Below are 72,089 nucleotides of genomic sequence, written 5' to 3'. Positions count from 1 at the left end.
ACGGTGTTTGCTGGAGACCTCCTTCAGGGGAGCAGATGCCCTCTTTGAGGTGGGGGCTTCAGTCAGGCTCTTGAATCACAAAGAAAAGCCAACTGTCAGGGCTGCACGGCAGCCATCTAATGATGGGGAATGTCTCTTCCTACTTTTCCATCCCAGGCCAGGCTCCCTGGAGAGCAGTGCCGCTTCCCCTGCCAAGCGCTTGCCAGCGGGCTTCCTCACCATCCCGCCTCCTCCAGGCAGCCCACCTGGAACAAGGCCTTCACAGGAGGCTGCCTCAGTCTACCTACCCATAAGATGGGGGATGCCTGCCTGGCAAAATCCTAATGGGGTCAAGACGATGGTCTGGCTAACCTCCTTCCACAATGCACCAGATGCTTTTGAAACCACTGGTTGTCATGTATGAGATGTCTTCCCACGGCCCTCAGGAGGTCACCTCCCCAGTCCGGCCTCCTCAGAAGCCTCCTGTGGGGTCTTTTTCTCTCAGCAAGGATGCCCTCCGCCCCCTGGTCCCTACCCTCCATGTCACAAGCATCACTCCTCCCGTCTCCAGTGCTGGTGGGAGACACACCACCTGTGCCATCCCAGCAGTCTTTATCCTGGTGAAAGTATCTTAGGACGCCCGGTGCAGCAATGTTCTTCACATATACCTGACAAAAGCCAGTTCCTCTCAGCCTGATTAAACCTATGAATTTGGTATGTGAAAAGAACGCATTTAAATGGGTTTTCCAAGATGAAATTTCATCACTCCTCTCACTGTGACACAGCCTTTGTCAAGTATTTGGAAAATGAAAATAATACCTATCAAACTCCAATGGTTATTATAAAAATGGGATAATGAAATGAGATCTAGTTAAAATTAAAAGTTCGATATAAATACATTATTTTTAATACTGCTTTCTGAGGAAGGTAGAAGAACCAATCACTTTTACATATGGTACACTTGCTCATTGCTTGAAAATGTATAATTGTTTTATGATGCTGATAAAATATAAACATTATATTTCAACGAGAGATTTAGGCAGCACCCAATGATAGCAACACCCTGCCCCTTGCTGGTGTGTGCAGAAGTACAGCTGTGCATCGAAACCAGCCGGGGAGGCCTTCTGAGTCCAGAACAGTCCAACCCTAGCCTGAGTTAGCGGCCCCGGAGCCCCACTGTCCACACCCCTCAGTTGATGTGACTGTCATCTCAGCAGTAGCTTTTCCAAATTTACTTTGTCCTGCATCTTCCCTTGATAAATCTCACACATTAGAGGTTTTTCTTTAAGACATTATTTAGCTATTATTATTGACATTAAATAATGTTAAATTAATTATTTTCTTAAAGTCACATTTGATGTAATGGGACTCATGACTTACTCTGGAGAACATTTATATAAAAATGAAAGCAATGTATAACATAAACTAACATTTAGTATGAAAGTCACACACGAAACTGGCATGTTAAAAACAACAGAATCTGGTGCACAGTTGGTGGGAATGTAAAACGGTACAGATGTTTTGAGGTTCCTCAAAAAATTAAACATAGAATTATCACATGATCCAGCAATTCCACTTCCAGGTATTTTTCCAAAAGAATTGGAAGCAAGGTCTTGAACAGATACTTGGAAACCTGTGTTCATTGCAGTGTGATTCACAATAGCTAAAGTGTGGAAGCAATCCACGTGTCCATCAGTGCAACGGAATAGTGTTCAGACTTAAAAAGGTAGAAAATTCTCACACCTGTTACAACACCGATGGACCTTGAGCACATGATGCTCAGTAGAAAGCCAGTCACAAAAGGACAGATACTGTGTGCTTCCACTTATACGAGGTCCCTAGAGGAGTCACATGATGTAGAATGGTAGGAAGAGGAATGGCGGGTGCCAGGGCTGGAGGAGGGGAGGGGAAGCTAGGATTTAATGGTGACAGGATATCAGTTTGTTTCGCAAGAGGAAAAAGTTCTGGAGAGGGATGTTGGTGATGCTTGCACAGCAATGAGACTGTAGTTAATACCACTGAACTGTACACTTAAAGATGGTGTTTTCTATTTTATGTATATTTTACCAGAATTAAGAATAATATTACAACAATTTCTAAATTTTAATGATGTAACTGAACTTAAGACTATTAAATAAGGTTCTATGGGCTCACTTGCTGATAGAATGCTCCATTTACCTATTTTAAACTAGTTTGTTTTTTGTGTTTTTTTTTTTTGCAGTACGCAGGCCTCTCACTGTGTGGCCTCTCCCGTTGCGGAGCACAGGCTCCAGACGCACAGGCTCAGGGGCCATGGCTCACGCGCTCAGCCGCTCCGTGGCACGTGGGATCCTCCCAGACTGGGGCACGAACCCATGTCCCCTGCGTCGGCAGGCGGACTCTCAACCACTGTGCCACCTGGGAAGCCCCCTATTTTAAACTAGTTTTAAGTGAAATTTACTTTAACAAAGAAGAACAGTTTGGTTACTATAAATGTATAAAAATGTCTGGATAACTGTAAATGTTAGAAAAATTAAAATTAGCTATTCTAAAATTTTGCTTCTCGTTCTGCAAGAAGAAGTGTGGATATCTATGGTCAGTGTTTGGAATCGCAGTGAGGAGTTCAGGAATTCAGCCCCAGACGTTTCTGAGGAGCTGGGGCAGTCATGTCTCTGGGGAGCAGGGGGAGTAGGGGTAGTCGGGGTGCTCAGAGGGCTCCAGGTGGGGCAGGTAACACTAGATCTTCACAGGGTGTTTCCATGTGGACGGCCTCCTGTGTTGTTGGTCATTTGTACCTGGAATTGCTATAGAAGCATCCTGACTTCTGGGATCTGAGAAAGACTTGGTTGTGGGACCTCTGGAGGCAGATACATCTCTGAGGAACTCATGTTGGGGCAACTGGACCCTGTCCCCACTGGACGGTCATCCACAGCGGTGGGGGGGAGGCCCAGAAGCTAAGGTGTGTGAGATGGAGGCCCTGGGCAAAGGCCAGTTCACCCAGTAAAACTAGGGCACATCAACCAGAAGGCCTGGGGTTAGGACCACCACAGCTGTGTTCCCACTGCCCCAAAGTGAACTCTCCCGCCCTCCCTGACCTGGGACCCCAGCCTGCGCTGACCTGGCCAGAACCTTGAGAGGAACTGGGACCCACACCGTGTGGGGCTGGGTCCCTGCATAGCCAGCGCCAGGGTCCTGGGCTTCACTAAGGACGCCACTGGGGGCTGGACCCGCCGGTCACGGCAGGACTGTGGCTGCGTCCTTTACTAGGACAGTTGCAGAAACATCTGCCTGAGCAGAGTCCTAGTCATGAGTTACTGCCAGGTCTGAGAACTCAGATCTCGTTCCTTGCTCCAAATTCCACCCTTGACTCTGGGCCCTGAGGGGCTGTGTTGAGTTCACAGTCACCTTCACAAGGTCCCAGGTTGGCTTAAATGTTCTAATCACACCAGCATTGGGCAGGCTTATCTCAGAGACCCCCAGCTATCTCTTTTCCCCAAAGAGTAGTGGATTTTTTTTTAAATACAACAGGATGGGGACTGTTTTCATCAACTTGATTAAAAAACAAATAGATGAAGTGATTTTTTATTCTAAAGGCTAAGGAAGCACTGAAAGTCCATAGTTTGAATACTCTGTCAGCGGAAAGAGATCTCCGTAGCAGGGGCCAGAGTGGCCTGACAAACATGCTCTGAACCTGCCAGGGTGGGTGTGCCCTTTGCCAAGTGCCTCGACAGAGAACTATTCTAACATCAGTGACCTTAGCCTTGTCCAGTCAATGGTCATTTCCGCATGCATGACACAAAAGTCTGCCACTCTGGTATTTTTAGGTGCCTCACAGTGACCTCTGATCTGCACTGAAATTCTCTATTTAAAATGTTACTCTAGGGGCTTCCCTGGTGGCTCCTAGAGTAGCAGTGGTTGGGAGTCCGCCTGCCGATGCAGGGGACACGGGGTCGTGCCCCCGTCCGGGAAGATCCCACATGCCGTGGAGCGGCTGGGCCCATGAGCCATGGCCGCTGAGCCTACGCGTCTGGAGCCTGTGCTCCGCAACGGGAGAGGTCACAACAGTGAGAGGCCCATGTACCACAAAAAAAATAAAAAATAAAATAAAATAAAATAAAATGTTTATCTATGGCCAGTTGGATGTCACAGTATAACTTCAAATCCAGTTAACTCACACTCATCCTACTGTGATGCCCATCTGTCAAATGATATAAAATCTGGATGAACCTTTGAACCTTCCCTCTATTCAAACGACATACTGAGCATCTTACCTTCGCTGCCTCTCCTTCTAATACCTGTCGTCGTCACCCGCTCCCACCTTCAGACGCAGCCGCTGTGCTAGGCTGGGTCCTGGTCCCTCACACTGGAATCATGTGACCTGCGCCTCAGCTTTTGTCCTCATCCACCCACCTCCTTCTAGCCCATCTCTCAAACGTCCACCAATACATCTTCCTAAGTCACTTCATTACTCCCTTCAGTATTATGGTCAAGAATTTAAACAAAATCCGTTAGCCATCTCAAGGTCAGGTTGACTTTGGTCTTGGGTCCAGTGTTTCTCGTGTCTACACCTGTGTAATAAACACTGTGTCTGCTGTGGTGGGGGCATATGGACCTTCAGAGTTCCCCCAGTCACATGGGGTGCAGGAACTGCACAGAAACCTGCACGCCCTGGCTCTGGGCCCAGAGGTGCTTTGGAGATGGTGATATGGCCCAACCCAGGGGCCCTGAGTGGGCTGGTGCCAGGAAACAACGGGAGGGCTCTGCACAGATGGGCCACCAGCAGGGGCTCGACCCACTCCTCTAGCTCACTGTGCATCCTCCAGACACTTATAAACACCATGTCTTAGCCAGTTCAGGCCTTAAACAAAGCACCAAATGCCGGGCAGTGTATGAACAACCAACATTGATTTCTCACAGTCTGGATGCTGGAAGATCAAGGCCTGGTGATTGTAATAACCTGATATGATAAATTGATGCTGACAGTGCAGATTTGGGCCCAAGGATGTGTACTGTTCTAGAAGGAGAACTTAGTTCTTATTTCAAAGAAAAGACTAAAAGGGAGATTTCACATTGGGGCAGAATTGCACTCATTCACAAGATCCAAAATAATTTTATACTCATGGGCATGTGTCAAATTTATTTTAAAATTTCTCTTGAATTGGATTATATCAGAGACAATGATGATAAACCACACACAACCAGGATAAAATAAAAACAGCTCAGTCTGCAAAACACTGCTACAAATCTCATACTAACAATATCTTAGAACATTAATGACCCTTTCTTAGAACAGAACAGATCTTAGAACAGATCTTGAAACAACATAAACAATTTTCAGATAGCAGTAGCACTTCTATTTCCAAACTCTTGAACCATTAAGAAAAGAGGCAACAAAATCCAGTGGGTAAATGCAGTAGATCTTATTCACATGGATTTTGTTCGAATTTGGCCAGGAATTAACCTCAGAATGTCAGGTCTCCCTTGATACACTTGGAATATACACTGTATGACCCCTGGTGACTGCATTGGTCCCTGTGGAGCAGGTGTCACTTGGTGGCTGAAGAGAGAAAAGGAGGCAGCAGGGCAGATGCCGGGAGCATCATGGAAAGCGGAGCTGTAGGAGGACAGTGAATGACTTAGCTCTAGAAGACGCTCTTTTAAAGACATATAGACATGACCTGAGTCCCTTTGGAGCCAGGTATCAAAGTGAAGCCCAGAGTCAAGAAAAGGAAAACTCTCCCAATTCACCTGCAGGGAGGACTGGAAAGTCACTGTGAGAACTCAGAGGGGGACATGAATGACTCCTTTGGTTGCAAGGGACAGAAACCCAACTTGGACTAGCTCAACAGAAGGCATTTTATTATGTGTTATGGGAATATCAAAAGAAGCAAAGAACAAAATGGATTTTGGAGTCAGGAAAAGCCAAAGCCATAGACTTAACTGTCAGCAGGACTCTGTCCTCATCACCTGTGTCTGATCCTTGATACATGAATTCCTTATTCTTCTTTCTCTTTGGAAACCATGTCTTTCTAATTCTCTGGTCCACATGGCCAGAAGAAAACACAACAAACACAACAAAAATCTACATCACTTAACCTACTAGGTTTCAGCTCTGCCACTGCTTCTTCTCAGCTTCAGTTTCAAAATTTGACCAGAGTGGGATTGTGTGTTCAGCGACTTGATGCACCTATGATAACCATATGGGTAGAAAGTTCCCAGAACAGTGGGGAGACTAAAAGACAAGCTATGAGGGACAGGGTTGACACCATTCCTGAAATAAGATTAGGATACCCAACTGAAGCAGGGATATTGATTCCACTAGCAAACTCTAGGGCAGTTAGTGTGAAGATTACAACAATTCCAGGGTTTGCCCAGGATGCATGAATATGTATAGTTGAGCAGGCAAGAAAATAAGGGCAAAAATAAAAAATAGACAGTGTGGTAAGCTTACGAGGCACACTCTGTCAGCCTCAAGAAGTCACTGGCTTCTGTTTTAAGAAGGGGAGGGACACAGGCTTTACTGGCCATATGGACACAGAAGGCAAGGACTTGGAATCTCAGGAAGGGAGCTGGGACTGAGGAACCCACACAAAGCTGGAAAGTTCATGTGTCTAAAGCTGAGTGAAGTGTGGACTAGAAAGACCACCCGGATGCCCAGGAAGACAAGGTTATCTTAGCTCGAGGTGAGGAAATTGCCTCCAAAATCCATAAGCACAGGGCTGCTCTTGCAGTTTTAACTTATGCTACATGAAACAAGGATATCCAAGCCAAGGAGCTCACAAAAACAAAAAAAAAAAAATGTGGTCTTGGCCAGGAAGACTCCCAGAGCACCTCACAGAGCAAACCAAGACCCTCCTCAATCATTCCTTCAACTAAAGCCATGCAGGACCCTCACGATAAACTCTGATCATGGTCATCTTTGAATATTTCCCCATGAAGTAGAGTTGGTGGACACAATTATCAGCAGAAATGGAGTACAAAAACTTTAGACAATAGAGCCATATCATATACAGTCTTTAAATCAATTGTTTAAAATGACTAGAAATGTAATAAGAGTATAAGGCACCATAATAAAGAATGGAAAGGTTGAAAAGAACCAAAGTGAAACTAGAAATAAGAGTAGTTACTGAACATAAACAGTCAATTGATGGGTTAAGAGCTGAAGAGCTGATTAGAAACAGCTGAAGATAGAATTAGTGAACTGGAAAACAGATATGAAGAAATCATCCAGAATGTAGCTCATAGAGTTGAAAGGATGAAAAATGTGAAAGAGAGTTTAGATGACAGACTAAGTCTAATATTCATTTAATAGGAATTCCAGAAGAAGAGAAATCCAAGAAAATGTAGAAGAGGGACTATTCGAGGGGATATTAACTAGAAATAACCAGAAGTAGGGGAAAATTTAATTGTCATTGGTGGAAAAAAATGAGATCTAGAAAAGTTAAATAATAATAAACCCATACTTTATACTAAGTCTCCAGGATGGTACACACAATAATCTTTCTCAATTGGTGGGCTTCATTATGAATCTTTATCACATGGGGGTAGGCTCTAGGTAAATACCAGTGCCCATGTCCACTCCTAGAGATTAGGGTTCATTTAGAGTGGGGTGAGGCAAAAACAGGAACACCAAAACACAGGCCCCAGGTGACTTTTAGATGCAGCAAGAATCAAGGTCCACTTTTTCATATATTACTCATTTGTAAGTACTACTGTCAGCTATTGGCCATTAACTTTGTCATGGTGTTCATCACTGAAAATAGATCTTTAACTCTGATGAAAATAAATTCACCAAAGTTTTTTGTCTGGTATTTTATACTTTCCAAGTTTTGTTTAAAAAGTCTTTCCCAAGCATAGGTCACAAAGTTACTTTCCTATAATTTATTCTACTTACTTACAGTTTTACCTTTCAAACTTAGATATTAAAGTTATCAGATGTATGCATTTTTCCATAGAAATACAGTTTTATTTCTTCTCAAAATAGAGAGCTAATTTTTCCTAAACATTGTACCAAATAATCTCTCTTTTCCCTATTGTTTTGTGGTGCCATATTTAATAAATATTAAATCCACAAATATCTCTGAATTCTCTATTATATTCCTCTGGCTTTATTTCAGTTGTTGAACCAATAACATATTGTTTTCATTACTGTGGTTTTGAAGTATTTTTCATTATCTAATAGGGAAAATATGAAGTTGACTGAGCTTTTTATGGGTCTTTTTTCTCCAATATATGTTTTTTGGAACAAGCTTATTGAGTGCTACTGGAATTTTGATTGAGATTGCAATAAATTTATAAAATAGTGAAGAACTGGCATCCTTATAATATTAGGCTGTAATTTAAATTATGGAAGGATGGGGAATACTATTTAGATCTTCTATGTAGTTTATTAGAGTTTTAAAATTTGCTCCATGGTCATTTTTTATTTGTTTTTGGTAGTTCAGCTCCTAGACAGTTTCAAGAGTTATTCGCTATTACAAAGGAAATCTTATTTTTAAGTTTTTTTACTTACTGTTGGTGTTTTGATCATTGTAAACTAGTTATTACATGCAACAACCTTGCTGAATCATATTAGTTCTAATAGCTTAATGATTCTATTAGCTTTTCCAGTTAAATAACTCAAATCATCTGCAAATAATGAGAGCTTTGCCTTTCCTCTTTCAAGCCCTTTCACTCTCATTTATTTGTCTTTCCTTGTATAGGCCAAGATTCCCAGTATTATGTGAAAAGGAGCTGTCAGAATAGTTACCCTTGTCATGTGCCTGATTGTAAGGAGAGTGCTTGTAAAATTTGTCCATTATGTAAAGTATTTGCTCTAAAATTTGGCGTATAACCTATACCAGATTAAAACTCTCCTTTCCATTCCTACATTGTTAGAGATCCTTTTAATCTTAAACAGTGCTGGACGTAAATGCTTCTTCTGTGTCTACTGAGATAATATAAAATATTTTCTCTTATCCAAGTAGTGAGTTAAGTCATTAGATCTTCTGATGTTGAAACAATCTTGCATTTGGGGATAAATATCAATCAAGATGTATTTTTAAGTGCACAATTGAGTTCAGTGGGCCATGGTTTATTAAGGATTCACATAGGTCTATCCATAACTGAAATGGGCCCATAATCACTTTTTGCTTTATATTCAGCTGGTACTAGAATAAAAAATACCCTACCCTCATTGTGAAGCAAGTGGAATTCTCATACATTCACAGCTGCTGGGAACATAGAATAGCATGGTCATGTGGAAAATGGTTTGGAAGTTTCTCATAAAGTAAAACATATATTTAATATATGACCCAGAAATCCCAGATGTAAGTATGTATCCAAGGAAAATGAAAACATATGTTGGCACAAAGAGCTGTTCATGAATGTTTCTGTAGCTAAATTCACAACAGGCCAAAAGTCAGGCAACCAAAACATCCACAACTGGTGAATGTATACCCAAAGTGTGATAACCATACAATGGAGCAAATTCCTGGTAGGTGCAACAATATGAAAAAGCCTCAAAAAGCATTATGCTAAATGGAAGAATCCATACACTAAATACACGTTGTATTATTCAATTTACATGGCTTCCTGAAAAGACACGTAGGGACAGAGGTCAAATGTGGCCAGAGTGGGAGGAAGGAATTGACTGCCAAGGGGCTCAGGAGACCTTGGGTGAGAGGACTGTTCTCCAACCCCATTGTGGTGGGATCTGGGAGAGTGGGACAGTCTCGACCAAGATTGTGGGGGGACCTGGGGGAGGGAGATATTCTCTAGGTGTTGTAATGCCCAAAGCATAAAAAAAGACCTCTTTTCAATATCACACACCTTATGTGCATACAATGGAGCAACCCTGAAAAAATAACTAATAACCAGATGGGTTTTATTCTAACAGTAACAGAAGAATACACCAAAAATAGGCAAGCACTGTAGGTTCTAAGTCCAGACTTGGTGCTCACACTTGGTACACATCTAACTTGTACATCTGTTTCTAACAGCACAGGTTGCTCCAGCGCTAAATGTTTCTGTTTGTTGCTTTCCTCGTAATCGTGAAACATCGCACAGCCTCCATCCGCCTCGATGTCCTCCATTAGAGAGACAAGTGTTTAAATGTGTCCTTTGTGTCACTGTTTCCACAAGCTCTGAGGCCCGTTTCTTCATTCAGTCACAGCTGTCTTCCAAGTTTGCAACAAGAGGGGCAAAGCATACAGCTCTGCCTACTATACTGTATTGTCTAAACAGGTTTGAAAATAGCTGCTTTTCTCTAAACTCAAGTTTCTGTAGGATCTTCGTACTTTCCTTGTTCCCCATACAAAACTGTGTGGCCCACTGTAGGTAGGAGGTGGCAGAGTACAGGTGCCGGGCACGGGTCGGGTCAGGCTGTGGGGTTCGAGCCTCGAGTTGCTCTTCAGCAGCTGTGTCCTCGCAGTGAAATTACACGAGATCATCTGCCTCAATGTTTTCATCCATAACATTGGGACAAAGTTACCTAACCTCTCCTGCCTCAACTTCTTTATCTATAAAACGGGGATGAGAACAGCATCTACTTCAGGGGATCTGAGAACTAAGTTAATATAAATAAAGTCTTAGAACAGTACTTGGCATATAGAAAAGACTATTATTTTATCATCTAAATATCACCCTCCTCTGTGACAGCCAGGAATATCTCCTGCATTTTGGTTAGAATGTGAGAAGATGCCATGATGTATAAGTGAGCTCCATGTGTAAACTGAAGGAAAGCATTTCAGAGAGAGAAGGGGCACCAGCTTGAAGACAGCAGGGAAAGCCTGGCTTGGCTGGACATCAACACTCAGTCCTTGGCTGACCCATCAGGAGCTGGACAGGGCCTTCTGGCCTTTGCCTGCTGTGAGAGCTGCCACCCCCAGATAATAGGACCGACTTGCTTGTGAAGGGTGGTAAACCCCATGAGCGAGGTCCTAGGTCAACAAGGAACTAGGAGAAAGTGAATAACAAGAAGTAACCAAACGTAAGCCATAACCATCATGCGAATAAAATCCAAACATTTCCAATGTACTATTTTTCCTGCATGAATCCAGCATAAGATATACTTTTTTTCTAATTTGGCCTGTGGGGTTATCTACAAACCATACTTTCACTAGATGTCTTTCCTAAATGTAAATAAACCCCCAAACTCAGAGCATCCTTGCAAAACAAACAAACAAAAGCAAAGAAACAAAAAAAAAAAAAAACAAGAAAAATCATCGCATTTACTCTGAGCAGTGAGCATGAGTAAATCTCTATTTCAATCCTGCTTAGTAGATTGGAGTGTTAAGGGCAACTAGTGAAAAATGCTGTAAAAGAAGCATGTTTAGTCTTATTTGCTTTAAACTCTTTGAGTTGAAAATCGTCCAAATAGCTGAACACTTTAACACCCAGAGACCCATGACTCCATGCTCCCCGGAAAACCCATCTCCTCCTCCCAGCCGGAGGTGACGAGGAGATCACAGGAATGCCAGATGGGAAATCCACCTTCCACATGTCCTGTGACGTGGTGGCATCCCTGAGCATTAACGCCACCGCTAACAGCACGGATGCAAAGGGAGAGAAAACCCCTACACGTCACTGGCATGAAGGGAGAAAGGCATGTCACTGTTTAATTGTCAGACTTGGTTTCCTGCCTAATTAAAACACAAGGCCTATCTGTGCCAAGATGAATCAGCTACCAGACTCTCTGGCACAGCTGTTGTTTGTCTTGGGCCTGGTAAGAAGTTGCTTGCTCACATGCTTTGGGAGACCGTGTGTTAGATGAGGGGGCAGTCTGAAATCTCTATGAAAAACTTACTGTTCAGCCTTATCCATCAAAAGAAGAAACTTAAAATGAAAACAGACTTTCAAATGTTCTCTAAAGCAGAATTTTAAGATTATATTCAATGCTGTTCTTATCCAGTTACTTCAAACATGACAGTGAGTAGAAAAGGAGAAATAGCAGTATGAGAATGGTTTGTACATAGCCAGTTTGAATTACCTCTCTTTATGGGACAGTATGATGTGTTGGTTTTGATCTTTTTTAATCCACTATTAAAACCCCCTTATCCTATTATATTTCTATATTTTGTTTGGTAGCCAGAACGAAAACAAAAGGAGAGCTCTCCAACTCTCTTTCCCCTTTTTTAACCTGGCACAAAACTTTAGAGGATAGCATGGAATAAAATTGTAAGAAGACCAAGGATAAAGCAAGCTAAACGTCCATCGACAGATGAATGGATAAAGAAGATGTGGTACGAATGTACAATGGAATACTACTCAGCCATACAAAAGAATGAAATAATGCCATTTGCAGCAACATGGATGACCTAGAGATGATCATACTAAGTGAAGTAAGTCAGACAGAAAAAGACAAATATCATATGATTTCACTTATATGTGGAATCTAAAAAAAAAAGATATAAATGAACTTACAAAACAGAAACAGACACAGATACAGAGAACAAACTTATGGTTACCAAAGGGGAATGGGAGGGTAGATAAATTAGAAATTTGGGATTAACAGATACACACTACTATACATAAAATAAACAACAAGGACCTACTGTATAGCACAGGGAACTATATTAAATATCTTGTTAAAAAAAAAAAAAGCAAGGACTTCGCTGTGATTGAGGCAGAAATAGTGCAGACTCACAGGCAAGTGGACCAGTTACCAGTTATGGAACCTCCAGTAAATTATCCAGCCTCTCTGTACCTCAGTTTTATCATCTGTCAAGTTGGGTCAGTACTGTAACTGTGTTCCAGATTGGGGATTGAGGTACACATATGACAAGTACTAATATAGGTGCAAACTAACATATGTAACACCTCCACAGCAGAAACCTTTAACAGTATCTCCACACAGGTGCTTTGCCTTGACAGAGGCAGTTAAGTGCAAGGATTTAGTTTTGATTAAAAGCCTAAAACTAGCTTATATTTGAGAGTGTTAGTTTCACAGGACATCACGGCAGAGAAAAGCTGGAGAAGGCACCACACCACTGTTCCCCCGTTGCAGCCTGGATGGTCACCTGTTTTCTTTTACAGATTTCAGAAAAGAAAGTCCCATTCTGTAGCATCGCCCACCTCCACGGTATGTAACCTGTCTCTCCCACAGGGCATGGTGCCACCGGTCAGATCACGCCCGTCTCAGCCCGTTGTCTGATTATCCAGGCCTCGTGGAGGGTCCTTGGCTATTACTCAGATCCCACTCCTGGTCAATTAACTCAGAGCTTCCGGGATGGGTCTAGGCACCATGGTTTCTGAAATCTCTCCAGACAATCCCACCATGGGCCAAGGCTGAGCTCTCCAAAGACTTAAATTCTATAATTTAATTACTTCTCGAAGTCTCTAATCCAGGGTAAATATTTCCACGTCGTTTAAGTTTGCTGAAGTCTGACATGTGGAAATATTTTGTGGTTGTCCTTCTGGCTTTGCCCATGAGCCGTTCCTGTAAATCAGCTCCACCAGCCCCGGCCCAGCTCGGGTCTCTGCCCTGTGCTCTGCGGGAGGTGGCTCTGGGCCTGGGTGGGATTTGGATGGGGACACAGGGGTCTGCCCTGGCTAGACTTCCCCAGACGACTCAGCACTGAGCCACTAACCCAGGGAGGCGTTCACTGTGGAACAGCCCAACTGCAGCATTTTCAGAATGAGCGGGAGGCAGGGTCACCCAGCCATCGGGGACTCCACGGGACATTTCCTCTGCACAGAGGCTTCAGGATGAGCGGGGGGCAGGGTCACCCAGCCACCAGAGATGCCACGGGACATTTCCTCCGCACAGAGGCTTCGAGCACCTGTGTCCTTCCTGACCCAAAAACTCCCTGCGTCGTTATTAGAGGTAGTTTGACCCGTGTGCCCTGGACTCCTGCAGGGCAGGTAAGGCCAGGGACTGGCTGCTTTCCACCCAGGAGCAGACAGGCCCTGGGGAGGGGAGGGCTACTTAAGAGGTCTGCTTGTCTCCAAGAGGCTTTGGGAGTCTGCAGGGTGAGGCCCAGGGAATGAATCCCTGCTGCTTAAGGTCAGCGTGGAGATCTGGCTGTGTGTGTTGGGGGGATCTGGGTGTTGGGGGGGATCTGGGTGTGGAGGGGTTCTGGGTGCAGGAAGGGGTCTGGGTGGGGGGGTCCGGGGGCAGGGAGCTTTTCTGACTCCCAGTGCTGCCTCCTCAGGGCTGGGAATGGGTTTGAAGTGCTTCCCGCTTGAAAGGAAAGGATCCACAAACCTGCCAGAGTCCACTCACGGGCCGGCATGGGACTCTGCCAGTTCTGCAGCTTCCGTGCAGATTGAAGTGAGATGCTGGACCGGACACCATCCCAAGCGCTGCTCTCCCCACACCTCACACTCCACAGACGCAGCCCACTTGGCATTCCAGACTCCAGCTCAGAAGGGCAGAATCTGTGCTTCAAATAACTAGAAGGACGTGCGGTATCTCCACTTATCCGATATCTCTAAAGAACAAGCGACTCTCTTCATGGTCTGGAAATCTCCAGAGTGAAGCACTGTAACCATGACCTGCCTAAAACTTCACCTGTGTTGATGACAGGGCCCAAGTTCAGGAGGTGAACTTCCAAGTGGATAATCAACTTTATGGGCTCTTTTAAACTATCCATATATCACTGACTACACACACACACACACACACACACACACACACACACACAATGTACTGCTGCATAAAAAGAATTGGACTGAGATAATCACGCACATATTTTATCAAGTAGAGACTCTTCTCACTGTTACAGAACCCAAGAATTTTTTCTGAAGGAGAAAAGAGTTACTGAACAGTGTATGGGAATTTCAGGTTCCTGGGAAATGGATGATGTCAGTTTGCAGCCATCACCTGAGAAAGAACTGACCAAGGGAGAAAGTGGCCATTTCCTCAATGATAATGCCCAAAATTTTCATAGGTTTTCATAGACTAAGTGAAGTCAAATTTATGGCAATTAATCTGGAGATTGCCTATTTTGGGGGTAGGGTGAGGGTGAGATTACTTAGGAATTGTTTTTTAAGTTTGCAAACTATATCTGAAGTGTGAAATCCCAAATTCCTAACCTCTCTTACAGTTCTATTATTCAATATCTGAACGAAACTTCTAGGTAAGATTAAGTTTTTAATTCAAGCTTTGAAACATCACCTTTATTTCAAACATATAGAAAACCATATATAAAATATAACAAGAGAAAAATAAACTGGCATAGCTAGGCTCAAAACAAGGCAGTTTTTCCATGAGCAGAAATGAAACAGAAACACAAGCCTATGCCTTGGGCTCCCGGCTTCGGGCAGGGAGTGAGTCTCCACAAAAAGACTGGAGCCCAGGAATGGTGGGGACTCCCGGGTTCCTGAAGGGAGGCTGATGTTTACACTAGGACGTGGCACTGCAGTTTGAGCTAAACACATGCCTAATGGAGACCCAGACTCATCAAGGGAGAAGATCCTGACATGAGCTGCCAGATGACCAGAACCGGGGTCTTCCTGTCACGGTTCTGCACTTGTGTCCCAACAAACTTGGAAAGAAGCAATTGCAAAAACCAAATTCAGGGAGAGAGAAGTGGAGAAAGAGAAAGGGAAAGACCAAGCATGCTTCTCGACCAAAAATAAATCTGTAAATTAAAATCATAAAAACACATTTAAATTGAATGCTAAGACAGATAACCAAATAACAGCTGGAAGATAACTGCATTCCAGGTCAATTTGAAATAAAAAACATAGTCTGAAGAGTAATTTAAACTAAGTATGCTTATAATCCCCAAAGAGATGAATGAACAATAGCCAAATTTTAAAAAAGAAATTATTTTACAAATTGCAGTAAAGTATAAGAAGGTGGATATGTAAAATAACATATTGGAAATTTAAAAATGGATATTAAAAAAGTGGCAGAACACTTCCTGCAAGGACAAAACACATTTGAAAGAAGTTGGTTGGAATATAATATTGAGGAATCACCCAAAATTCAGCTTAGAGAGAAAAATTTATTTTAAAATATAAAAGATCAGCTAAGAGCCATGGGTGATACTTTAAGGGTTTCAAAAATATATATAAAAGAATCCAGAACACAATAATAAAAGCAGTTTTGGAGAAACAATATTTGAAGAGGTAAAGGATGGCAAATTCCTTATCAGCAGCATCAGATATCAGGAAGCAATAAAATAATATTTTCAAAGTGTTAATAATATTATTAATATGTTAATACTATGTCAATCTAGAGATGTATACCAAGCTAAACTATCATTTAGGAGTGACAGCAAAATGAGGACATTTTCAGGTATACAAAGACCAAGAGATATTATCACTTACTTTCAATACCTCACTGAAAAGAATAAAAAGATATTATGAAAAGATGTCTTTCAGTAAGAGAAGGTAACCTAGAGGAAGAAACAAGACAAAAAATAACAGACACAGAAATTGATCAAAACTCTAGATAGTAATACCGCTTATTACACCACATCAGCCTCTTGAGATCTTTTTTCTTGTCCAGGTGGAAAGAGAGATACAGAGTAACCTTAAATTCTTTCATTAAAATGTAGAGTTAAGTATATACATTACAGTATTAAGGGCAATAGTTAAAAACGGGGATTTCCCTGGAGGTCCAGTGGTTAAGAATCTGTCTTGCAATGTAGGGGATGCCAGTTCGATCCCTGGTCAGGGAACTAAGATCCACATGCCTCGGGACAACTAAACCCACGTGTCACAACTACAGAGCCCACACACTCTGGAGCCTGTGCACCACAACTGGAGAGAAGCCCGCACACCACAACGAAGAGCCTGTGTGTTGCAACTAAGACCCGACACAGCCAAAAAATAAATAAATAGATAAATAAATATTTTTTAAAGGGTAGTAGTTAAAACAAAACAGAACTACACTCTTCAGCTTCCAACCAACACTGGGAAAAATATTTAAAAATCAACCTCTCAGAGGCAGAAAGGGAAACAAAAGAATCAAAGCACAGGATGAAACACAGCAAAACTCATTTGTAAAAGTAAGTCTAAATGTTATATATCAGTAGTCCAAAATATCATGAATGGGTAAATTCTCCAGTTAAAAGGCAGCAACTATAAAATTAAGAAATTCAACTAGAGGGCTTCCCTGGTGGCGCAGTGGTTGAGAGTCCGCCTGCCGATGCAGGGGACACGGGTTCATGCCCGGGTCCGGGAAGATCCCACATGCCGTGGAGCGGCTGGGCCCGTGAGCCATGGCCGCTGAGCCTGCGTGTCCGGAGCCTGTGCTCCGCAAAGGGAGAGGCCACAACAGTGAGAGGCCCACGTATAGCTAAAAAAAAAAAAAAAAAAGAAATTCAACTAGAGAGACTGAAAGTAAACAGATGAGAGAATTATGCCACATAAATATTAACCAATATAAAGTTGGTTTAGTGCTGTTAATATAAGATAAAAGAAAATTAATTTAACTCCAAAAACATAAGTGGGAAATAAAATGAATGAAAAATAATAATACAAAGCAAAATCCCTGGGAAGATCAATGATCACAAACTACACACAGAGTGTCAGGACACCTAATGCAGAAGCTGGAAGGGTTACGAGGAAACACTGAAGAAGCACAAATGCAGAGGCAGGTTTTAATTCAGCCTCATTACAAACCCACAGGTCACAGGGCAAATATAATCAATTATAAGGTTTTAGAAGATCTGAAAAACAGCATCAAGTTTGATCCAAAAAATATGACATAATGGATATTAAGTAGAATCCTGTAACAACAGACATATAATATATGCATTTTTTTCAGAAACACATGGAAATTTTATAAAAATTAATCAGGAATCAGGTCACTATCCCAGGGACTAGGTCAGAAATGTGAAAAAAAAAAAAAAAAAGCATTCCTAAGTAATTCACTGACTACAAAGGAAACTGCTACAGAAATTTTAAAATAGTTAACACTAAATGAAGACAGAAGTACTTCATGCGAAAACTGAAACTAAACTGGTACTTTGAGAGAAATGTATAGGTTTAAATGTGAACATTAAGAGAGAAAATAGTCTGAAAATAAGTGAAATATTCAACTGAACAAGCTAGAAACGTACAAATGAGTGGTACTAAACATAGGAGAGAAAAAAGACAAGAGCAAGATTTAAAGAAAAAGTAGAGAAATCCTAGCGAGTATCAGCAAGGCCAAAGGCTGTTCCCCTGAAATGACTAATGATGCCCACACCCTTTCCAGCAGCCAGCACTCAGGATGGAGGATGGAGAGGAGCAAACGACCAGGAAACAATGCACAGGATTTGCCAACAGCAGCAAATGCCAAAAGTCACTCAGAAGCATCTGTCCCACGGCCTTGGAGGCAGCGCCATCACTGTCTCACGGAAGTCCTGAACTCGGGGCACTTCCTCTCCCACCCAAAGTGCTTTTCTCCAAACCCGCAAGTGTAACCACCACTCAGCAGTTCCTAGGTCAAAAACCTATAGGTTCTTTGCCTCCTGTCTGTGGTTACTTGTGCAATAACAGGAAACTGGATATAAAGGTGAACATTAGTTAAAATATCTTAAAGATACTACACAACTAGCAATATGCTTAAAAAAACCTCTTTTTTCTGCATGCAGAGAAGAAACTTTATAAGAGCAACATTCATGCATATATGTGCTGTTAAATCATATGCCATGTGTTTAATGTGGCTTTTAAAATAATACGTACAGGTATTTGTGAGTTTTGCAAAGGCTTTTGAGACATGATGATCACATCTAGCAACATTGTTAAAATAGGGAAAGATCACTCAATCTTCTGCCCAACGGATAACCAGGATGCATCTCCCCTCACCAGACAAACACACATGCTCAGCAAGACGCAAGCGTGAGGTCCTTACCTCCTAGGATTCTGTTTCTTTCAGCTGCTAGTTACAGAGCGATACAAAATGAACCAGCTTGTTTCACTTGCTTATGCACATGGGAATGGAGCACAAGGATGTAGGTTTTCCTTTTCCTTTTTAGTCAGCTAATCCAAATCCAAAAATGATTTGGTAAATGTTATTATCACGCTGCACTTCTAACTATGCTTTGAGAGGATGAGCACTAACTCTATAAAGCCAGACTTACAATAACCAGGCATTTGCCATATTGTACTTGGAATATATGTATTAAAAAAAGGAAACTGTATTTGAGTTATGGTTCCATGTGGTATCTTGGGCAAGATAGCTTCAAGAATCCCAAGTTTCCCTCACAAGAAGTGGTGATAATAATGCCTTTCCCACAATGTTGTCATGGAATTGAATAGGCAGGTGTGGAAAGGTGTGAGACCCTCAGTAAGATGAAGGAAGGCAGGTTTGAGTTGGTGGGGATTAAATTCCAGCACGGAGAATTAGCCAGACTGAGAACATGCACAGGAATCATCAGAAATGTACTTCCTGTAACACAGGAGTTTTCTCTAGTAAACGGGGAAGAAAACTGTTAAATGGGGATTCCGAATGTGAATAGTTACAGCACTTCCCCTCTGGGCAGAAAGGTTTACCAGGAATGGTGCTGCAGGTGATCAATACATTTGCTAAAACAAGCACAGAGGCATTTATTAAAATGTGCCAGTTACACGGTGGGTGACTCACAAGACATAATTACCCCTTGAAGTACTCACACTGCACAACATAATGCTGATGCAGAAATTGTACAAACGTTAAATAAAATGTACACCCAAAAATCATAATTGTAAGTAAAATTTTTAAATGGGTAATGGGATATAAAAATTGAATCCTGTAAGTTATAAGTACATAAGAACATTAGAAGTTAAATATAAACATATATAGGTAAGCTATGAGAAAAGCGTTTATTAGATATACTGCTGATTTATAATTTAAAGTTTCTTACTTCAAAAATCATTTGAGACTGCTAAAAATAAAAGAGGATTAAACTGGAAAACAACCAGCTCATATATTAACTATGAGGAAATAAATTTGTCAGAATCATGACAGAATTGACATCAAAACAGTTGATATGATTTGTTATTGAAGTTTTAAAGAAGAAAGTCAGAATCTCGGCAATGAAGGCTTGATAAGTTGGTATATGTAAGTTCATGAGCTGCATGATTCAGTCAAGATGTCAATCTTCCCCAAGTTGGTCTATGGGTTTAATACAATTGTTCTCAAACATCCAGCTTTATATATATATATATATATATATATATATATATATATATATATATATATATATATAGACTAGCTTCTTCTAAATGTTATACGGAAAGGCACAAGGCCTAGAATAGTTAATGCTGAAAAAGAGAAATAAAGTGGGAAGAATTACCCTCCCCAATACTAAGGCTCAGAGTATTCAGGCCACACGGAGGGGGGCCATGTGTACATCGGGCGGTTTCCGGCAGCACCTCAGCAGCTCTGAGCAGCTGAGTCAGACCTGTGGGGCTGGAGGAGCAGCATCCAGAGAGAAGCCCAGACTCTGTGATTTTGGGGTGTGGAGTCCTGTGTAACCAGTGCCACACACATCACCGTCCCTCCCCACCTAAAGCAGCCCAGAAAACCTTCCCTCGCCACAAGATGGGGAACCCATCTGCGAGGGAGAATGACATCTCTGAAAAAGCACGTGCCTGGTTGGGTGGCAAACAGGGCCCTCGTTTCATGGGAGATGCCGGGAGCAGGGTCTGCAGAGGCCACGTGGCCGCCTTGACCCTGGGGAGAGGGGTCTCCCAGGGTCTGACCGCGGCGAGGCCGGGACAGCCCACTGACCACGAGGGGTCCCAGTAACACACACAGCTGGACCCACTCGGTCCTGTGCACACGCCCAGAGGAGGCTGGAAAGGGGGCTCAGTAATAAGTGGCCTCAGCCTAAAGTCCATCTCATGGTGGACCTGCTGGCCTGTGACTCCCGGGCTCCCAGATGCACACATGCACCAACGTGCACAGCCGCTGGCAGTGCCCTCAGCTCCCTCTCCGCAGGGCTGGCCATTGGAGGGAAGGAACTGGACTCGTACTCAGCAGAAGATCGAAGCCAAAAGCAATAGCGTATTCCCGGGGGGATGGCAGATATTAGCGCCGCTCTCAACCGCTTGGAAAATGAAGAGTTTTTAGTTCCTATGATCCTGATTTGGCCTGCATGCAATACATGCCTCTTGGAAAACAAAGGTGTATTTTATATGCTTAACAAGATGGGGACCACATGCAAACTTGCTGTTCCAGGGGAGTTCCGTGCTTGCCCGCCAAGCCAGCAAGCCCCTGGCCGCAGGCTGTCAACCTTGGCAGATGCGCTGTGTGTGTTTTTACCAGGAGCCACTTATCCTCAAGTCCCAGGGACAGCCGTGTCCCTTCAGCATCTGAGCTGGGACGTCTTTCACTCAGCAGGAAACCTGACTGCCTCCCCTGGTCCCTGGCCTTGAGGGTGTCAGGCAAATAGGATCTGGAGCCGGAAGTCCTGCGTCCTCTGGAGGTGAGAAGTGTGAGCCAGAGGGGGGAAGAAAACCCCGAACATCCAGGGGCCCCCATGTTTCTCAGTGCCCACGCTCTGGGGGACGGCTCTCCCTTCCGGGAGGAGGACGTGCTGCACCCCCATCTGTGAGAGGGGGAATGAGGCACAAGGGGAAGCGGTGAGCCCTTCAGGGCTGCATCAGAAGGAGCCCCCAGCTGCTCCAGGCGGTGGCACCAGCCACAGGGCCCAGGACCAGGTGGCGCCTGGCGATAAGTGTTGAGCAGGAGCTCACGGGGACCCTGCCGCCCTCTGTGCACACCTTGCGGCAGGGATGCTGGGTGTCTGGGGCGCTCTAGCTCCTAGGGTTTCTAGAACAAGGTTCCTGTCTAGAACCCACTGGTGTGGGATGGGGACGGCAGGGTGAGAGGCCATGGGGCTCCCAAGGTTCGGGAAGCAGGTGGTGGCGTTTGGCAAGTGCACAATGCTGCCTGCTGCGAGGCTGCAGGAGCTGGAATCCCTGCCATGGTTTCCCGAGATTCCTGCACCTCCCTGCATCTTCTGCCATCCGGCAGGTCAGATCCACCCATGCTACCTGCAGGTCTAACGGGAAGGCGCCCGGCGTCCCAGTGGTGTGGAGCCAGCAGGCAACCACACAGCGGGAGAACCAGGGGTCGCTTCAGGCCACTGAGCTCTGGCAGGGGGTTTGCTTACGCAGCTTTGTTTATCTCTTTTTTTTAGCAATAGCTGAGGAACACCTGCTCCCCCCCGAGCCATGCAGCAGAGGGTATTCAGTCTCCCTCCACATGCCAGCTTTTGTGCCAAGATGAATAAAACTCTTTAGGCCACAAACACAGCCCTCAGAAAAAAAGGTATGCTTCAAGATATTGAACACCAATTAACGCAGCCAACAGAAGAAAACGTGATGAACTTTCTGACAAGCAGGAGCCACAGTGCATGAAGGCGTATGAACAAATGGACTGTTCTTGGGCACTAAGACATGCGAATATTCTCGTTAGGTGACTCTGGACTAGCGGGGTGTGAACTGACCTTTTATCTTGCCACATCCTGTTCCATAATTATTGAGGACGCATGTGATGAGGTGAAAGTGGCGTCTAGAAGTCAGCTGATCAGTAACCCAGGAAGCCTGGTGCTGCCCTGTCTGCTGGGAATCACTGCAGCCGCTCCCCGCAGGCTGGCGGGGAGGCAAGTCAAGTGCTGTGTCCCTGGAGTGATCCCGTCCCCGTGCTGGGGGTGGGGACCTGGTTACTGAAGACGGCAGCCGGACGCTTCCCCAGCACAAAACCCAAGGACAGGACCAAAAACCACTCCAGGCTGACGACCAGCCGCCCGTGTGCTCGCCGGGCCATGGGGCCAGCAAACCTGCAGCCGTCTCGCAGGCTGGAGTCGCAGTCCTGTGGGCATTAACGATGGGGCGAATGAGTGAGTGGCTCAGCGGACAGGGAGGGAGAAGGGGGCGCGTACACGTGTGCAGGAGAGCAGGCCAGGTGTGAGACCCCCCACCTCGCCGCAGGCAGGATCCCTCTGAGGACCCCGACTGCACGAGACAGGAGACAGTGGGACTGGAGCCTGGGCCGCCGTGTCCTGTGGCATTTATCCCTGGAAAGTTCTGCCACCAAAACTGAGGCTCGACACAGTCCCTGGAATGCGGGCAACCCACATCTCAGGCCTCACCTGGTGAGGACTGCTCAACACCGCTTCCATTGCTGCCGAAAATAAACGAGCACAAACTTTGTGCCTCAGACAGCATCAGCCTGTCACCATACAGCTCTGCAGGCCAGACGTCCAGAACGGGCCCCACGGGGCTAAGATCGAGGTGCCAGCCGGGCGCCCTCTTGCTCTGGGCTGACACAGGCCTTGCTCCACCTCTTCCCTGAGTCCACCTCCCCCTTAAGGATGCTGTGTCTACACTGGGCCCACCTGGATGATCCAGGGAAACCTCAACTTCAGGTTCGGTTGATTAGCGCCCCTCATTCCACCTGTCGTAATCCCCCTTTGCCACGCGCAGTAACATACTCACAGGCCCTGGGGGTTTGGACAGGGATGTCTTCGGGACCCATATTCTGTCCATTCTTGGATAGCAACTAAGAACTGGGATTCAGGAGGTTAGCTGAGTCTTCTGTAGGTCAAAGAAAACTCTTGGTAGGGCCCCTGAAATCCCAGTAGCCCGTCCTGTGAAATGGGCACCTGACCAAAGGGAAGATCAGATTGTTGTCCTGTCCTGTCCTGAGCTTTATCAGGACACACGGGTCAAAGACACCTGCCAAGTGCTTCTCTGGCTGTGCCCGTAAGCACGACTTCTCTGGCCACATCATGAGTGGAGGAGTTGGGCTGAAAATATTGGGATGTCCAGCTGGGAAAACTTCTCAAGCCTTCAGATGACAGCTCAAGTTCAAGTGTAGGAGTGAAGGTGTTCCCAAGGTTAATGAATGCGGTGGGTCACTGAGGGGGGTCACACGTACAACCACCACCAAGAAAACTCTGAAGGGCGTACAGCCAATTGCCACAATGTAACCTCCTGAAAAAACTCAGATCGAGGGTAGGTACTAACGGGTCCAAAGCTGAAGACATTACAAATGTATTCATACTCAGGTCAGGAGGATGGTCCTCACCAAGCTAATGATGGGTGACCGGTCCCTCGCCCGTATGCTGTGTAAACATTTCTGGGAAGAAATATGAGGGCAGGCATTCAGGGAATACGATTCTCTCTCCGGCTTCGAAGAGCCATCCCCAGACATACAGCCTGTCATCCATCAGCTCGTTTACATGCTCCTTCTTTTGGAAGGAAGATGAGAGAGTTTGGGGTGAAAAAATGCAAACTTTAACGTGTTAGCTACATGTCTTGGGGACTTTTCAGTGCCTGTAGCCAGCTGACATTTTTAATTTTTTCTGTCATTTCCTGGGTCTGCCCAGTATTTCCACAGCTACATAAAGCAGAAGAACCAATGGTCAATTAAACTCTAATCATTAATAATCTTTTTCTCATTATTTTAAACCCATATCAATCTAGCTTGACACTTACACAAGATTTCAGCCCAAAAGCCATACATTTAAAAGCCCGTCTATTTTTTATTATGTCCTTGGTGTAGCATGCTTGGCTCCTATGTCTTTAAAAGGAAGGTTTGCCAATAAGTGGGACAAAATTCTAGTTTAAAATGGTAGTAACCAGTTAAAAGTATAGATACTGAGGTATTGGCAGGAAGTGTACTGATGTGTCAAATTTATTTTGAAATGCACCAAAAATCAGATGGATTATTGCGTGGATAAAGAGAAAGATAGATGGATAGTTACGTGATAAAGCAAATGTGGTAAAATATTAATCCCAGAATCGAAATAATGGGAATTCAACTGCTTACTGCCAAACTCTTTCAACTTTGATGTATATTAGAATATATTCATAATAATATTGGGAAGCTACCAGGCTTCTGTCTTAGATGAAGGTATCTTGTTACCCACTCTTAACATCCTCTCAAAGCTTTTATAAAAACCAATTATTTTAGGCTTAGGGTTTCTACAAAAGAAATGAAAACTTTATCTTCTACTTTTCGTGTAATTTGCCAGAGATCCTCAGATGAGATCTATCAACAAAGACAGTATTACTTGGCTGTCATTCCTCATAATAAGTGGCACATGGGGTTCCATGTGACAATGACCAGGCTACAGTTGAGCAAATTTTCCTATGGCAACGAATACTGATTATATAAAAATGTATCAGCCTTAACTTGCTAGTCAAGTTATTGTAGAGTCTTCTTAAGACAGTGATAACTTCCAGTCAGTTAAAAATCACTTGCTAATTGTCAATATCTAGCTCCATTCAGGGTGTCTCTCTGGACGGAGAGAGAAAGTTAATGTTGAGTGATTTCCCTGGTGTGCCCACGGCCACGTGGACGAAGCCACCAACCTCAGCCCACTGGGGCAGCAGGAGCAAGAGCCCTTCCTTCAGACGCACGTACACACTGACCCCACCGCAGGACTCGGACCATCTCAGTGATGGGTCGCAGGGCGGAGCTGATACTCAGCCCCAAGTAGACGGCTGGCACTCCCCGGCCCAGGCATCTCCCTGGACCAGCAGCAGTGAACATTGCTAGTGAGCTTGTTAGAAAGGCAGGGTCCTGTCCCACCCAGATCTACTGAACTAGATCTGTGTCTTCAAGGATCTCAGGTTCTCTGAAGGCACTGAAATCTGAGAAGTGCTGACAGACCCAGTCCCCTTAACCATCGCACCAGTGGCCCTCAGACGTTGTGTGAGCAGAATCAGCTGGGGAGCTGATTACCTATGGATCGCTGGGCCTTACCCCCAGATGTTTTGATTCAGTAGGACTGGGCAGGGGGCGGGGTGGTGGGAAGAGTCTGCATCTAACACGTTTCTGAATGATGCTGAATCTGCTGGTCCAGGGACCACACTTGAAAAACTGCTGTGCTCTGAGGCACTGCCATCCAGACACCGCCTTAGGTGCTACGTTTATATGGAGGATAAAAATGCTACTAACACCTTGCAAGCTGTTAAACTGATAGACAGAGCTTCCAGAAATTAACCCTATGGTGTAATCTTCACTTTTAGAACATCTTCCTGTCTTCAGTGGAATTGCAATTTCTCTGCAAGTGTGCAGTATTTCATCTGAGCTAAAAATTGAAATGCTGCAACTTTAGAAGGTACACCTGGAGGACGTCCAAGCACTAATTTTTCCACTTTAGTCACGTTTCCCTTTGATGGAAGAAAACTGGCATACACCACGACGTCTGTAATTTCCAAGGAGACAATCATCAGAATGCAGGTAATAATCCGTGTGCCATCACAGTCCTCTGCGCTTCATAACAAACACTGAGCAACTGCAAATTCTATCCCATTCACATGCTGACAGGACTCGAAGTAAGTGATCAAAGAAGAAAATTCAAGGGTCTTGTTGGTGCCTATCTGAACAGACAACAGTAAGAACTTTTCCAAATGTCTGAATTATAATCTCTAAACCCTGCCTCTCCTCGTAATTGCTGTCTGGAAGCGCAAAGAAATCAGAACATTGTACCAAATGAAGAGCAAGCCTGCTTGAATGAGGGCAAATGCAGTGATTCCAAGACTTAAAAGAGGAAGCAGGGCCCAGTGAGTTTACAGAGGCACATTCACGGGATAAGAATGCAGTGGTACAGGCAAATATAGGTAGAGTAGGTAAAAATACCTACAGTTATCATCTTCAAAAAGTACGCCTCTCTTACACTGAGTCTTCTGGTACCTTGCGTTGCTAGACTGTACAGAAGTGGAGTGGATACTGTAGACCAGGTGTGCCCTTTCTAGCCTGGAATATGCATGGGGCACTGACTGGACTGCTTCCACACTGCTCTTCTGATTTGATTCAGACTCCATGCATTAACTTAATATCCTGAAAATGCGTCTTTATCACTTACTGAGGTCCATGGACTTTAAAAATATCTTACTATGCAGCATATTAACTCTGCATTTATTGCATCTCTGCATGGATTAGAATTTAGTTCAAACAACACTGCTTACATTTCTAATGATGTAAATACCATCAAAGTAAACATAGCTTTTTTAATTGTTTATGATTTTTTTAAAAAAATTAAAATATTTTGAATTCTAAAAAACACTGTTCTCTCCAGTTAAGATTTGATTTTCCAAATTCTACCTTGGGTCTCTGACCTTCTTCCTTAACAGACTTGGTTAAGAATAAGGCATGCACAAAATTAGACGTGTAATCCCAAAGCAGCGTGTTTTCCTTCTTTTTTGCCCTTTTTCTGCCCTGACCTATTGAGAGGAGGTGGAAGGGGAGAAAGGTAGAGGCAGAGTGTCCGTGAGATTCTCAGGTTGCAGCAGGAACGTCCACAGTCTGCAGGCTCACGGTGGGCCCGCAAGTGGGCGAGTGATGCAGAGAGGAGGTGCCCCACGCAAGCTCCACCCTTCACACTTCCTACAATTCTGACCTTTAGCTGAGTTAAGGCGGACATGGGTGCATAACCAGAGCGTGTGTGACGCCGATCAAGCTCCTGGATCCTTTACCCGGGATGGAGTCCTCTCCTCACCATTTGCTAACTGCAAACTGCACCTGACTTCTCTGCGACTTTCCTCCGTGAGTCCGCAAACTGGGCTCAGGAACCAGCCCTGCTCCCCTCCTGCTTTTGTACAGGCCAGTGAGTTAAGAGCCCCTTTTACATTTCCAAGTAGTTGAAAAAAATTAGGGAATATTTTGTAATCCACGAAAACGGCGTGAAGTTCAAATTCCAATGTCCACAAAGAAAGTCACATCCACGTGCTCCCATGTTGTCAGTGGATACTTGCTGCCATGATGCAAAGGGGGTGGCTGTGGTGGCCACCTGATGTGGGTCCCTTGGCTCACGTTGTGCTTGTTGCACCACATGCCATGCGGTGCAATATCAATTGGCAGCGTTTCAAGCCCCCCGCACACTCCATACCATGACGTTCTATTTCCTTGTCAAAACAAGAAAAGAAAAGTGGACTCAGTGAGCCAGATTGGGGTGCGGGGGTGTGTGGATAGTTGTGTTACAGAACCATTACAACATCGTGCTTGTTTTGCCATGACACTCAAGCTGAGCCCAAAAGATGCCTCATCCACCCACGGGCCAGACTGAGGCTCATCAGAACTCACAGATGGCATGGTCAGAAAAGGAAGAAAGTTTAAAGCAGAATATCTCAACAAAGCAGAACAATTAACCAATTGTGAGTTAAGTAGATCACGGTTGATTGCAGCAGCCATGGAAATGGGCCCCAGCAAACAAGCTCATGGAAGATGGTTACCCTTTCGACTCAAGGATGTTGAAGAATTGAGGACATTGTGGTAACATCAATAGTTCACTAACAACAAGGAAAATTATCTCAAGAGCTCTTCTTCAACTCCTGATGAGTCAACAAATGTTACTGATAATATTTTCTCAAATGTTGTTGTTAACTTAAGAAGTCAGTAATTCAAAGTGACTGAAGAATTAGTCTCAGTCAATAGTCAGCCTGGATCAACTACAGATGAGAATAATTCAAAAGAAGTTGAGAAAAACATGGATTTGGTACAACCTGAAGTGGAATCCACTAAGATGTGTTATAACTACTGGTGGTAAAACCTGTGGAGTGAAAAGCTTGACAACACTTTTGAGAATGTAATGTGTGTGAAGCTTAGGGTTATTTATTACCTACTTTGCAGAAGGTATTTTGATCTATCCTATCTCACTGAACCTGCAGTGACAATGGTGAGCTTTAATGCTCTGGTTACCTAATCTTCCCCAGGGCTGTGAAGTCTGTCAGATATACAAGCTGAGCACTGAATTGCTCACCACACAGCAGCCCAGCAACTCAGCACCAGTAAAGCTCTGTAGAAGCTGTTGAGTTCAAGGTGGAGACAAAGTTTTCTAAATGAGAACTGCCTTCCACCATTTTTATCAAACACTGAAGAACTGTGGAATTAGCTTGATACTGTGTCTTAGTAAGTTCAACCTAAAATTACAAGGCAAAACAATACTTACATGCAAAAGTTATACTGCACTAAAGTCATTTTGATGACAACTAATGTTTGAATTGAAAGTAACAGAGGGTTTGTACATTTCCCATGCTGTCAGAAGTCAAAACAAGAAGTGAGATCTCCATTCCCATATACATTTGAAGCAGACATATTTCCCAAGCTCAGCTATTGTAAGAGTTCCAGCAGGGCAAAAGAAATTTCCACATTTCAAAATCCATTTAGCTGCATGTTAAGAGCTCCTACCTAACCTTCAACTGAAGGTGATTAATCTGCAACTTAATGAAATATTAACAGACAAATATCAAGAGTAAAATCTAATGGAATTCTATGACTACTTGCCAAGGAATGAATATGCTCAATTAAAATCAAATACTTGTGGGTTGATATCAGTGTTTGGTAATACCTATCTGTGTGAAAAGAAATTTTCAACGATGAAATATGTAGAATTTCATTACAGATGAACATTTGCAATTAATTTTGATATAAGGAATGTTAACTTTGAACCCCAATTAAATAAAATATTACCCCTCCCAAAAAATATTATTTCATTCTTCTCATCTGCAGATCTGTATTACAACAAAAATTGCACTCAATTTTATAATTATATTTTGAAAGTCGCTAGTGAAAACATTGTTGAGATTTGTTTCCTTTCCTTTCTTATTATATAAGTTCATATGTAATATCCTCAATTTTCCTCCTGGCCCACACCTAAAATATTTTCTATCTGGTCCTTCACCAAAAAATAAGTCTTCTAACCTTTGCTCTAGATATCACCTTAGTCCCCAAATTATACTTAGTACTTTTAGCTAATGCCCATATCTGTCATCATCTTACATGGTTTTAAATTGTCATTCACAGAAAAATGTGTGGATGGATAGATGGATAACTTCCTGTTTTGTAGTCTTAAACACAGCGAACCATGGCCGTTAGTTTACTGCTGTTCTGAAAGGGAGGTGGAGCCGTTATAAAACGCCAGGGCTGGGAAAAGCAGGGCCTGGTCAGGGTCTTCACCACAGCCATATGTCTACAGGTGGCAGCTTACATTATTTATTTCAAAGGGTTTCAGTCCAAATTATGGCAAAAATAGCTTTACTGAGCATTTACAAAATATTATGCTATTTCCTTCTACATAGAGAAGCAGGACTGACAATATACATTTAAAAATTGCCCTTCCAATGGCAATAGCTCATTGTTTCGTCAAACTACACTTTGGTAATCCAATACTTTGCCTTTAGACAACAAAATGCTATTTCAACTTTAAATGCAACTGAAGTAAATTCCTAAATAACGTTTAACTGTTGTAGTTTTTAGAGTTCTTCACCCTGGAATCAGCAGCTCAGCAGAATGTTATTATCCCCAGGTCTCATTCAGGGAACTTTTCTTTAAGGTAAACTGATAACAGGAATGGAACCGTAAGTGGATTCTCTAGTATCAACTGTTCAAGCTTCCAATGGTAAGTTTTGAGACAACCTTAAGCAAGCCATTTCTCTTGTAATATCTTATTGTTAAATTAACAAAGCAAGTCATTCTGTTGCTTCAGTCTTTAAAAATTATGAAATTATCCAATACTAATTCTTCTACTCCTCCTGGCTGCTTGTTTTCCCTGATGGAAGGAAAAAAAACAAACATCAAGTTTTAGTCATTAGCAGTTCACACCCAATTTTCTGGCTTAAAAAAAAGAAAAACAAAATAACAAAAAAAAACTACCAGCAAGCTTTCACTATAAACAAATTATACTGTCTTCCTGAAACTAACAATTCAATTCAAAGGTCAAGCCGATGGTGAGTCCTTTTTGTTGCTCTTTCCCATAGGGTCTAGGAGAGGTTTTACCTAAGGCATTAGCTTTGTGTTCTAGTTCACAAAGTCAATCAATTGTTTAGATTATTTTAATGTAGGAAAGGCAGAGTTAAAAAGTCAAACATTTCAAAACCCACTCATAATGTGACCTCTTAGATGACCAAAAAGTTAAGTTAAATTTTAAAATCGAATGAGTTAACAAGAGAAATATAATCACGGATCCTAAAAGGAACTTCAAATTGTGTTATTCCATTTAGCTGCTTTATTCTAGAGGAAAATAGAATTAGTAAGGCAAAGAAATATGTAATAACAGCTAGCAAGAGACTGTCAAGAAATCACACTGGCTTTCCAGACTACACACAAGCAGATTTTAATTATGTTATTTAAAACTTATTTAAAGCCTGCAAACATGAGCATTGCAACACTGGATGCAATAGAACCACCTGTCTATTTTTGCTTTTTTAAATATTAGATATAATGGCTTGAATCACCTTTGATTTTATATTAACAGAAAGTCACGTTCACTGTTTCAAGAGAAAATATGGAAAAATCAGTGCCTCCCTAGTAGGCCCATCATAGTCTCTTCATCTTAAAACAAGGTCTATTAAGAGAGAGAAAAGAGACAGTGTAAAAAACTAAGAAATGGGAATGCCAAAATATGGACAAAATCACCACCAACTCAAAAGGAAATGGAAATAGACTAAGAAAATATATCTTCACGAAATAAAGAATATGTGAAAAAATATCCAAAGATGTTCCAGTTGTTGCATTACAAGCTACCCCAAAGCTTAACCATTTAAAATAATACCCATTTTCTTATACTTCCTGGCTTTGTGGGTCAGAAGCTGGGCAAGTCCAGGTGGGGGACCCCTCTGCTCCACGTTGCACTGGTGGCTGTCACCTGCTGGGCTCAGCTGTGCTGCTGAAGGGCACCGACACAGCCTCTGCAGGGTGGTACACTTAGCCTGGCAAGGCTTCCATGGCGGGGCTCAGCGTCCAAGAGCAAACATTCTAGTGGGCAGAGAGAAGCTGGATGGGCTTCCATGCTGGGCCTTAGAAAGCATATGGGTCCTGTGGTCATGCTTCTTTGGTCAAAACAGTCATAAGAACACCCAGATTCATAAGGAAGGGACAGGCACTCACCTCTTCATGAAAGAAGCATCAAATAACTCGTAGCCATGTTTTAAAATTCTATGTTCAGAACCCCACTGTTCAGTCCCTGATAAGAATTTGTCCACTTTGACATATTCACATATATTCAGAGACAACAACTTCCAGAAAGTAACTAGGCCTAAGTAGGAGAGTCTAGGACTAGAATAGGACATTTTGAGCAGTACATCACTTATAAATGAGGTTCTAAAGGAATATCTCTAACAGTAAATGTGCTAAAAATTGTAGTCAGTCATTCATTTGTAGACCTACTTACTATATATCAAGGGTCTACTATTTGCCAGGTCCTGTACTAAAAGATACAGATGCAACAATAAAAAACGTTGGACATTTTCTCTGTTCTCACCACTCTGAGAGTTAAGGTGCCCGAGAGTACAGGTAAGAAATGGGAAACCTTTTTGTCCAGCAGAGCCCCCACTGGACAGTACATTTCCCAGTAGCTTCTAGCTGTTATCTCAGAGCTACTTGACAGATAACTAATGAAGAAGTAACGGTCAATTGGCAGTCCACACAGTCTGATTGTTTACAAATTCCAGATCTAGATAAGACTCACTTTACTTCAGGTTGAATTAAGAGAGAAAACAATAAAATCAACACCTACACAATGAAAAACTAACAAAAGTCTTATAAGAAAAAAATTATATATATATCCCACTCAATTGTGAACATAAATTTTTTAAATGCAAAATAAATTATTATCCAAATAAATCCCTCAGTATATTAAAAGTGTAATACATTAAGACCAAGTTGGATTTACTCTAAGAATAAAAGGTTAGTTTAAAAAAAAAAAAGAAAACACATGATCATTTCAATAGATGGAGAAATAGCATGTGTTAAAATTTAATGTTGAGGGGCTTCCCTGGTGGCACAGTGGTTGAGAGTCCACCTGCCAATGCAGTGGACATGGGTTCGAGCCCTGGTCCGGGAGGATCCCACATGCTGTGGAGCAACTATGCCTGAGAGCCACAACTACTGAGCCTGTGCTCTAGAGCCCGCCAGCCACAACAACTGAGCCCACGTGCCACAACTACTGAGCCTGCGCGCCTAGAGCCCGTGCTCCACAGCAAGAGAAGCCACCGCAATGAGAAGCCTGCCCACCACAATGAAGAGTAACCCCCACCTGCCACAACTAGAGAAAGCCCACGCACAGCAACGAAGACCCAACACAGCCAAAAATAAAAACAAATTAATTAATTAACTAAAAAAAAACCAACACTAAGTGTTGGTGAGTATATGGAGCTACTGAAAAATCTCATTCAGGGATGACGGGTTTTTAAATCGGCACAACATTTTTGGAAAACTGGCTTTATTTACTATAGTTGAAAATACACAAGTCTATGACCCATCAGTTCCTGCCCTAGTTACATAAACAACAGAGACATGTGTGAGAATGTGCAAGACAGCATTATTTGTAAGTATAAAAACAAAGGAAAATATACTGTGTATCATGTATAAAAAGTTCAAAAACAAGAATATATATATGCTTTAAGGCTGTATGTTTTTAAAATTAAAAATAAAGCCAAGGAGGTGATGATCATAAAAGCTAGAATACCAAATATATTTTTGGAGAAATGGATATTGGAAATGGAAATATCCAATATCCACTGGAAATATGGAAATGGAAATAGGTTCTGTACCTATTGGAACAATGCTCAATGATAAATCACTGACGTGTACACATTTGTTTTATATACATGTCTTCAATATATTATATTTCACAATAAAAAAGAAAAGGGGGAAAGAATAATAGTGAAACAAGATTCTACTTATAAACAGTGGGAGAAAATTCAAGCCAACAATAAGAAGCACGCTTAATTTTTGAACTCTGCAGATATTTCTGCTAAACTCATATATATCATATCTATGGTTATTGAAACTTCTCTATCATTAGAAATTTATTGTTTTATAATTTTAAAAGCTACATCTAAAACATGTCAGAATCAAACAAGAATGCTTGCTACCACCACACTCATATAATAGTACTTGGGAATGTTATCTAATAAAATATTGGAATAGAATAAAATAAGGAGCATAAATTTGGAAATTAGCTGTCAAAATTATCACTCTTTGCATGTTTACTTAAAAAAAAACTGAAGGATGCCATGTGAATAAAAATATTGAATGAAAGAATTATCTGCAAATTGACAGCTTTTTCTCATACCAACAATATATTCTTAGGAAATATAATAGAAAAATAGACTTTATGGACTATTTCATTATTATAAAATAAGTATAAATATACATACATATTTATTATATACTTATTTATTATAAATATTTTAAATAAATAAAATAAAAGTAAAGGGATAACTTAAAATTTGTAAAAGAACTATATATTTTTAAATAACTTACAAAGAGACACATAAGCAGAAAAGCATATCATGTTCTTGAATGAAATCTTCAAAATTATAAAGATCTCAATTCACTGAAAATTGATCTATGAATTGAATGTAATCCAAGTCAAAACCTCAATATGAATAAATAACTCTGACATTCAGCTGAAGAAATAAATCACAAGAGTAAGAGGAAAGCAGCAGAAAAATAAGAAACTCCAACTTCTGCCCCTCCATAAAAGCAATGAAAAATTGGCTTGAACTGTCAGAATTCGCTTTTTTTCAGAAGTCGGAAAATTAATCAAAGGGTTACAGGAACCATAAGAGAATTTACTCAACAAAACAGCTGAATCTCAGTGAGAACCACAAGATTTTTGGTGTCTGAGTCACTCCATTCCCATTGCCAACTCCCTTGCTCAGTGGTAGCCGTGAAAATAATTCACTGCATCTCCTATACTGGATGGAGCAGAACAGACCTCATTTACAAGAATTTTAATCATTTATTTTGACCTATCTGATGTCTCCCTGGAAGACTGGCTCAAAAGGCTTGTCTTTGTTTTACCTGATGCAGAACCGGCCCGTGCTAAAGCATTTGTCTAAAACTGTTACAGGCTAATGCTTTCCTTGCTGCTGCCTGGATGACAGATAACATTTGGGGCAAAAAACTCACAAACCAAAAACCTTGGAAGGAAAGGCTAGAGAAGGGAATTGCCACAGTCCTGGGAATTGAGAAGTCCTTGTGCACGCCTATGCTGTGCACAGGCTCAGGAAAGGTCCAAAAAGGACCTAAGTTCTCACCTCTGTTCTGATCTTGAGGCTCAGTGAAGGAGTGAAGCTAAGACAGAGTTGTATACTTCTTGGCTGAGTACTAAAGGTGTGTCCACACACACACACACACACACACACACACACACACACACACACACAGCTCCTGTTCCAAGACTGGGAAATAATTTGGTTCCAGACATTTAAGGAAATCTCTGTCCAGTCATTAGCTGACAGCTAAGTTAACTGTATGGAGACTTCAACGGCTATAAATGACAAATAATACATACAGAATTCACAGAACTCATCCAGAAAGTCAGTAAAATACAAATAAAAATGCCTGCTGTAAGCAGCAATAAAAAATTATCCTGGGAAGGGGAGAGAATCTGGTTTCTAGAGGGATCACCTTATAATGTTCATATAACCCATTTTCAACAAAAAAAAGAAAAGTATGAATCATGCAAGGAAATAAGAAAGTGTGACCCACACACAAAAAAGGAGGCAAACAATAGAAACCGTCTCTGAGGGAGCACACACGTGGAACTGTCTAGGCCAAGACTTTAAATATGTTCAAGGAGCAAAAGGAAGCTATGCCTAAAAACTAAAGGAAAGTTTGAGAATGATGCCTCACCAAATAGAAATTATCAGTAAAGAGTGAGAAATTATAAAGAGGAACGAAATAGAAATTCTGACGTTAAAAAGTACAATAACTGATATGAAAAACTCACAGAGGGATTCAACAGCAACTCCAGTTGGCAGAAGAATCAATGAACTTTGAGCTAGGTCAATAGAGTACCCATCTGAGGACTGGGAAGAAAAAGAATGAAGAAAAAGGAGAAAAGCCTCAGAAACCTGTGGAACACCATCAGACGTAACAGCATTACACATACCGGGAGTCCCAGAAGGCAAGGAGAGAGAGAAAGAATCAGAAATAATATTTCAAAAAATATTGGCTGAAAAATTCCCAAATTTGATGAAAACCATTATTCTATACATTCAAGAAGCTCAACAAACTCCAAGTAGAATAAACTTATAGATGTACACCTAAATACATCATAATGAAATTATCCGAAGACAAAAACAAAGAGATGATCTTGAAAGCAGCAAGACAGAAGCAATCCATCATGTACAAATTATCACAAGTGAGATTAACATCTGAAACCATGGATTCCAAAAGGCAGTGGGGCGCCATACTGAAAGTGTTGAAAGAAAAAAAAACATTTCAACTACTCTATATCCAGAAAAACTACCCTTTAAAATGAAGGAGAGGGGACTTCCCTGGCAGCCCAGTGGTTAAAACTCCGTGCTTCCAATGCAAGGGGGCACAGGTTCAACCCCTGGTCAGTGAACTAAGATCCTGCATGCCACTCTGTGTGGCCAAAAAAAAAGGAGAAATTAAGAAACCTGCAGATAAAAATTAAAAGGGTCTGTCATGAGCAGACATACCCTACAACAAATGCTAAAGGGAGCCCTTCAGGCTGAATAGAAAGACACGAGATAATAACTCGAGTCCACATGAAGAAATAAAGAGCACCAGTAAAGGAGACTAAATAGGTAAATATAAAAGAATAAATGTATGTTTGTTTGTAACTCCTTGCGTGTTTAATCTGATATAAAAGACAGATACATAAAGCAATAATTACAAATAATAAATATAAATCTATGTTTATGGGCAAGCAATGTATAAAAGAGTGAGAGAAGACACAAACTAAGGAATGAAAGAGGAGACATTATGCTGACCTTACAGAAATGAAAAAGGCTGTAAGGGAATACCATGAACATTTGTATGCCAACAAATCAGATAGCCTGGATGAAATGGAACAATTCCTATAAATGCACAAACTACCAAAACTGACTCAAGAAGTAATAGACCTATTAACTAAGAAGACTGAGTGATGATGATAATGATGATAATTACAACTTCCAACAAAAAAACACTGAGCACTCCATATAGTTATTGGTGAATTCTGCTAAAAATATAAAGAAGAATTAATACCAATCATTCTCAAAGTTTCCAGAAAAACAAAAGAGAAGCGAATGCTTTATAACTCATTCTATGAGGCCAGTATTTCTCTGATACAAAAGCCAGACAATGACATCACGAGGAAAGGGAATTGCAGAGCAATATCCCTTATAAATATAGAGGCAAAAATCCTCAACAAAATACAGGAGAACTGAATGCAACAACATAAAAAAAGGGTTATACATTATAATCAAGTGAGATTTATCCCAGTTAGTAGAACATAGAAAAATCAATTCATGTAATACATCATATCAATAGAATAAACATATGATCATCTCAATAGATGCAGAAAAAATTGAAAAAAATGCAACACCCTTTCATGATAAAAATGTTCAACAGACTAGAAATAGAGGAGACTTTCCTCTACCTGATAGAGGCCATTTATGAAAAATTCACAGCTAACATCATACTTTTTTTAAAAAATTTATTTAGTTAGTTAGTTATTTTTGGCTGCATTGGGTCCTTGTTGCTGCACATGGGCCTTCTCTAGTTGTGGCGAGTGGGGGCTACTCCTTGTTGTGGTCCATGGGCTTCTCATTGCAGTGGCTTCTCTTGTTGCAGAGCAAAGGCTCTAGACATGCGAGCTTCAGTAGTTGTGGCTTGCAGGCTCTAGAGCACAGGCTCAGTAATTGTGGTGCATGGGCTTAGTTGCTCTGCAGCATGTGGGATCTTCCTTGACCAGGGCTCGAACCCGTGTCCCCTGCACTGGCAGGCAGATTCTTAACGACTGTGCCACCAGGGAAGCCCCTAACATCATACATAATGGTGAAAGACTGAACACTTCTGCCTAAGATCTGGAACATGACAAGGATGTCTAATCTCATAATTTCTATACAACATTGTACTGGAGGTTACAGCCAGAACAGTTAGATAAGAAAAAGAAATAAAAGCCATCTACGATGGAAAAGAAGACACAAAGCTATCTCTATTTGCACATGGCATGAGCTTATATATTGGAAGTTCAAAAATCCATTAAAAATATCTATTATAGCTAATAAACTAGGTCAGCCAGGTTGCAGCATACTAGATGGATATACAAAAATTAGTTGCATTTCTATATACTAGTAGTGAACATTCTGAAATTAAATTAAGAAAACAATTCAATTTAAAATAGCATCAAAAAGAATAAAATACTAGTTTTATTAATTAGTTTAACAATTAGCTTATTCATTAGAATTAATTTAACAAAAGATGTGCATGACTTTTACAGTGAAAACTATGGAACACTGCTGTATTAAATAAGATCTAAATAAATTGCAAGAGAATAAAACTGTACTACTTTCTCACACCATATACAAAAATAAACTCAAAATGGATTAAAACTTAAATATAAGGCCTAAAACCATAAAACTCCCAGAAGAAAACATAGGCAGTTCTCTCTTTTAAATAAGTCTTAGCAATATTTTTTTTGGATATGTCTCTTCAGGCAAGGGAAACAAAAGCAAAAATAAACAAATGGGACTGTATCAAACTAAAAAGCTTTTGCACAGCAAAGGAAACTATCAACAAAATGAAAAAGTCGCCTACTGAATGGGAGAAGATATTTGCAAAAGATATTTCCAATAATGGGTTAATATCCAAAATGTACAAAGAACACATACAACTCAACATCAAAAGAGAAAACAATCCAATTAAAAAATGGGCAGAGGACCTGAATAGACACTTTCCAAAGAAGACACACCGGTGGCCAACAGACACATGAAAAGATGCTTAGTATCACAAATCCTCAGGCAAATACAAATCAAAACAACAATGAGATACCACCTCACACCTTTCAGAATGGCTATTATCAAAAAAAACAACAAATAACAAGTGTTGGTGAAGATGTGGAGACAAGGGAAACCTCCTGCACTGTTGGTGATATTCTAAATTGGTACAGCTACTATGGAGGTTCCTCAAACAATTAAAAATAAAACTACCATATGATCCATAAATAAATAAATAAATAAATAAGTAAGTAAGTAAATAAATAAATAAATAAATAGACATCCTGTATTCATGGTATGGAAAACAATATTGTTACAATACAAATACCCCCAAAATTGAATTAGAGATTCAATGCAATCCTTATCAAAATTCCATTTTCTTTTTATGCACAAAAGTACAACCTGATCCTAAAACTCATATGAAATGCAAGGGACCTGAATAGCCAAAATAATCCTGAAAAAGGACAAAGTTGGAAGACTCACACTTCTCAATTTCAAAACTTACTACAAAGCTACAGTAACCAAGACAGTGTGGTAGTGGGATAGGGATAGATATTTAAAACAATGGAATAGAACTGAGAGCCCCAAAATACACTCATAATCAATGGTCAATTGATTTTTGACAAGGTTTCCAAGACCATTCAATGGAGGAAAAGAATCATCCCTTCAACAAACAGTATGGGATAACTGCATATCCCTGAGCCAGAAAATGGATTTGGACCCCTACCTCACACCATAGGAAAAATTAATTCAAAATGAATCAAAGACCTAAATGTCAGCACTAATACTACAAAACTCTTAGAAGAAAACACAGGGGTACATTTTTATAACTTTGGCTTTGGCAAATGATCCTTTGATATGACACCTAAACCAAAGGCACCCAAAGAAAAAAAGACAAATTGAAATTCATTAACATGAAAGATTATTGTGTATTAAAGGATTTTATAAAGAAAGTAAAAAGACAACCCACAGAATGGGAGGAAATAGTTGCCAGTTAACTATCTGATAAAGGTCCAATATCCAGGATATATAAGGAAATATTAAAACTAAACAATATATGTCAAATAACCCAGTTTAAAAATGGACAAAGGACTTAAATAAAATTTCTCCAAAGAATTGGAATAGAATATCTCCAAAGGAAGGAATTTCTCCAGAAAAGACACAGAGATAAACAGATGGCCAACCAGCACATGAGAAGGTGTTCAACATCATTAATCTCTAGGAAAATGCAAATAAAAACTATGAGATGTCATTCACACCCACTAGAATAGCTATTAAAAAAAGAAAATAGAAAATAATAAGTGTTGGCAAAGATGTGGAAAAATCAGGAGGCTTTCACATTGCTATAGGAATTTAAAATAATGCAGCCACTGTATAAAAGTTTGGCAGTTCTTCAAACTTTCTAAAAATAGAATTACTATATGACTGAGAAGTTTCACTCCTACATATACACACAACAGAAATGAAAAGATATGTTTAGAGAAAAACTTGTATATGACTCCTCACAGCAGCATTGTTATAGTCAAAAAGTAGAAACAACACAAAAATCCATCAATAGATGAATACATAAACAAAATGTGGCATATGCATACTAGAATATTTTTCAGCCATAAAAAGGAATGAAACACTGATACAATCTTGAAAACATCATGCTAAATGAAGAGGACCAGACACAAAGGACATATACTGTAAGATTCCATTTATATGAAATATTCAGAAAAGTCAAAGCCAAAGAGCCAGAAGTAGATTAGTGGCTGCCAGGGGGTTGGGGGTGCTGGAATTGACACTGATTATAATAGGTATGGGGCCTCTTTGGGGATGATAAAAATGTTTTGGAACAGATGGGTGGTGATAGTTGTACAATATACAAAAATGCGCAAACCAGCTGAATTGCACAGTTGAAAATGATGAATTTTAAGTCATGTAAATTGTACCTCAATAAAAATATCTAATAAAAATACATACTAAAATATTTACAGATGAAATAACATCTGGGGTTTGCTTCAAAATGATCTTGAGGTTAGGGGTTGGAATAAATAATATCAGTAGACTGGTTCGGTGTTGATAAACTTGTAGCTGGCCATGGTAAGAGTGGGTTCATTACAGCATTCTCCCTACTTTTGGATATATTTGGAACTTTACATAATAAAATTATTTTTAAAGAACAACTAAGTAAAATGTTTTTAAAAGGATACTGAGGAATAGTTATTATAAAGCTGCATAATCAAAATCAGTGGACTATGTTGGAATGGAAAATAATGTTAAGAAACAGACCCAAGAACATTATATGAAGGATTTGGAATTTTAAATCAGTAAGAAATACATGATCAGTAATTGGGGTACCTAGATAATCCTTTAGAAGAAAAATAAATGGGTAATGGCCTTACCTCATACCATACATACAAATATAATCCACAAGGATGATATTTTAAATAAAATTAAAAATATATAAGAACAGGGCTACCCTGATGGCACAGTGGTTGAGAGTCCGCCTGCCGATGCAGGGGACACGGGTTCGTGCCCTGGTCCAGGAAGAACCCACATGCCGCGGAGCGGCTGGGCCCATGAGCCATGGCCGCTGAGCCTGCGCGTCCGGAGCCTGTGCTCCGCAACAGGGAGAGGCCCACGTACCGCAAAAAAAAAAAAAAAAAAAAAAATATATATATATATATATATAAGAACAAAGTATGTAAATATGAAACAAAATTAGGGAAATATCAATGAATATGTAATCTTGGGGGCAGTTCTCCTAAGTCTAATAAAAAAAACAGATCTTGGAATTTTTTTAAATATCATATTGAGAAAAAATATTGCTCACATATGGAAAGAAGTTAATAGTTAAAGAGAAAAAAAGGTATTTTTTTAAAAATTTTTGGCTGTGTTGGGTCTTTGTTGCTGCACACAGGCGTTCTCTAGTTGCAGCCAACAGGGGCTACTCTTCGTTGCAGCGCACAGGCTTCTCATTGCAGTGGCTTCTCTTGTTATGGAGCATGGGCTCTAGGTGTTCAGGCTTCAGTAGTTGTGGCACACAGGCTCTGTAGTTGTGGCGCATGGGCTTAGTTGCTCCGTGGCATGTGGTATCTTCCTGGACCAGGGCTCGGACCCGTGTCCCCTGAATCGGCAGGCGGATTCTTAACCACTGTGTCACCAGGGAAGCCCCAAAAAAGGTATTTTAATGAAAACATAATTTAAAGGGTGAACAAATAATTCACAGAAAAATGAAATACATGCCCAAGATACTAAGCACAGTTCCCTTTCTTGCTGTCTAATAACTGAGACTCTTTCTGCTTTGGAGAAGCCCCTTTGTGAGTTGTAGAGACACAAATGAGGAACTCCATTCACAAGAACGGAAACTGTAAGTTACTCTCTCTCCTAGGCCCTTACTTACAGTTTGGGCATAGGCCTGTGATCTGGGCTAACAAATATTTTTAAAATAATAATTTTTATTTTTTGATGTAGACAGTTTCTTCACACTCTACTAGCAGATATATAAGTTGGCCCTACCTTTTTGGAGAAAATTTGGCAATATTTATCGAAAGCTGTTAAAAAAGTAAGGGAACTGGTCTTCCCTGGTGGCGCAGTGGTTGAGAGTCCGCCTGCCGATGCAGGGGACATGGGTTCGTGCTCCGGTCCGGGAGGATCCCACATGCCGCGGAGCAGCTGGGCCCGTGAGCCATGGCCGCTGAGCCTGCGCGTCTGGAGCCTGTGCTCCGCAATGGGAGAGGCCACAACAGTGAGAGGCCCACGTACCGCAAAAAAAAAAAAAAAAGTGAGGGAACTGACTCTGCAATTACACTTCTGAAAATTATTGTAGGGAAATAATCACACAAGTATAAAAATGCATCTACTAGGTGTTCATGATAGCATTGTATATCCCAGCAAAACAATGAGAAGCAGTCTGAATGCAGCACCAGAAGATTGACTACGTGAACCATGGGGCACCCATGTATGAGAACTAGACGCAAACATCAAAGCTGATTACTTGAAAAATTAGACTAAAAGCCAGTATCTGCAATAGGATCTCATATTCCTATGTACATATGCATGTGCATGTGTTATATACACACATATTCAGGAAAAAATCTCAAAGTTTTAACATTAACATGTCAACAGCGCTTACTTCCGAGTGTGAGCACCTAATAACTAAGAGCTTTTGTTTTTCCCTTTTGTTTGTTCGCTTTGTTTTGTTCACGTATATTTTCTATTTTCCAAAATAATATATACTGTTCCTTTAAAAGTGGACACGTATTTAGAAATAATATCATCTCTGAAGTAAAAAAAAAATATTCCACCAACATATTTTTGTGTATCTGTATCTTAAATGTCCCATAAAATGACTTCATATTCTACAAGTTATACTAAGAATAGAGGCTTTTATTAATCATGGACAAACCACACTCATTATATCAGAGCAATGATCCACTTTTTTTTTCTTTCTGAAAACAAGTTTTATTTAAATAAGGGTTTAAATACATTACATAACATTAAAACTGAAGGGGAAGAAAAAAACCCAAAAAACCAAAAACCAGTTTGTTACTTCACATGGCATTGGGCAGCTGTTGCTAGTAAGTTGCGAGCTCTACAGCTACATGACTGATACATCGGTTTGAAATTTGTTCCCTTGTCAAAAGTTTAACTCTGATAGAAGGTTGGCCTCACATTCTAGTTTGGACATCAATCAGCTAGGATATGTCTGGTCAAAAAGACCTTGGTGGCAAGCCAGCTGTCCTGTCACCTCAACAGAAGGAAGGTGGCTGCTCTAAGCTCTGCCCACCTGGTCACCTTGGAGCTACCAGGGGATCTTCCCCCTGATGATCAAAGACTCCCTCTAGCAGTGCAACTGCGGTCGCTGCCTCACCCCATCCTCCACTCTCAGCTTCACCCAGGGCTGTTCAGGTGGCGACATTCTCTTAGGGCAGGGAACTCTGTAGAGGGATTGCTGAGGAGCTTCTGGCCAGACATAGCCGTCTGTGATCTTAGGGCTCTGGACTTGGCTGAAACATCACTGTTATTGCTTTGTTTCAGGCTGGACACTGCCAGGTGCCGACTGCTTGACCTCTGTTTAAATGAGGGACTTCAAGACTAGACAGCAAGGCTCTTTTCAGTTTATTGCATGAAGGAGTCACACTAGTCCAAGTTAAAAGCAGACCCCAAATGGTTACATTACACAAGCTGTGAGGTTTTTAAACTTGTGACAAGGGACAAAAGGAAAATTCTACTCATTACAAGGAAATCCTCACTTCAGCTTCAGTGTGCCAGAAGCACTTAAAACCCATGAACCTTCAGGTGATCGTCCTTAGCCAGTCCAGTCTCTACGAGAAACTGGCATATGTTCTTGCGCTGGTCACCCTGTAGCTGAATTACTTCTCCATATTCTGGATGCTCAATTACAGTACCATTGCAGGCAAATTTCTTCTTAAACGCCTTCACTAGTTTCTTTTTACCGTAATCATCAGCGATCCCTTGGACAGTAGTGAGGGTCTTCCTGCCGTTTCTCTGTTGGATTCTTATATGGATATAATCCTCAGTGCCAGCAGGAAGCAGATCATCACCCTTACTTGCATCGGCAAAGGGGTCGAAAGAGTGGAGGTTCTGGATAGCAGATATACGATACGATTCCTTTTCCTCGGTGGAAACGGTCTGCGGAAGGCGGCGGCTGGAGAAGGCGGGCGGGGGTGACGGAGCGTCGGAAAGCGAGGGGGCTCGAGGGGGAGGCTGCTGAGTCCTCGGCGGCGGCTCAGTGACTGGGGCTATGATCCACTTTTTAATTCAACTCTGGCTTGTCCTTCAGTAAGTAAATGAAAGCAGTGAGCTTTGGACAAAGCCCGTTTAAATGGGCCACCATCTTAAAAATTCAGGAAGATTACCACCAGCACACTTGCAGTAAAGTCTGTGGGCTTTATATGTGGAAACTTTTTGTTATTGTACCTTTTCCTTTGGTATTCTGTTCTCTTGAACACCATTTATCCTTAAATGCAAAAAAATTTTTGCCATATTTTTATAATTCACAGACTTTGTTAGGACTGTGCCATAACTAGTAATAATAGAATTATGTGTAATAGGAATCCTATGTGTTGAACATAACTCCAGTGCTGCAACTTATTTAAAGATAGATTTTTTTCAAGTTGGGCTTATAAATCATTTACAAAGAAACTGAGCAGGACTGAAACTACAGTCCAACTGTCACATTCTTGTAATGTGACCGCAGCTGCTCGGGGCTGGAGGCCGCAGCGGTGGGGAGCGCAGAGGCGAGGCCCCGCCAGACCGTCAGGAACAGAGCTCTGTACTTGCCAGATATTAGATCAACAGCCATTAAATATAATGGGAACCATCTTCCGTGGCCAGGGCTCAAAAGCTGCAAGTACAAACAGCTACAGATATGTCACTGGAGACGCGGGGCCCAGCACACCAACGGTCCCCAAGCTGCAGGGGGGACCTCGCCTCCGCGGCCTCAAGTCACAAAGTCACAGCCCTCCTGTCACAAAGTTCTGGTTCTCTGGACCCTAATGCACAGACGCATCCATTCTCTGTGAGTTACGCACACACGTCGGACCCCACATCTGCCTCACAACACATGTACCCATTTGGCTTTTACAGGGGGAGGAAATGGCCTCAACTGTGTAAAAACCCAACACGGGTTTTGGGCTCTTGCCTTAGGGACTTGGTTCCAGGGTGTGTGAACCTGGTGTTCGCTGCTGGTAAAGAACAGCTCTGTCCTGAAGGGGGTCAGAGGTCCAGCAGCCACGCCTCCCCCCTACCCCGCTTACAATGCCTTCTACCTCTCTATTCTGTGGATCAGATAAAAATAATACATCGCTTACCAAAAGGTTGAATTTTAACATTGTCCTGAGACACAGGTCTAAAGTCTATGATTAGAGAATTATTTTTCTGGGAAGTGTTACAAAGCTACCTAAAACATAACACACACACACACACACACACACACACACACACACACGAGTTCTGAAATAACAGCAACATCTTTTGCATTTTAGAGAGTTTATTTGTGCTTTGATTTCATAGTCCCCACTTGTGAGAGCCCCTCCACACCAAATCCCACTGCTTTTGTCAGAGACCCTAACACTGCCCAGCATTATTTTGGTTTTTTCACATTTACTGTCTGTGTTCTTCACTAGATTAAGTTTCATGAAAACAAGGATCTCGCCAGCCTGTCTGTTACTGTTTTTCATGGCACTAAATAATTCTGATTGAATGAATGTATGAATGTTTGAATGTGTTACATTTGATACATAAAATGATATTCTCTTGACTTTAATATTTTAATAAAAGTGATTGCTGCCAGTTGCCTTAGGTCAGTTTTCACACGCTCATATTTACATATTTATGTGAAAGAGTGAGGAAGCAATGATGTTTTCTGCAATTAACAATGACCTTCAGCCTTTGTATGTTTTCCTGCTGAAGCTCATCCTTGCTGTGTCCCTCCTTGGACCAACAAAGACTACTGCAATATTAACTCTTAGTGGGGAAACAAGTACATATTAACACCTACATTTAAAAATCCTTGATTTTACAACAAGCATCTTCAAACATTCTCCCTTCTAACCAGATATAAACAGAATAACGTCCCCACATCACTACCAAGCTGTAAGAGAAGCACAAAGGAAACTGTTCAGCCTCCTCTGTGTAATCCCACTATCGTGGCGTCACACGCACATCCACTCACTTAGCAAAGACTCTTGTCTGTCTTCCATAAATGATATTTGTCATGTTTGCTCACCACTGAGCACCTTCTGAAGACCCTCCCCATGTTAAGGAATCGGCCACCTCTTGATCTCCAGGCAGAGGCCAGGAGGTGGTTTCCTAGCGCCCTGCACAGACGTGTAGCCCTGACCCAGGTTCACGGATTCGATGCAGGTGCCTGCAGGAGACTTCAGTCTGGAAGTGAGCAGCGGGTGGAAGCAGTGCTTGTCACCAAGCCTCGTGTATTTTCCTATTTTTATTCTTATTTTCTTTAAGTAAGGATTTAACTCCATTGCCAATCCTTCAGCAGAACACCCAAACTTGCACAGTAATTATATTCAATTGTTTTTGAAATTTTGTTAACTTTAGCCATATAAAACTCAGAGCTTCATGTGTTTTCAATTTTTGATGTGATAAAGGTGTATCTGTCAAGGTCGACAGGTAGAGTAGATTCTTTTCACAGCTTAACTAAAATAAGAAGCTTAGGCTCCTACTTCTGACAATGTCTCAACCAGGTCCCCAGGACAAGGTAACTTCAGAAAAAATAGATGCCTAGGATGAAGGTACACCTTGAAGGGGAGTTATCACTGGATCTGTGTCACCATGAGGCCATCTAACTATCGATATCAATTCAGCACATACTTTTGAGCATCTGTGGTTTATGCTAAATAATATGCTAGACTCTGGAGATGCAGAGTTTGTAGGAGATGAAAGTGTAGAACGGAAACAGAAAAGTAAGTTAACAGGTTTGTAAAGGATCTGGGAGGTAATCCTCACGCAGAAGAAGACAAAGCCCCAGGGGAGAGCACCCTGGGTAGGGTAGGTAGGGCCTCGAAGGACAAATAAGAATTAGGGAGGGGACAAGTGGAGAGAACTTTTCCAGAAAGAAGAGCTAGCACAAGGGAAGGCACAGCTGTGTGAGAGAACACAGTCTATGGAAAGGGCGTGGAATTTAGCAGGTTGGGCAAAGAGTTTTGGAGGACAGTAGGACATGAGGTTAGAGGAACAAGTAGTAGATACACAACGGGTTTTATATCCCATGCCCAGGAGTGACTGGGAATGACTGAAAATGTGTTTCTATGGGAGTGACAACTGTGACTAAATAGGAATTAGTGGCGAATCCTCCTATATCCTGAGAAAGGTCCTAAGAGAGTTCTGCCCAAGTGGAGTCTAAGGGTTTCCTAAAGACAGCAGTCATGCAATAAGGTCTCAGACTCCTGTTTCAACAGATCGTACATCCCGTGTTCAAAGTCAGAAAAGTCAGAGGCAAAATGGCATGTCACTGAGATTCCACTTCTGGGCACCCCAAAGGAACAGAGCTCTGTGTTCATAGAGCCACATGGGCAGAAGAGACCTTGGGTCTCATCTATTACAATGACTGTCATTTATTTTTATCCCAAGACACTTGAGAGGGATGACAATCCCATAAGTAACTGGTAATGGATCACCAGCTGGTAATGATTCTCAAGATGTAAGTGTGTATGTGTGTTTCCTGCCTAAGTGCCCCAACTAGAACCTCCAGGACAATCACAAATAGAAGTGGTAGGAGTGGACATCCTTGTATTTTTCCTCATCTTTGGGGGAAAGTATCCAGTCTTTCAAAATTAACAATGATGTTAGTTGTGAGTTTTTCATAGATAGACTTTATCATTTTGAAGAAGTTCTTCTATTGTTGTCATTGTTTGAATATTCATAAACGGGTGTTAAATTTTGTCAAATGATTTTTCTGTGCCTATTGAGATGATCATATGTTTTATTTTATTTATTGATGTAACTTATTACATTAATTTACTTTTTTGTTAAGCCAACCTTGCATTCCTGGGATAAATCTCACTTGGTAATGGTGTATAATCTTTTTTATATTTTGCTGGATTTGATTTGCTAGTAATTTGTTGAGTATTTTTGTGTCTATATTCATAACAGATATTGGTCTTAATTTTCAGTTCTTTTGATTTTTTTTTAATCAGAGTAATACTGACCTCACTGAATGAGTTGTGATGTGTTCCCTCTAATTTCTTGGAAGATTTTGTGAAGAAGTGGTATTAATTCTTCTTGTTTAGTAGGAGTTACCAATGAGGCCATCTTGTCCTGGATTTTCTTTGTGGGAAGTTTTTAAATTATTATTACAATTTAGTCTCTTGTTAGAAATCTACTAGAATTTTCTATTTATTCTTGAGTCAATTTCACTAATTTGTATCTTTCTAGGACTGTTTCCATTTCACCCAAGCTACATACATTACTGTCATACAGTAGCTCACTTGTAAGATAGTCAGTGATGTCTCCACTTCCATTTCTGATTTCAGTAATTTGAGTCTTCTTTCTTTTTTCTTGGTCACCTTTAGCTCTTATCTTAAATTCCCTCCTTGGTAACTTCATATACTCTAATGTCTGGATATACAAATTTCTCATCCAGGTAAAACTTGAAATCATTTGTATTTTCTACTCATCTATAAGAATATTTTAATGTAAAAGGTATCTATGAATATCTTTTTAATTCTGTGAACTATTTAAAGTATAATTTTATAAGATGACTTATCTAAAACTTAAGATAGCTAACCATTCACAAGTAAAATTCTAAATTGTACTGAAAGGCTACCATAGTATAGTGGGAAAACACCCACCTAGGATTCTGGAGACCTCTTATAACACATGCTCTGCTATGAACTAGCTCCATAATTTTCAATAAGTCACTTATTTTCTTTAGGCTATAAATGTAATTCCCATACCTGGAAGGATTGTGAGTTAATACATTGCCATCAATCATAGAGAACTTGAGGAGCGGCAAATAAACTCTGTTCAGAACCAAAGTCTGAGCATAGGTCTCCTGACATGCCAGGCATAAGGTAGCACTACTTGGTGCCCATATTCCCTTTTCATAATTTTCTTTAAAGCTCAAAGATCTATTATCTGATTTTCTTGGGTTTGACAATTAAAAGGCATGAGAGGAGACCTCATGAATTATTTATATTTATAAAGGAGACCATGAACTATATCAAATTCTTAAATTCAGCAACAGGGGAAAAAACAGACTCATCCATCAGAAGTTCTTTTTTCTTTCTTTCTTTTATAATCTGACAAAAATCATGGAAAGCAAAGGCAAAATTTAAAAGCAATAAGATATTTTCCAGTAGTTCACCTTATCCTTGGAAATGAAACTTACTAACTGTTACCCAGATGTACTTAATATAGCTTAAAACAACTGTGCTCTGGTTAAAATGTGGTGTAATAATTTAACAATGTGCTATCTGCCTGAAACAAGACCACCCATACTTGGGAAATTTCCATCTTTTCTGAAGTCAGGATAATACAAAACTTGGCAAGTTAGGGAAGGGCAATGAGGAAGGCCAAAGATGAAGTTCAGAGAATGCGGTTTTCTATACAGATTTGTATGAATTGTTAATGATAAATAAAAGCAATTATTGTTTAGTTTTCATCCCCAATACATCCACGTTGGAAGAGTTGCTTCCAGCAGAAAATAGCAACATTATTTCAGATTTTTGCCTCCATTTAACCCAATACCTTTCCCAAATACTTCCATCTTAAGGAGTCAGGACCAACAACCACACACAAGACTGAGGGATCACTTTACAGAAGCAAATCCAGAAGCTGCCAGTGTGCCTGCAAGTCTTCATCTCTGGAAAATATTAAAGTATCCTTCTGTGCCAGTAATAAAAACAGACTCAAAAGAGCAAAAATGAAGTTCTGTGCTGATAGTTCAAATGAGAGCGAAAGCTTCTGTGGTTTCTAGCTTGAGGACTTTTTTCTTTTAAGATTCCCTTGTGGAGCAGCTTTTAAAAATGTAATGATAAGCCTTACAGCAGGACCGCACCTACCGTGTGTTCTGTGGGACGTCAGCACAGCCAGGCCCTGCGTAGTCCTCATTAGTCCCACACGGTCACTGTGACACCCACACATAGTCATCACATGCTTGCAAGGGAGCATTTTCCAAAGTACGTCAGTTATTTTTATGAACCTTGATTCTAGCCACTGTCACTATTAATCTGGATATATTTCTTTATATCTGAGTATCCCATTTAAAGTATGGAACTAATAAAACATGTAACATGGATTGCTTTAAAATGAAGAAAACTGCTACAAAAAAGATGGCTCTTTTAATTCCAGTCGACCATCCCCAAGATACTTGATTGTGCTCATTCGCAAGCAAGGATTTATTTTGCTCTTCAAGCCAAGCAGTGCTGTAGGCTCTGGTCATCAGACAGTGGAGCCAACAGATTGATCAGATATTCAAACTGGACTCACAGGAATCAGAGATCTTACCCTGGATCAGGTTTCACTAGCAATTTCAAGGATGAAGCCATCAAGAGGCATGAAAAAGAAGACTCAAGTTCTGAGCCTCCTCCCCTCCCGGGCCTCTGGGCCAACCATAGGGTCAGTTCACACAGCGGGGAACCTTCAGGCTATGGAATATCTCCATTTCATACCTCAGGTACTTTTGCAGCTTGTAGACGTTTCTGAGGGAGCCATGGCTCACAGATCCATAGATTATAGATTTACTTACCACATGCAACCCTAACCCAGAGACACCCTGCTAAAAGCATCACATAGATTAAGACTCTCTTCCCAGCAAATACCATGAGTCTATGTACCAGGAGATGGGTTATTGCCTTGGTGACAGAGACAGTCCAGCTTACCTGCCTTCTTTCTCCTGAGTGGCCCCTGTGTGTTCCCAGTAACCTAGAGGGAAACAATCCGGCTGCCCTAACACCTTTCTCCCTGATATTAAACAAGACAGGCATGCAACCCCCTTCTCATGTGGCTCGTATTCTGTGCAGAGAAGAAGCCAGTAAGAGGGCGGACACGTGCACAGACAGGCTACTTTTAGAGAACTGTGTGCTATGGAGACTGAAACGGGGCGATAGGACAGAGAACAAGAGAGAAGACTGTTCAGATCAGGTGGTCAGAGGTCTCTCTGAAGACATGATTAAGGAACTGAGATCTGAAAGACAGGAAGCCATTCATGAGAAAATTTCTGGAAAATCATTCTAGTCGGGAAGAAGAGCAAGGGCAGAAGTCCTAAAGTAGACGGCTTGGTGTGAAACAGAAATGATTGGGAAATGTTAAACTACGCCTACACGGGTGGAGCTTACTGGACCAGGAGGAGAGTGGGTGGAGGCGGGGCCCGGGCAGGTCTGAGAGGCCACAGTGGGAAGCTCTTATCTTATTCTAGGCAGCCGGATGGGCACCACAGGGAGTAGGAGAAGAATGACACAGTCTGATTGATGTTTCAGAAAGATGGTCTGGTTGCTGGGTGGACAAGAGGCGGTCATGCGAAAGTGGTCCAGGAGAGAGATAATGGTGGTTGGACTAAGGTGGTAGAAGAGAAACATGGCAAGAAATGGAGGGATTTGTCTTACATATCAAGACTATGGCCAGGGGTGTGTAAATTACACCTCAATAAAGTATGGTTCAATATATATGGCCAAGAGTCCTTATCTTTTGAGGATATTACTATATACTGAAATATTTACAGCTAAAAGTATACCATACCAGAGATTTCCTCAAAATAAATAGAGCATGTGTTGGGGGTGGGGAGCTGAAACAAGAATTGAGTTGATAACTGTTGAAGTTAGGTGATGGGTACATGGAGAACTATTATGTACTGAATATATGCTTAAACTTTTTCATAATAAGATATTAGAAATTGAACAGTCGGGGGACAGGACTCCAATGGTCATGGGGTTGTAAAGCAACTTGTGAGTTACTGGTGGAACCACTCACCCCACCCACGGCCACTGTAACCTGTGATTCCTGTCTGCCTAAAGTAGGAGGAAAGTTCTTTTGAACAGAATGCACTCTTTTTAAGCCACTTTAATTAGTAGAAATGATCAATTTCTTTGGTAGTTTGGAAGCTCTTTGTTACACTAAGCTAAAAATAAATCTTTCAGAAACTTCCAACCCTGGGACCTAGTTCAGCAACATGGAAGCCAAGAAACAAGTGGACTCTTCCTATATGATAACTCTACAGACTTAAGGACAGCTCTCCTGTCTTCTACAAGCTGAAACTCTGATCCTTTAAATCATTCCTAAAACCAAAAGGAGAGATTTTCCTTACAAATTGTTCTCTTCCTATTCCTCCTCCTTTTTTCCCAAGCCCAGGTATTCTTAGCTTCCTTCTAAGACCTTGCAATTTCAATTAAGGCCTCTCTTTTCACTGGTTTATTCACATACATTGTCCCCATATTGAATAAATCCTAAATATATACAGCAATAGTTCTCAATCTGTTTTCTTCTGCAATACACATAGTGAATAACATTTCTGTGATATAATCTCATACACAAATTAAAAAGTACAAAACTACTCTTTACACTATATAATTTCTAGCATTGGAGCTTGCCCCTACCCACGGGGTAATACCCAGAACTGCCATGTCATTTGTCCACAGTTAACTGGACCAAGGACAGCAACTGACCCAACAATAATATTCCACTTCATATTGACAGGAAGTAATAATTCAAAATAAAAGTATTGTAGTCAGTTCTTTCTGTCAGTGTTTCATATTAGTCAAAGTGCCCCAAATACTGAACTTCTTTCTTGCTCTCAGAATCATGTTAAACATTCGCCAGCATCCCTTTAGCACAAAAACATCATCACATTAATGGGATGTTCATGGTGATGATGTATGCGGTTCAGATTTTGTGCTCAAAATCAATACCTGTTCATCTCAGCTCTCCCCACTCACAAGCCCACCCCAAAGACAGCGTCTCTCAACAGCAAGGCTGATTCCGTGTTTATAACCAACTGTGCCTCCTGGCTCTCTACTGCAAAAGAACAGAATGTACCTCAGTTAGAACACAGAACTCTCTGCAGACCTCTCAGTCCCAGGGCTTCACAATTATACCGTGATTCATTTTGTGTGGTCCACAGCGTGTACACCTGTGTACAGCAAGGATATGGGCCACCCCACCCTCACAACCAAGCCTCCCACTTTCACCTCTCACATCTCTTAACCAAATTTTAAATGGTCAAGGTGTCAACAGTTATGTGGTTTCTATAACTATAACCAAATTTTCTATCCTTAGTCTATGGACGATAAGGAAAAATTCAAAACCATAACCAGCACTTACCTTGTGATACTTGTGTAAATATCATTAATCATTCAGGCAAGTAACACTCCTTCTCCAAGACCCCACAGGACAACTATTTAGGCATCAGAAGCAAAATATTCCTAGAATCAAGCTTAATCAAATACACACTCTCACATTATCTAAATTGCTAACAATCATGATGCTTAAACTCATTTTAATTTCTTTCATACCAGGACCATAAATGCTTTGTTTCATTTTCTTAAACTCTCTAATTTTCTTTTTATTTTTTATTAATTAAAAAAATTTCATCATACCTTGAAGATGTTCTATTTTTCAATATCAATGTTTACTGCCTGGAACCCCTTTCTACCTGGAGATTTCCCCAGAACCCTCCATCCACATGCAGGAATCTGGACCTAGTGTTTTCTAAACCTGATGCACAGCTGAAGTCTGGGGATTCCCTCCATTACATCTTGGGTTGGATTAATTATGTTCTGGATCTCAAGGCTTCCTTTTTTTCCCAACCCTCAATTTATTGGAGTATTTGCTCAAGTAAATTTCTTTCCTCAGAAAGAGTGTCTTGGAGTGAACTTCATACCTATGTGTTACTGAAAATGACTGTATCTAGCCTGCAATTCAGTTGATTGCTTGTGGTCTACATGAGTCTCCCTCAGAAAGTAGGATAAATTACAAGGTGAACAAGGAAGAACAGACTCAAAAAAAAATGCAATTAACAGAGTGAACTTACCTCAACATAATAAAGGCCATATATGACAAACCCACAACCAACATCATTCTCAATGGTGAAATACTGAAACCATTTCCACTAACATCAGGAGCAAGACAAGGTTGACCACTCTCACCACTATTATTCAACATAGTTTTGGAAGTTTTAGCCACAGCAATCAGAGAAGAAAAAGAAATAAAAGGAATCCAAATCGGAAAAGAAGAAGTAAAACTGTCACTGTTTGCAGATGACATGATACTATATACAGAGAATCCTAAATATTCTACCAGAAAACTACTAGAGCTAATCAATGAATTTGGTAAAGTAGCAGGATACAAAATTAATTCACAGAAATCTCTTGCGTTCCTATACACTAATGATGAAAAATCTGAAAGAGAAATTAATGAAACACTCCCATTTACCATTGCAACAAAAAGAATAAAATACCTAGGAATAAACCTACCTAAGGAGACGAAAGACCTGTATGCAGAAAACTATATATAAGACACTGATGAAAGAAATTAAAGATGATACAAACAGATGGAGAGATATACCATGTTCTTGGATTGGAAGAATCAACATTGTGAAAATGACTATACTATCCAAAGCAATCTACTGATTCAATGCAATCTGTATCAAACTACCAATGGCATTTTTCACAGAACTAGAACAAAAAATTGCACAATTTGTATGGAAACACAAAAGACCCCAAATAGCAAAGGCAATCTTGAGCAAGAAAAACAGAGCTGGAGGAATCAGGCTCCCTGACTTCAGACTATACTACAAAGCTACAGTAATCAACACAGAATGGTACTGGCACAAAACCAGAAATATAGATCAGTGGAACAGGATAGAAAGTCCAGAGATAAACCTACGCACATATGGTTACCTTATCTTTGATAAAGGAGGCAAGAATATACAACGGAGAAAAGACAGCCTCTTCAATAAGTGGTGCTGGGAAAACTGGACAGCTACATGTAAAAGAATGAAATTACAACAATCCCTAACACCATACACAAAAATAAACTCAAAATGGATTAAAGACCTAAATGTAAGGCCAGACACTGTAAAGCTCTTAGAGGAAAACATAGGCAGAACACTCTATGACATAAATCACAGCAAGATCCTTTTTGACCCACCTCCTAGAGAAATGGAAATAAAAACAAAAATAAACAAATGGGATCTAATGAAATTTGAAAGCTTTTGCACAACAAAGGAAACCATAAACAAGACGAAAAGACAACCCTCAGAATGGGAGAAAATATTTGCAAACGAATCAACGGACAAAGGATTAATCTCCAAAATATATAAACAGCTCATGCAGCTCAATATTTAAAAAACAAACAACCCAATCCAAAAATGGGCAGATGACCTAAATAGACATTTCTGCAAAGAAGATATATGGATTGCCAACAAACACATGAAAGGGTGCCCATCGTCACTAATCATTAGAGAAATGCAAATCAAAACTACACTGAGGTATCACCTCACACCAGTCAGAATGGCCATCATCAAAAAGTCTACAAATAATAAATGCTGGAGAGGGTGTGGAGAAAAGGGAACCCTCTTGCAATGGGTGGGAATGTAAATTGATACAGCCACTATAGAGAACAGTATGGAGGTTCCTTAAAAAACTAAAAAATAGAACTGCCATACGACCAGCAATCCCACTACTGGGCATATACCCAGAGAAAACCATAATTCAGAAAGAGTCAGGTACCACAATGTTCACTGCAGCACTATTTACAATAGCCAGGACATGGAAGCAACTGAAGTGTCCATTGACAGATGAATGGATAAAGAAGATGTGGCACATATATACAATGTAATATTACTCAGCCATAAAAAGAAACAAAATTCAGTTATTTGTAGTGAAGTGGATGGACCTAGAGTCTGTCATACAGAGTAAAATCAGAAAGAGAAAAACAAATACCATACGTTAACACATATATATGTAATCTAAAAAAAACAAAAAATGGTTCTGAAGAACCTAGGGACAGGACAGGAATAAAGACGTAGAGAATGAACTTGAGGACATGGGGAGGGGGAAGGGTAAGCTGAGATGAAGTGAGAGAGTAGCATTTACATATATACACTGCCAGATGTAAAATAGATAGCTAGTGGGAAGCAGCTGCATAGCACAGGGAGATCAGCTCAGTGCTTTGTGTCCATCTAGAGGGGTGGGATAGGGAGGGTGGGAGGGAGGCTCAAGAGGGAGAGGATATGGGGATGTATATGTATATGTATAGCTGATTCACTTTGTTATACAGCAGAAACTAACACAACATTGTAAAGCAATTATACTCCAATAAAGATGTTTTTTAAAAATGTAGTTTAAGAGCATTGAAGAAAGGCAAGAAAACAACCAAAAAAATGAAAATGGTGTAAAGAAGTAAAAGGGTTAAGAATGAAAATGGAATAAAGTGGAATGGAAGGCAGATGAAAGACATCCCTAGAAACCAGAACCCGAGGAATGGGATGGGGTAAACATGTAAAACTGTCATCTAGGGAGACTTTCCAGGGAAGGAAAGGAGTCCCTCCACCCACACGTGGAGAGAGCTGGCCTGACAGGGAACTGATGGGAACAAGGGCCCCTGAGATGTGGGCCAGTAAAACCTCAGGCTTCAAAGCTGAAGGGCAACACCCTCAAGGCCTCGAGGAATCAGACTGACATCTAGCTTCTAAAAACAACCATGTACAAAACAATGGAGCACCATTTGCAAAAGTTCAATAAGAGAACCTGTGTACCAGGCACAGAAAGCAGGGTTAAGGGGCTTCCCTGGTGGCGCAGTGGTTGGGAGTCCGCCTGCTGATGCAGGGGGTGCGGGTTCGTGCCCCGGTCCGGGAGGATTCCGCGCGCCGCGGAGCGGCTGGGCCCGTGAGCCATGGCCGCTGAGCCTGCGCGTTTGGAGCCTGCGCGTCCAGAGCCTGTGCTCCTCAACGGGAGAGGCCGTGGCGGTGAGAGGCCTGCGTACCACTAAATACATAAATAAATAAATAAATAAATAAAACAGGGTTAAACATGCAAGAACTGGGGTGTTCTGTCACCATGAGCCCTTTTGAGGAATGTAGTCAAAGATAAGCTTCATCTAACCAGGAGATGACTGGAAAGTCTTCAGCAAAAGTGCCCCGTGAATGCAGCCATGAGCCGACCCAGCAACAGGAAAAGAAAAGGTGTTTATTTGTGTTGACACTTACCTGACAGGTGGGTCTGCAAGGACACAAATCAGACAAATATCTTGAGACTTTAAAAAATCTGAATGCAATAACTAATAATAAATCTTAAAGGCCAGTTAACAAAGATTGATTTTTTTCTTAATGATTGACCATTTCTAGGCTTTCTCCTCTTCCAAATAAACAGGAAACAAAATAATAGATGAAAGGGACAATTTTATGATTCATGAAGATAAACAAGCTGTTAAATAGCTTCACTGCTACTGGCTCAAAACTTTACGTGGAAAAGGGGTATAATTTTTAGACATTTGCAGAAATCCTGAGGATAACACTTTTAATCTGTACCGTTTCATATTTCTCATAATTTATTAAAAAACAAATGAGTTTAAAGAAAGGAAGTAAAAATCTATGCTCCTAAATGGCAAAGTTCATCAATGGATGTTAAAATTAGTAGGTAAAAATTTGATGACAAATGAATATTTATATAATTACAAGGTATCCACCCCAAAAAATGTTTAATTATAAAAGGAAAAATATTGACGTTAGAGAATAGAGAATAGAGAAACCTGATGCAAAGAATATTAACCAAGTTATGAACATAAACAAAATCATCAAAACAAACCAATATCGTGTTGCTACAATAAGAACACATCATCCCTGAAAGCATCTAATCATAAGCAAGAAATTTTGCAAAAGAATTGACCTGTACTCTTCAAAAAGTCAAGGTCAAGACAAAGAAAGTCTCTTCCAAGTTAGAGGAGACTAGAAGACATGATCCTTACGTGAAATGCCTCATCTTGGAATGGGAAGATAGTTATTAAAAATGTTTAAATGTTAATTGGAAATGAACTGTGGATTAGACAAATAGATGATGGTACACAATGTATTAATGTCACATTTCCTGGCTTTGGTAACTGTGTGTATTTATGTAAGAGGATGTCATTGTTCTTAGGAAAGGCATGATAATGTGTTTTGGCACAAAGGCTATTATGTCTCCAACTTACTCTCAATGGTTTTGAAAAATAAATTTATATGGATGTAATTCAATCGAAATATTAGGCAAGCCATATGTATAACTCTATATTTTCTGGTGGCCACATTTTAAAAATCAAAATAAATGATTTAATTTTGATATTTGCTTTAACCCAGTATACAAAAATATTATTTCAGCACATGATCAATATAAAACTTTTTAATGAGAAAGTTTATATTTTTTGTACCAAGTTTTCAAAATCTGTTGTGTAGTTTAGACTTACAAATCATCTCAATTTGAACTAGCCTTATTTCAAGTGCAAATAGCTACATGTAGAAAGAGTAAGAAAGAAGGGATATGAATAAACAATAAATCAATTAAAAAGAGTATAAAACAAAAATAAAATTATTCTTTAATCTGGGTAAAAACTATATAGTATGTCCATGTATTATTCTTACAATTTTTCTATAAGTTTCAAGCAGTATCAACATTTTAAAATTACAATAAAAATCAAATAATAAAAATGATACAGGATACGATAAATAATTTCATGCCAATAAATTTTAAATCTTAGCAAATGGGCCAGGTTTTAGAAAAATATCCTACTAAAATGAATCCAAGAAATTATTTAAAGCCAGAGTAATCCTATCATAGGGCAATAGTTCCTAAACTTTTTGGTCTCAATACCCCTTCAAACTCTTAAAAATTATTGAGGACCTCAAAGAGCTTTTGTTTATGTAGTTTACATCTACCAATATTTAGAAAATTGTAAATTAAAACTAAGAATTTTTCATTTACTTTTGAATTCATTTAAGTTAACAATAATAAATCCATTATGTTTCAAGATAAAAAATCTATTTTGGAAAAATAGCTATATATTCTAAAACAAAAATAACTTTAGTGAAATGAGTGGCGTGGTTTTATATTTTTCAAATCTCCTTAATGTCTAACCTAAAATAAGACAGCTGATCCTCATACTTGCTTTTGCATTCAAATTGCTGCAATATGTTGTTTTGGTTGAAGATATGTGTTGGGAAAGGAAGAAGTATTTTTAATAGCTCTTTCAGATAATCGTGAATAATCTTCTTTGATGCTACTCCAAAATATGACGAGTGTATGTTTCTTAAAGGCTATGTGAATTGTAGAATCTGAAACCATATCCACAAACTTTTTGTAACCTTAAGAATTAAAATCTATTGGCCTATCTTCCACTTTGAACGAATGGATCTTTACCAATGCATGGTTTTGTAACACCATGCATTAATCATGTGGAAACATCAGTTCACTGAGCTATGCAGATCTTCAAATATTGACACATTACATTATACAAAATCAAAATATCACAATCAACCATATCAACAAGCTAAAGAAAAATTAGATGATACCAACTGATACAGAAAAAGCATTTGACAAAAACCAACACACTTTTATGATAAAAAGCTCTCACCAATTTAGGAAAAGAGGAAAATTACCTCAACTTGATAAAGACTATGAAGAAAATGCTTACAGCAAACATCCTACGTACTGATGAAAGTTGAATGCTTTCCCCCGACTCTGGGAACAATGACAGAAAGCCTGCTCCCACCAGAAGCTCCAGCGGTTACAGCGGGGCAAGAATAAGACATAAAGTACACACGTTGGAGGGACAAACTGTCCCTATGTGCAGATGACATGACTGTCTACCTAGAAAATCCCAAGGAATCTACCAAACACACACACACACACACACACACACACACACACACACACAACAACAACAACAAACTCCTAGCACTAATAAGTAAATTCATCAAAGTCACGAGATACACTATCACCACAAAACTCAATCTCATTTCTATATACTAACAATGACCTTATGGAAACCATTGTTAAAAACACAGTATCATTTACAACTACTCTAAAGAAAATTATAGGACTTCCCTGGTAGCGCAGTGGTTTAGAATCCGCCTGCCAATGCAGGGGACACGGGTTCAAGCCCTGGTCTGGAAAATCCCACATGCCGTGGAGCAACTAAGCCTGTGCGTCACAACTACTGAGCCTGCATGCCACAACTACTGATCCTGCACTCTAGAGCCCACGTGCCACAACTACTGAAGCCCATGTGCCTAGAGCTCGTGCTCCGCAACAACAGAAGCAATGAGAAGATCGTGCACTGCAATGAAGAGTAGCCCCCGCTCATCACAACTAGAGAAAAGCCCGCATGCAGCAACGAAGACCCAATGCAGCCAAAAATAAATAAATAAATAAATACACAAATAAATGAGAAAATGATATATTAGACACAACTTTTAAAAACATATACAGTATATGTAAGGTGAAAATGATACTGACAAAAGCAATCAAATATCAAAATAAACAGAAAGACAAACCATGTTCATGGGTTGGAAGACTCAGTGAAGTAAAAATGTCAATTCTCCCCAAATTGATCTATAGTTTTAATGCAACTCCCATCAAAACCCCAACTAGGACTTTTTTATTCAAACACAAGCTTATTCTAAAATTTATGTGGAAGGGCTCATGCCCTTGAGTAACTAAGACGCTCTTGACAGAGCACAAAGTAGGAGGAATCGCCCTCCCTGACAACCTAGCTCACCACACGCCCACACGAGCAGACTGTCCCTTTCCCTTGTAGTTCAGACACATCCTATGAAACATGAAGCAACTTCAGGCCTCAGGACTCCACGTGCCTCCACTCCCACTCAGAACTTTGAGGCTGTGTCCCTTTTCACATGAGAAAACTTCAGGGGTGTTGAGCATAGGGCAGAATGTACCCATGTCTCCTCAGCTCTCCTGAAAAGCTGGAAAACACATCCAAACTCACATTGACCCCCTTCTCTTCGGGGATTTCACTAAGTTCCACTAAATCTTGAAAAGTGGACAATGGGAGCGTTTTCTCAAATCAGTTGCTTCATGTTTCATAGGATGTGTCCCCCCACCTCCTGCACCTGCTCCCCTGCACCTGGCCGGCCTGTGTCCCCTCCCCATCCCCCTCCTGCACCTGGCCGGCCTCTGTCCCCCCTTCCCCTCCCCCCTGCACCTGGGGGACCTGTGTCCCCTCCCCCCCACCTCCTGCACCTGCTCCCCTGCACCTGGCCGGCCTGTGTCCCCTCATTCTCTCTCCTGATTGACCATCCACTCCCCCTCCGTCTCCAGTGTCCACTGCCTCCCCACATCTTTATCTTGACTCAGCAGCCTGCGCGGGTCTCCTACCACGGCACGAGGCTTCTGTAAAGCCCGGGAAGGAGAGAGAGGACCGAGGCAGGACTGCCAACTCTGCCGCTCTGCATCACGGCTGCTCTGCGCCCACGGGGCGTGGTTCGGTCTGCCAACCGCTCCCCTAACACGGAGGTTAGCCTCTCCTCAGCGTCTGCCCCTCCTCATCGTCACCTTCAGCAACTCCGTCTCTGGCTTATCCTTCTGGTCATCGTGAGCCTTCGTCTGCCCCACTCACACCCGCAAAATCCACCCAGGACTTGTGGGAGTCACTGTACCTGTGCACCTGGATTGTGTGGATGGGTGACGTCTATTCTGAACAGTCCTACGCCCCACAGTAGGTGTTTCATTAATATCTGTAGAACAAATTCACTTCAACAGTGTGTTGTTGAGGAAAGAAGCAGTAAAAGAGGTCATGTGACTCCCTCAAGGTCACACAGGGTGACCCGCTCTGGTGAGTAAATGGCTGCCCTGGAACCTCACTGACTTTATACAGTCACACATCACTTTCTCTACTACTTAATGTCTAAATATTGTTAGTTGAATTTTTATCACCACGTATGTAAAAATAATTAATCTGCATATAAAAATAATTAATCTGCATTTCTCTGCGTATTTGGAGTTTTTAACTATTTTAAAAGACCTCTGTCTCTCCAGTGAGGCTAAAACGGTCCCCTTCCCTGACGCCTAGGGTTGTCATGCACGGGAGCCGTGGGTTCCAGGCAGCCGATGCCCAGGCACTCGTGGTGCTCCGTGTGTCCCTTGGGTGGAGTCGGTGGGGCTCGTGACCCCAGACGGGGAGGCGAGTGGAGTCCACGTGACAACTGCCCATGGCCGTGTCCAGACGCAGCTGCTCTGCATGCGCAGGACGGCCATTCTCCATCGGGCCGGCTCCATGGGCTCCGCTCCTGGCCTGCGGCAGGCGGCCCAGTCAACACCCGTCCCGAGGGCCTCGCCCTCGCCCCTTCCCGCCTCCATGCGCTGTCTCCCTGCAGACCAAGCCCTTCTTCCGTTTCTCATACAAACGTCAGAAGGAAGTGCTGGTGCCTTTTTGTTTAGAAAGTAAGAGCAATATTACAATAGTCTCTGACAAACTTTTCTTGAATCTTTATAATGTACCTGAGAATAGAAATTAGGAATTCATTGTAGACCTTAAATATTCTCACCTTAAAAAGATGGTAAACATGTGACATGATGCAGGCATAGCTCATACTACAGCAGTAATCATTTTGGAACATATGTCACATCAGCGCGCTAAGCTTGCACAGTGTTATGTGTCAATTACACCTCAGAACGGCTGGGGAAGAGTCACAGAAGCAGCCCCGCACCTTTACTGGTGGTCATGAAGCTTACAGTCAGTAGAAAGCACTTGCTGTTTTAATGAAATGCTATTATCCGAAAACATTAGGAATGAATTGTCACAAAAGGATAAATGTAATAAGATGGAAAGGCAGAAAAAAGCAGATCAGCTATGCTATCGTGGGAAGTCTCTGTTTCTGGATATGGGATTTCTGCTTCAAAACTGTCTCCCAGCCACTGTGTGACCCTGGGTCCATGTCAACCTCGCTGTAATTATTTATTTTTCTATAAGAAATGATGACACCTTTTTAGGATGACTTTGAAGGCTAAAAAGATATTTATTTTATGTGAACATGATAACTTGCTATGGAAGCATAAGGATGATTGCTCAAGTCCTAGAAAAGTGAAAGCTATTTCCATGAACATGGAGCACAAGCCACAGGGTGTCTGCTAATGTGTCAGGGCTGAGTTGGGGTACGGAAGGGAGTGAGGGGAGGGAGGGCCACAGCCTGGATTTCCTGCTGCGCTTTGCCACACCTTAGCTCTATGGCCCTGACTCTTCTAAATGCGGGGTGGGGTGGCTATCAAAAATGGAAAATGAAGAGATGGTTCTTTATAATCTCTCAGTCACTGTCAGCTCTACAGCGCAGTGTTCCAGTTCTGTTAAAATCTAACGTGAACAAAAAGACTGACAAACAAGTCCTAATTATCTGAACCAGCAAAGTAAGAACCGCACGGGACTTTCCTTCCCAGTTAAGGCAATCGTGGAAATTTGATACTGACCCGCATTTCTAAGCCTAGAACTGTGGGCTGGTTTACACAGCCCGGCCCACAGACTCCCTCAGCCTCAGGATCTGGAAGAACTTAGTGGCTTGGCAGACGGGCACAGATGCACACAGCCTCCTGACGGAAACTTGATGGGCCTGTGCAGGAAGGGGGAAGGGGAGTGCAATTAACGCCGGAAGCTCCTCTGATCAAGACGGTGTGAAGAAGAGCTGCACGTGCCCCGCGGCTGTTTGCAGAAAATCACTGAGGCGCCATGATGAGTGGCCCTGCTTTATGACTCTCATATTTTTATATGTCATTACTGGGGAAATGCAGTTTTAAATACTGAAATAGCACGGGTGTGCCCAAATAAAAATACTGAAGCAGTGAATCCTTAGAAAATATAAACATCTTAGGATCCCAGATCTCAAACTTTTAAAGCCACAAAATAGATGTCCCTTTTGCAGCCCCTTTGCCATCCAGACCCTAGCATCTCACTCCCAGGGCTGCGGTGCCACCAGCCTCCGATTTAGTCAGCAGTGGACATAGCTGCCCTTTCCACACTAGTACAGTGAGAGACCCTCCGGTTACGTTACAGCCTACATTTTACACATAAAACTCACTCTTTTTCTAACACCTGATTCACCACTTTAAATGCTTTCAAAGTAGAATGGCTGCATAGCTTAGTTTCCTGGAATTCTGTGTTGTAGATGTGCATCGTTGCCTCCACATGAGGGAAATATCTGCAGAGGAAAAGCAGTGTAATTCCAAGACAATACAGAAGTGAGCAAAGTTGTTAGAAGTAACGATGCTATCGTAACACATAACACACGGCTGATGCACTTCTCCCAGAGTCAGTAAGCCGCTGCTCTGCTGGTGATGGGCCTGAGTCTCAGGAATAAAGATAAAAATGAAGATGAAAACCTATCCTCCTGAGGAACTCAAATTCTAGTGGAGAAAGTGACACATAAGTTGATAATTTAAGAATGGAACACCCTACGTGCTCTTTACATCTGTATCTAAAACCTGTTATTGAAGTGCCAAGATAGGAGGCCGACTTTATGTCAGGGGAAATGTCACAGAAGACAGCATTTAGAGGAGGCCTCCGGGGTGGGCGGGCATCTGCCCTGAGGGGCAGGACGAGGACAGGAGTGGTCCCCGGGTCAGCACGGGACCCGCAGTACACAGTGTGGGGTGACAAAGCTGGGCAGTGGGCTGGCTAAGACCCCATTGACCAAGCCAGGGAGTTTGGATGAAATCCTGGAGGACTTTAATTTTCATTTACATTTTTTCACTAAAACCCTAGAGGGAAAATTATACAGTAATTAAGCAAAACTGTGACCATGAGATCACATTACATGAGGTCACATTACATGTAATTACCATGAGGTCAATTACAATGCTATATTGAGTTATTTTCCAGAATGACATTGAGCGCTCAGTTTTATAATGGAATCACAAGGCTGTAAAACATTTTAGAAGTGTTATTAGGCACGTCCAGAATTTTCCCCATAAGCAACTTGGCCACAGCGTTTTCACCACGTGACTAACTGGGCACAAGGCAATTCTGCAGTGAAAGATTAAAGAGCTGGCTGAGGGCTTCCCTGGTGGCGCAGTGGTTGAGAGTCTGCCTGCTGATGCAGGGGACACGGGTTTGTGCCCCGGTCTGGGAAGATCCCACATGCCGCGGAGCGGCTGGGCCCGTGAGCCATGGCCGCTGAGCCTGCGCATCCGGAGCCTGTGCTCCACAACGGGAGAGGCCACGACAGTGAGAGGCCCGCGTACCGCAAAAAAAAAAAAAAAAAAGAACTGGCTGACAGTTTGTTTGATGGTTTGGTTTCGTTTCTCCATCCATGCAGTGCTCCCGTTCTCATATGACGTAAGTCGAAGCCCTCACAGTCTACACAGTGACAAGTGTATATGGCAGCCTTAAAACAGTGGATGATAACAATTATGCATATCAACTTGATAGAAAATATGGGGATAAAACTTACTGGAAGAGTGAAATGAGACAGTGTAAAGCCGTACTGCATACTCTACCAGAAAATGATAGCACATCAGTTTGCAAATTCTTTGGTAATTTGAAGGTCCAGAGTTGTCACACGGACATGTGACAGGTGACAGTGTACCCAGAGGACACAGCAGGGTAGAGGCCCTCAGGACACAATGCAGAGCTTAGTTACAAACACCATCCCAGTATTTGGAAACTGATACCTCTCTTAACGAAGAAAGAAATATTAGTGCAATGCTGAATGAGAAGATGAATCAAACAATAAAAAGTATAAAATACTATGAAGAAAAGACCTGGAAGGCAGGTGCTTGGGTACAACCCACAAAATAAAATCGGTTATTAGCACAGTATCGCCATGAATCTACACACTTTTTATATTATTCAAATATTTTGTATTTCACAATAAAGTCTTTTTAATTTTGTTATTCATTTCTTATAATGTCCTTTTAAATGTACCTCTTTTAATTTTTGGTTATTTTATCTTTTATGGCAAAATTGCCTTACAGCCAGTCAGTTACACAGCAAAAATGTTTGCAGCAAAAATACTAAGAGCAAAGATGATTATGGCAAAAGTACATAGAGCCATTATCAGAAGAGGCAACAATTTTCTCTGCTAGACAATTACAACGACAACCATACCATTGGGAGTAGAACCAAGTTACTAAACTTAAATATCTTCCCAAATTATAAAAAGATCAGGTATTAAGCAAGTTATTCCACCCACACTTATAGAGTTAATCGATGTTCAACAAAGACACTAACGAAATCCAACAGAAGATGAAAACGTTCCTAAGGACTGTTTAGATCAAACGACCCTCGTCCAGGACAGAGTCACTCTGTCCTTCCCCTTCCCCACGCCCGCAAGCTCACCCAAGACGGTGTGAAGGTGACATGGCCTCCCGGCGCTCTCACCCTGTGACACGCCTCCCCCTTGAGTGTAGGTGGCCTGTGCCTTGCTCCCAGCCTGCACACCAGAGCAGATGGGATGGGATGCAGCTTCACGCTGGAGTCTCTCCTTGCTGACTGAGAAAGTAGGTGGCCTTGCCGGGGGCACTGCAGGGCTCTAGGAGCGGAGGGTGGCTTCCAACTGGACTGTAGCTGCCAGAGGTTGAGGCTATCGGTCCTTCGACTACAAAGGTCTAAAACTTTCCAACGACCCGAGGGGGCCTGAAGCCTCAGATGAGAACACGGCCCTGGCCTTGAGAGACCCTGAGGGGAGAACCAGCTGGCTGTGCCCAGACTGCTGGAGCACAGAGAGTGCGAGATGATAAATGTGTGCTGTCTTTGCCAGCACTGCCCGGCAGCAATGGAAGCTAACTCAGTGGGTCACAGACCTGAGTATAAGTAAAAACTGTAAACCTTCTAGAAGAAAATGAGAATATCTTCACTGCCTTTGGGCTGGCAAAGCTGTCTTAGGCTACAGAAAACACTAAGCATAAACTAGAAGTTGGAATTCATAAAAATGTAAAACTTATATTCATTAGAGGATACATTATAAATAGACAAACAATAGATTAGGGGGAAATAGTCACTATACGTACATATGACATGTGATGGTACCCAGGATACACTTTTTTAAAATTCTACAACTCATCAATAATAATAATAATAGGCCTATAAACATATAATAAAGTGTTCAGTATCACTCATTATTTTTAAAATGTGAATTAAAACCACAATAAAAATACCATGATAGCTAAAATTAAAAACAACAACAAAGCCAAATGCAGTTGAGACTGTGGAACTCCTGGGGTCCTCCTGCAGTGCTGGTGGGGCTGTAAACGCGTGGCCACTTTGGACGCTAACGGGCAGTTACTTAAATTGAAGCCTGCACACCCCATCACCCGAGGTTACACACTACATGCCACACAAGAATTTGTTATAAGAATTTTCATAATCATATCCACAATCACCAAAAACTGGAAACATCAGAAGTTCCCCAACTGAGAAACGGTTAGCCCCTGCTGCACGTGTGCACTGGAACCCTTCTCCACCATGAAGTTAGGAACCATGGCGCAGGTGTCAACCTGCACACATCTCAAAATCGCTGAGCAGAGCCAAGGTCTCCATCCACGTGAAGATCCGAGAAGACAAACCAGCCTCTGAGATGATGTTCGAACACCTTTCACCCCGCAGTGTGGACAGGAGGGTGGGCAGGAAGAGTGTGGAAGATCCTGGGGTGCAGGGTGGTATGTATCTGGAGGGTGAGTGTCACGCAGGTGTGTGGATCTGCACCCGCCCCAGTGAGCTGTGCCCCAAGCTCTGGGGGATAATCACACCTCTTACAGAAAGAGAGGCGTCATCCTGCATGATTCACCACACACGCTTATTTTAACGCTGCTGTGGATAAACGTTCAAAACTTCGTCCTCGGGCCTCCCTGGTGGCGCAGTGGTTAAGAGTCCGCCTGCCGATGCAGGGGATACGGGTTCGTGCCCCGGTCTGGGAGGATCCCATATGCCACGGAGCGGCTGGGCCCGTGAGCCATGGCCGCTGGGCCTGCGCATCCGGAGCCTGTGCTCCGCAACGGGAGAGGCCACAACAGTGAGAGGCCCACATACCGCAAAAAGAAAAAAAAAAAAAAAAAAAAAAAAAACTTCGTCCTCTTTTACCTTCAATCTTTCCTTTTTATCTCTTATTTTTAAAGTATTTATTTCATTTTGATTAAAAAATCAAAATGTAGAAAAACATCTTGCTTTCCCCTCCACATATGTAAAAAAATGGTCAGAAAGGAGGGTTAGAAGCAAAAATGACTGACCTCATTGCAATTTTCTACACTGTGCAATACTTTAGACTTAAATACATTGACTATAGTGTAAAAATGCACAGACATATGTTCAGTGTTCACAGAAACTTTAATGTCTATAAAGCCCTTTCAAATATATAGTATTTTATGATTTCTAAAAACCGTGAGTATTGAGTAAATCATGTCATCGTATTTCCCCATGTGATTTAATATTTTCTGGGTTCAAATAAGCAAGTGTGACCTGCGTTTCATCAGAAATTGATCTAAATCCAACGTTCCTCTTGACTTTTCCATTTCCTACAAACTAATGATGGCTTCTGGATATAAAATGCTTTCCTCACTGAAGTAATCTGTGTTTAAAGTATATTAATTAGTGATTTTGGATCATATCTGAATTTAGAACTTTCTCTTTGTTGTTTTAACAGGTCAGTCCAACATGTAACCTACTGGCGTTGGGCAGCATGGGTTTCATGCAGGTAATTACACCCATGTTGTCATTGGCCAGGCTGGAGATGGAGCCTGGCAAACCCAGACCACTGAGCTCAAGAACAGCCCTGGGCTCAGATCCACGTGGATTCTTGCTATCAAATGATGGATGTGGGTCTTCCTAGAAAAATGGGTAGAAGTCAGGGGTTGAAAGCCAGAGTTTGGACAGCTGAGTACTGGCGGTCGATCAGGAAGACAATGCATCTGGTGGACAGCCTTGCACCACCATCTAGGTAACTTAATAAAGAAGCTCTCAGAGTAGGAGCTGATGCTCAGCTGCAAAAAAATGCTGATGTTCTGGAGAAAAATTCAAATGTCCAGCCTCTTGCATGGATCTATGGAAATAGCACATCTGGGATAGGACACAAATATCCCTACTTTTTTCAGAAACACTCTAGGAGACTTTTATGCAAGTACATCTTATATACCATGATTTTCCAACCCAAGTACTTGTTGCTCAGTTAAAATAGATCCAGTGCTTCTCCAGAACACATGAGCCATAAATTTATAGCAGAAAGCAGACTTCAGTTGACTACTATTGGCGAGAGGTAAGTCGTTCGCATTTGACTCCTGGAATAAATTCTGCTACTAACGGTTCAAGCTGAAAATCCTCTGTCTAGCGCTGTGCAACACGACACCCTGTCCATGTGGCTGTTACAGCCTCGTCGACTCGGGTGGTTTCCAGCACAAACAATAATTCCCTACTAGTTTTAGCGTTCAGTTTCCTTCCTCTTCTGTTGAAGAAATTCCGTCAGCAACCAGAAATCTTGAAGTCAATACCTTATTTGTTTCATCTTAAATAATCATCCTGACAGATTATGCCTATGTTACAGTGAAAGATCAATTTGTGGTACATTTTTTTGGCCATCATAGAAAATTGCTTGAATATTAAAATAAACAATGCAGGGACTTCCCCAGTGGTCCAGTGGTAAAGAATCCGCCTTCCAATGCAGGGGACGTGGGTTCGATCCCTGGTCAGGGAACCAAGATCCCACATGCTGCGAGCAACTAAGCCCACGCTCCACAACTACTGAGCTCGCGCGCCTCAACTAGAGCCTGTGTGCCGCAAACTACAAAGCCCACAAGCTCTGGAACCCACGCACCACAACTACAGAGCCCACGCATCCTGGAGCCTGCACACCACAACTAGAGAAGAGAAAACCCACACGCCACAACTCGAGAGAAGCCTGCGTGCCGCAAGAAAGAGCCAGTGCACCACAACAAAAGATCCCACATGCTTCAATGAAGACCCCGCATGCCACAACAAAGACCTGATGCAGCCAAAAATGAATAAAATAAATAAATAATAAATTTTAAAAAATGAAATAAATAAAATAAGCAACGTGACAGTAGCAGGCGTCCTACTCCTCAAGTCTATACGACATTTAAATGTATGGTTTGGCTGTTGACTTTGCTAGAATCTGCAGAACATTGTCCAAAAGGGAGATACTGTAGAATCTTTAGAAGTGAAATTAACTTTTATGATGTGGGCATGATGGGAAAGTCAGGAAGTGTCTGGGAATAAAATACTCTTCAGAACTAGAACACTGTATATTAAAACACATGTTTGAAAGCACTTGGTGGCTAAAAAAAGCATTAATGCCATATTAACAGAATATATATTGCCTCTCATAGAATGGAAACAAGGAACTTTTTTGAAATCTTGATTTAGAATTCATCTCTAGTCAGATGATCTAAGATGGAGAACACACTGCTGGTCCCCGTGTCCCCATGAGTAAGAGGTGGTCTCCCCTCTTGTTCCTGCCTCTTAAAATCCTGTGCCTTTCAAGCCTCATTTCTCCTAGGAGCCTTCCGGTCCTCACAGGGAGCGCTTAGGATTTCTCTCTCCTGTTCTTACACAGCTCATTGGGTGTGCAGGCAGGCACCATGCTTCAGAAGGTGGGACCTGAAGCCAGTTCAATGGGAAGCAAATCTCAGCATATCCACTTGCCAACAGTAAGAACTGTTCAAGTATGTTAACTTCCTCATGCCTTCGTTTCCCTACCTGTAAGATGAGGATAATTAAGTACCCACCTCTCTAGGACATGGTGATTAAATAAATAAAGCACTTATAATAGTGATATTACACAGAACCTATCTAATAAATAAAAGGAAATGTTTAAATTGAACTCAAACCATTTTGTCTTTGGCTACAAATAAGAAATTAGGCTTGGGCATGTGGCCAAGAAGAGAAACTCTAAATGACATCCATTTTAGCCCAGTGCACAGGGAGGCTGAGAGCAACTTGACAGGAAAACACAAGTGGCATCAGAGGCAAAATCAGAACTGAGAGTTGATGCCTCATGGTTTTGAATCCAGACAAAGATGGGCTTAATACTGGCTCTGTCACTCACTGGATATCAGACCTTGGTCACCTTACCCCTATAATCCTCAGTGACCTATCCAGTACATACAATAATCATTAAGATTTGTTTACTGTATATTGTATATAATTATACATGTATATATAAGGTATGGGGAATAAAGAATATATATACATAGATACAAAAAAAATACCACACCCACATGTGCACCTGCACACAGAATTCAACACTACAGCAATCCTCTTAGTGGAGAAGAAAGCTATTCTAGGACAACAGAGATCATATAATTCAACAACCCAGTTTTAGAGGTAAGAAAATCAAGACTCAAGAGGTTTGGTGAGGAATTGCATGGCAAATATATAAGATGTTACTGTTATTGTTTAAATCTTTTTAAGAGATAATGCTTGAACAAAATTAATAATAACATAATGTGAATTTATAGCATATGGAAAAGTAAAATACCCCATAATCATAGCTTAAAGACCTGGAGAGGAGAAATGGAGGTGAACTTCTACTTACCTGTAAGGTTCTTACTGTAGACAAAATGGGGTAATATCACTTGAAGGTGGGCCGGCATACGTTAAAGTATACACTGTAAAATTAATAAAATAAGGTGTTACACCTAGAATCCAGAAAAAAAGTTATAAAATAGAAACACAAAAAATATCCAATTGAGCCAAAAGAAGGCAAGAAAAAACCCGAAAGACAGATGGACAAATGGAAAACAAATAGGCAAAGTGAGCATCTTAAACACAATCATATCAATAACCACATTAGGTGTAAATGGTCTAAAGATACCAATTAAAAGCCAGAGATCATCAGATTGGATAAAAGAGTAAGACAAACTGAATACCACCTGTAAGAAATGCACTTCCAATATAAAGACCCAAGCAGGTCGAAGAAAAAAATATTTTTAAGATATACTAGCCTAATGCTTATCCAAAGAAAGCTGGAGTGGCCATATCAATATCTAGTATATTTCAAAACAAATAAAGAAAGAACACCATTTCATAACAGTAAAGGGATCCAATCATCAAAATGGCATAACAATCCTAAACCTAATACAGGA

The 72,089-nt window shown here is 41.4% G+C and overlaps 1 protein-coding gene across 1 annotated transcript; it reads right to left on the bottom strand.

The window, feature by feature from the left end:
- Nucleotides 1-43,821: 43,821 nt before the first annotated feature.
- On the bottom strand, nucleotides 43,822-46,550 carry LOC132500408 (uncharacterized). Its single transcript, XM_060115407.1, has 3 exons — nucleotides 46,342-46,550; nucleotides 44,738-44,837; nucleotides 43,822-44,316 (listed from the first exon to the last, which is right to left on the bottom strand). Exons 1-3 carry the CDS (start codon nucleotides 46,548-46,550, stop codon nucleotides 43,822-43,824), a joined length of 804 nt encoding a protein of 267 aa, XP_059971390.1.
- Between the last annotated feature and the right edge of the window lie 25,539 nt (nucleotides 46,551-72,089).

The sequence above is a fragment of the Mesoplodon densirostris genome, chromosome 12 (genome assembly GCF_025265405.1).
Source record: "Mesoplodon densirostris isolate mMesDen1 chromosome 12, mMesDen1 primary haplotype, whole genome shotgun sequence".
In the NCBI taxonomy this organism is placed as follows: Eukaryota; Metazoa; Chordata; class Mammalia; order Artiodactyla; family Ziphiidae; genus Mesoplodon; species Mesoplodon densirostris.
The sequence above is the reverse complement of the archived record's forward strand: the minus strand, read 5'-3'. Positions and strand labels throughout refer to the sequence as shown.

Excerpts from the sequence above, each read along its gene's own strand:
- LOC132500408 (XM_060115407.1), bottom strand. The coding sequence starts at position 46,550 with ATGGAGTTAAATCCTTACTTAAAGAAAATAAGAATAAAAATAGGAAAA. Across the intron at positions 44,838-46,341 it reads CTCTGCCTGGAGATCAAGAG|AGCTCTGTTCCTGACGGTCT; the intron begins GTGGCCGATTCC and ends TGGCAAGTACAG. Across the intron at positions 44,317-44,737 it reads CACATTACAAGAATGTGACA|TGGATCATAGCCCCAGTCAC; the intron begins GTTGGACTGTAG and ends TGAATTAAAAAG.